General features: G+C 46.9%; 1 long non-coding RNA gene and 1 pseudogene across 1 annotated transcript; one reads left to right on the forward strand and one right to left on the reverse strand.

The window, feature by feature from the left end:
* Positions 1-13,815: 13,815 nt before the first annotated feature.
* On the forward strand, positions 13,816-15,788 carry LOC117084421 (annotated as a pseudogene).
* Positions 15,789-20,370: 4,582 nt separating this feature from the next.
* On the reverse strand, positions 20,371-42,143 carry LOC117084422. Its single transcript, XR_004437447.1, has 3 exons — positions 42,134-42,143; positions 26,443-26,618; positions 20,371-20,545 (listed from the first exon to the last, which is right to left on the reverse strand). It is a non-coding gene; the product is annotated as an uncharacterized LOC117084422 (long non-coding RNA).
* Positions 42,144-71,772: the final 29,629 nt, after the last annotated feature.

A 71,772-nucleotide genomic window follows, 5' to 3' on the forward strand; every position in this document is an offset into this window, starting at 1 on the left:
TAATACACTTGCCATCCCTCTTTGTGTTTGTGCATGTGCTCATGTAAGTGATATTGGTGCTTAGTTCTCAGGATGCATGTTGTTTTAAGGTATGTAAATGATTTGGGATTTTGTATACCTTGTTCTGCTGCTGGCTTTTTTATTTGGCACTAGGATTTTAAGATTCATTCATACTACCAAGTGTGCATACAGGCAATGACTTCTAGGTGCTGTGTGGTACCACTGAAGTACACCCACTACATCCTGTCCACGCCCAGGGGTGGACATCCCTGTCACCCACGAGTGGTTCCTTCGCAAAGGAGCGCCATGTTGAGAGCTGACTTTTAGGCAGGCTGGTGTCCTGACAGGGCTGATGCATCACCAGTCAGTGAGACACTGGTGAGCCCAGCTTGGTTCTGTCCAGCTGGAGTTAAGTGGCTGTGACTTCAGGTACTTCAGGGACCTGCAAGGCTTCTTACAGGCTCTGTGCATTCTTGGTAACGGGTAATGTGGTGACTCATGGGACAAATATTAGGTCTTGGTCCTGTCTCAGTCTTAGCTTGGAAAGGACAATGTGTTCTTGATACATAATAGGAAGTTTAGGAAGCAGCCCAGGGGGTCTGTTTTCCCGGAAGGTTGGGCTGTGAGCAAACGTGCTCTTTGGTTTGATGCAGGGAAAGGGCGGAGGAGGGGTGGCACATACCCACAGCTATCTGGGGGCATGGCATTGAACTGAAGAAGCGTGTGTGTGCATGTAAGTGTGAGTGTGAGCGTGAGTGTGCCAGAGTGTGACTAGTCCAGAAGGGCAGGGTGTGGAGGTGGCATAGGGACAGGGTGTGGTTATGAGACTGTCCTCTTTCTCTCTTTTACCCATCCAACCTTGCCATGACTTAGCCTGCTGCTGGGTCCCCACGGAAGCTTCTAACTGAAGAGCCGCAGAGTAAACTGTTATTCTTCATTTAACTGGGGGTGGTTCCTGTGTCTGCTTCCTGTACTTCTGGAGAATTTGTTTTCCATTTAGGGAAACAATCCCTCTCAAAAAGAGCCCAGCAGCTCCACTCTCTGCACAGCACGTCCGTCCATCTGAGCACATAAAGGGGGTCCTGTGGCCGGGCGCAGTGGCTCACGCCTGTAATCCCAGCACTTTGGGAGGCCGACGCGGGCGGATCATGAGGTCAGGAGTTCGAGACCAGCCTGGACAACATAGTGAAACCCTGTCTCAACTAAAAATACACAAAATTAGCTGGGCATGATGGCGGCTGCCTGTAATCCCAGCTACTGAGGCAGGAGAATCGCCTGAACCCAGGAGGCAGAGGTTGCAGTGAGCCAAGATCATGCCACTGCACTCCAGCCTGGGTGGCAGAGGGAGACTCCCTCTCAAAAGAAAAAAAATAAAAAAAGAAGGTCTTGCAAAGGCACTGAGGCAGCCAAGGATGCGGTTTTACTTCTCAGTGTGCTCCTTTCAGGCTGGCCAAGGCTTGGAGGGGCAGGCAGGGGAAAGGGCATTGATGTGACGCAGTCCTAGGATCCCAGGCATTTCCTCTCCACCTCCAAGACCCACAGATGACGTCTCCAAGGCAGGTTGCAGATTGGACCCAACAGAGGTCCTGAGAATCCGAACGTCACCTCTATTAATTATTTCCGTGTATGTCACATCCCTTGGAAAACCCTGTCAGTAAAAGAATGAGCGTAGTTCCTCAGTTTCCTCCATGTGGAATGCAACTACTTCAACAGTGACATCAGCATTAGCGATGCCTGCAGCTCGGGCTGGCACTTCCCCGAGGTGGGGCCCATGCCCATCCTGTTCACTGCTGGACCACAGCATCTGACACAATGCCTGGCATATAGCGTAAAATATATAGTCAATATGAATTTGAGGAATATCTGAAATTAAGTGGCAGGGACCAGAGAAGGAATCTGACTTGACAGGGAAAAGGAGATTAAGAGAGTTGAGGGAGGAGTTTCTCAGTTTTATTATTGAAAGTTCCTGGTATATTATTTGATATGACACTTTGACAGGACACCCTTAAGTTATGGGCAGCTTTTATTGCTAGAATGTTCTTCTTTAGAAGCAAGTAAACGCTCCTTGATGGAATACCCGCTGGATGTTCTGCTCTGGATGAAGCCTCAGGGCTACTATATATACAATATAATATGTATGTGTGTGTATATATATATATATTTAGAGTCAAGTTCTTGCTCTGTCATTCAGGCTGGAGTGCAGTAGCATGATCCTAGCTTGCTGCAGCCTTGAACTCCTGGGCTCAAGTAATCCTCCTATCTCAGCCTCCTGAGCAGCTGGGAATATAGGTACACACCACTATGCCCAGCAACTTTTTTTTTTAGAGATGGGATCTTGCTACGTTGCCCAGGCTGGTCTTGAACTCTTGAGCTCAAGAGATGCTCACACCTCAGCCTCCCAAAGTGCTGGGATCACATGTGTGAGCCACCCTGCCTGACCCAGAGCTAGTATTTTGGAGCATCTTCTCTGAGCTGGGCATTGTTTTAGGTGCTCTACTTGCATTATCTTATTTAACTCTCACTGTAGTCCTTTGAAATAAATCCCCAGTTAGCAGAAAAGGAATCTAAAGTTTAGAAGGGCAAATGCTTTAACGAAAGTAAATGGCCTCACTTTCAGCTGGGGAAGCTGCTGAGAGGACAGGTTGCATTTAGAGGAGAATGAGAGATGCCCTTCAGACTTTCAGCCCTTCACTTTTAGATCAATTCCACTCTTTACAGGAGATTTACATTTTATTCTTGGTGCTTTTCTGAAAGTCCCAACTAGTTAAAAATATTTTTTTATAATTAGAATACAAATTAATGTATCACAAAAATAAAACCGAATTTTAAACAGAAAGCTGGCTTAAAGATTTTGTAATGAGCTTACTATTTGAATACTGACACAGAATTCACATTAACACAAACAATAGCAGCACCTTAAAGTAAATCAAACCCATTGACAGAGGGTGCGAGTGAAAGACTCTGAAATGATGCATATATTTGCCATATTTAAGCGATTAAGGGCTCAAGGGTATACTTTTGCCTTTAGGATTGCCTTGGAAAGAAATCAAACTCACAAACAGACAAGCCAAGCCCACCGTATTCTTGCAGACACCTTCAGGTGATGGGAAGGGTGGCCCACTCTTGCAGGTCCTCCCTGGCTGCCACAGGCTTTCCTTTGCCATCCCTAGGGTGGCCTCTGAGGCCCTCTACCTTCCACTTCCCTCTCTTCTCTCCATTGCTCAAGATTTCTCACCTAAGTAGCCTTTTTGTCCCCCTGACATGACCAGGCTATTCCTATTCCTGGCTCAGAGCCTTTGCACTTGCTGTCACCTCTTTTTGGGACTCCTCTTCCCCAGATCTTTACATGGCTGGCTCCCTGTCTTCATTAAGGTTCCAGTTCTGGCGTCATATTCTCAGGAAGCCTTGCCGGGTAATCCTCGCTAAAGAGGTGCCTTTCTGCCTCCCTGCTCTGGCTATCCTGGCCACTCTATATCCCATAACAGAACGTGACTACATTTGTCATACGTCAAATGATCTTATGTGTATAATTGCTTAGGTGTTCCCTGCCACCTTTCCTTTTGGACCACTCAATGAAAGCAGGCACTTTTTCTTGTTCACCGTTGTTTCCCCAGCGCCTACACTGTGCTGTGTACAAAGGATGCGCTTAGCAAGCATTTGTCAGTTATATCAATGACTGAATACTTGGATGAGTGAATGAGCCAGCTAAACTGGAGGTGGTGCAGTAAAAAGCAATCTGGACTGAGGAATGAAAAGACGGCACAAAAGTTCTCACCTCCTCACTTCATCAACACAGGCGTCACTGGTTTTTGCAAAAACCTCTTAACCTCTTTAAGCCTCAACTTCCTCATTAGGAAAATGGGGATAACAGCACCTTCCCTCTGTGCCTCCCAGGTTGTGAGTGAGGAATGGATGCCACTGTTAGTGGCTTGCGTTGTACTCAGTGGGAACATGCATCTGTAGGTAGAATGTAGAGGAATAGCCCAATTCGGCTGTCATGTGGATTTCCGGGTTGTTTTTTTTTTTCCAAGCAACAACTGAGTGTTTCCTGAGCACCATTAGATGTCCAGAGCTCCTAGGGACTGGGATCTGCATAAGAGGCGGGGCCTGGCCCTTGATTTAATTGGGGAGTAATTAGTGAGCAGTGTCAGCCGTTTATTAGTCATGGGTCTAATAAGCTGAAATGAAGGAAGGCCAAAAAAATTCATTAACTATAGCCATATTTACACTTTCGTTGTCAGCCACACCATTGTTGGTTTAAAACAAGCCGCCTTTAATTTATGATTGTCATTATTTCTGTCTGGAAGAGACAAGGAACCTGAATTTCATAAGTACGCATGCAATGATTGCAGTTGAAGGGAATCTATGCTTGGTGGATACTTTTCAGAATCAGTGAATCTCAGAATAGTAGAATTTTTACTACTTCTAAGAAAGAAACAGGTCTCCCACTACAGTAATAAAGAAGGCCCTAGGAACTATGTTTGCTAAGAGACTTCCCTTTTGGTCTTAACTGTTAACTCTAACACACCAGGAACCTGAATCATTTGGGAGATAGGACTTGGAAATAAGAAAGAAGAGAGTGAGATCTGAGTGCGACAGGACCAAGCCTCTCAGGCTGGGGTGAGGATGGCGCACTTTGGGTGCAGTGGGGAGGCTGGCCTGCCTGGAGTGGGGTTTGTGTCGGGAGACCGCTGGAGATGCTGCTGGGAGCGTGTGCAGAAGGGCTTCCAATATCAGGGCAAGGAACATTGTGGTAGAGCGTGTTTTTCAAAGATTGCTGCAACAATATGTCCATCCTACATTCTCTTCTTAAAATGTGATCCTGCTACTCCTCCCACTGAGGGCTGGGGTCTATCTGCCTCTCTCTTGAACACAGGCAGAACTTTGCTACTGCGTTGATCCACAGAATACGGGGGAAGTGACATTGTGTGAATTACAAGGTTAGGTCATACAAATTGTGTGCACTTCCTTTTTTTCTCTCTTGGGACATTTTCTCTTGGAACCCAGTCTCCACACTCTGAAGAGGCCCAAACTAGCCCACATTGAGAGATTACATGCAGAGGCCAGGTATAGGTGATCTGGCAAGTCACTTGAAGACCAGAATTAATCACGAGACATGTAAGTGAAGATAACACCAGCCACTGCCAGCCCCCAGCAGTTGAGTCCACCCCCAGTCTTATGTCTTCCCACATGAGGCCCCGGGTTTGGTGGAATGGCAGTAAACCATCCCTGCCGAGTCCTGTGTAAATGGCTAACCCTCAGCATTGGCAAGATAAGGGCTGGTTGATGTCATTCCCCAGATGGTTGTCTCATGGGGCGATGTGTTAAACAGGGAGAGAAACTGGAAGGAACATGCACTTCAGTGGGAGGCATTAAGGAGAGGAGCACACTCCGAGCCATGCCAGGAACCCATAGCACAGGGCACCCTGAGCCATGCCAGGAACCCATAGCACAGAGCACCCTGAGCCATGCCAGGAACCCATAGCACAGGGCACCCTGAGCCATGCCAGGAACCCATAGCACAGAGCACCCTGAGCCATGCCAGGAACCCATAGCACAGGGCACCCTGAGCGGCCGGCCTCGGTGACAGTCACGCCAGTCATCTTTGCTCCTCCAGTCGTGGTAATTCTCGGAAGGTTTTCATGGATAAACATGGGGCAGGTGGTGCAGAGATTGCTTGCCATCTCTCTTTACAAATGAAGAAATTGAGACTCCGTGAGAGTAAGTGGTTAGCTAAAGTCCCTACGGTGGGTGAGTGGACCAAGCCAGCATCTCCCACACCCAGCAAAGCACCATCTAATTCCACCTGTTACTCTGGCCTTAGTACCCTCCCTGTCTCCTGCCCTTCCCTGATAGATGAAGAAACTCTGGCCAGAGAACCTCCGTGCCTTGTTCAAGTTCCCTAAAACAAGCCAACAACATCCAGTGACTGCTGGGCACCGTGCCGCTTGCAGGGACATGAGTTTTTCTGGTTGACTACAGTGATCCTGGTGTCCACTATGAATATTGTGATGTCATAGTTTGTTTAGAATAACTCCTCATTATACCCATGGGCAAGCCAGAGCCTACCCATTTTTTAAGGTCCATCCACCTGCCACCTCCTCAGTAAAGCCTTCCCTGATGTCTCCACCACTAACAATCAATGACCCTCTCCGTGAGCTCCAATAACACTTTGTCCATAACTCTACCATAGTATATTATATGGAAGTATCTCTACTTACATATCCAGTGATTAGTGCTGGCTGTCAAGTGGGCCTTTAGCTGGGCTGTTGCCAAGACACATACAATGACCTCTTCATGTAGTCTCTCCATATCAGCGTTAATTGATAAGTGCTAATGAACTAGAAACGTACCTGCAGGTCCAACAACCAACTGGAGAATCTGAGTATGTATAAGGGGAGAGAAGCAGTGCTCACGTGTGTGTCTGGGGGCAGGGAGAGAGGGAGGAGAGTTTGAGTTACAATGACATGACTTTTCATTTCCCTCGGCAACCCCTAGAGTCTGGGTTTTCTTCTGGAATGTTTTGCATGACCCACCCTGGTAGCAGCTCTCTGCCAGTACATCCTGACAGAAATCTGATGATTAGGGCCAAGGTAACCAGAAACAGAGCTGGAAGGGCTGCCCAGGGCAGGCAAACGGAGCCCGGGCAATGTGGTCTGCACCATGCTAAGTCAGGGATGTCTGCAGGCCTGGCCAGAACCCTTGTGACTGCGGTGTATTTAGGATGATCGACAGAGGCTAAGCCGGCCTGTGTCCCAGCCAGCGATGGGCTGGGAACCAGAACGCTGGGGCAGATCTCAGGCCGGCCACTTTCTCCAGCTCAGTAAACCTTTTTCCTTTTTCTTTTTTTTTTTTTTTAATTTTAGATGGAGTGTTGCTCTGTCGCCCAGGCTAGAGTGCAGTGGTGCGATCTCAGCTCACTGCAACCTCTGCCTCCCGGATTCTAGCGATTCTCCTGCCTCACCCTCCCGAATAGCTGGGACTACAGGTGCGTGCCACTGCGCCTGGCTAATTTTTGTATTTTTAATAGAGATGGGGTTTCACCATGTTGGTCAGGCTGGTCTCGAACTCCTGACCTCGTGATCCACCCGCCTCAGCCTCCCAAAGTGCTAGAATTGCAGGTGTGAGCCACCTTGCCCAGCAAACCTCTACCACATGCTGTCACAGGTGTGGGCCCAGCAGTGCGCAAGTAAGACCCAGCTCCTCCACGCGAGCTTGCCCGTCACTTGGAAACTTAATTGCCTCTTGGGCTTACTTTTCCTGTCTGTAAGAATTGGTTACCTGTGAGACATTTAGCGTGGTGGACACATGGCCACACCATGCATTCTGGCTGAGAGCAAGTGTTCTCAGCCATTCCCCTCAGACCCTAACTCCACAGACCTCCCTTTCTCAGCAGGGTGACTAACAGACCATCAGAGCAGCAGGAAATTGGGAGAATCGCTACGACAATCACCTAGCCTGGCTGGCAGCCTTGAAAGAACAACCAAGTGAGCCTCCAGAATTAAGGAATTAGGAAGAAAAGCAGCCCTGACTTCAGAGGGTGATGGAAAATTTGCAGTGGATGAGAACATTGAGCTGAGAGAGGGAAGGGAATAAGCAATCTTAACTAGTCAGTTTCCTTCCTCAAGTCCTCTTCAGGTGGTTTTTTCCTCGGGAGGTTCAAAGCACTTGCCAGCTCCCTCTGAGGTGGCTTCTCCCCTGCCCGTGTGATGAGCGTTGGTCCGATGAGGGTGATGGGAACGTGCTGCTCAGGCAGAGCAGACAGGCTCCGTGCGTCGGCGGGGAGAGCACTGGACAGGCCAGTGGAGTCGGGTGGCTGTGTTCGAGGCCTATCTCTGGATAAGTCGCTCTCTCTGAGGCTCAGCTTTCTCATTGTGTCTGTAACGTGAGAGGTCGGCCCATGGTCGCACAGACCCTGCTCCCTTCCTACCTCACTGTTCCTTTGCATCTACAGCTCCCCTCTCCCTACCCACCAGTTCTTACTGCGCTTGCTCACCCCTGCTTCCATTCGGGTTCTCCTCTCCTCCCTCATCCAAAACGGTGCCCACTGCAAGTCACTCCTCCATCTCTGACTGCAACTGGCCCTTGCTTGTCAAAAATCCTTCTTCCTCCAGCTCTCGGCAAGCCCTCCCTCCTATTCTCCTGAGCAGACAGATGCCACACAGGTTACTTCAGTGCAGCCCTCTCAGCTCTGACGACTCATGAGACACCCCGGGCTCTGTTTAATCCTGAAAGCTCGATTCGCCTGAAGCCAATGGAATCCAGTGTCTTCTCAAAGCTCCGCAAGGGATTCGAATGCGCTCCCAGGGCTGAGAACTAAGGTGGCCCACACCTCTGTCCCATGTGGATTAACCTCCTCCCTTTATAAAAATAAAGTCAAGGCCCTTCAAAACCTTTTTTTTTTTTTTTGCTGGACAGAGTCTCAGTCTGTCGCCCATGCTGGAGTGCAGTGGCTCCATCTCGGCTCACGGCAACTGCCCAGCTTCAGTTGATTCTCCTGCTTCAGCCTCCCGAGTAGCTGGGATTACAGGCATGTGCCACCACGCCCAGCTAATTTTTGTATTTTTAGTAGAGGTGTGGTTTCACCATGCTGGCCAGCCTGGTCTTGAACTTCTGATCTCAAGTGATCCACCTGCCTCGGCCTCCCAAAGTGCTGGGATTACAGGCGTGAGCCACTGCACTGGGGCCAAAGCCATTCTTAATGACATCTCCCGTGTTTGGTTGGCTTTTGTCTTTTTTTCTTTCCTTTATTTAAAAAGCTTTTGGCCATCAAGCCCTGGAAGTTCCTGACCCTCCTCAGTCAGCTCACAGCACGTTCTCGTGACTGGTTCCTGCACATCCCCTCTTTTCTTGTACTAAAGGTGATTATCCCCCGGCCCGAATCCTATTCTTTTTTTTAACCCATAGACCATCATTTTGACATGTTTATCTTTTTATTTGAACATGTTCTTGCAAAGCGTGTTCTTCTGTGTATATGGACTTTTACGTGTGGAAGTGACGCGCCCTATGGTCCCTGCCAGTGACTTGGTTTCCTGGTGTTCCATATGTTCATCTTCCATAAAGACCATGCCCTGAGCTCACCATTCCTCTTTCTGAGAGCTGAGGCAGTTCTTCTGTCTGGGGAGCAACCGTTGTTCCAGGCTCAAAAATACCACAGCAAGTCAGAGAGAGACACGTAAGTGTAGGATTCTAGGACCTTGACCCTCCACCGCAAACAGGCACTCACCTCTGCGTGCTGGGAAGTGGCGGTCTGTGTGTCAGCCAGATAAACACGTAAGTTCAGGGGCGTCTGACAAATAACTGTCCCCACCCATCTTGTTTTGTTGGTCCCATTTTCAGCACTGCTGAGGTGGCTTCCTGAGTTCCTGGCCACTTGAAAAAACAAAGAGCAGCAGCCTCGACGCCCGCAGGACCCTGCGCAGGCAGCACCGGGCAGCTGTCCGTCAGCACCCCTGTGCACACAGTGAGCAGGCAGCAGGCCAGCACCCTGGTCGGCTGGTACCGACGCCCTCCATCTGTCCGTCTGTCCCCAGAGCTGGGTGGACAGGGAAATCTCTTTACAGGGCTGACAGCGGAGCCTGGTGCTGAGACCATCTGACCCGATCTTGAAAGGACTGCATTCTCCTGCCACTTGCTGGCAGATTCCAGCTTGGGGCCCGTTTTCTGGAGCTGGCTGTCTCATGAACCCCAGCCTGCTGGCTGGGAGATCTAGCTGGGTCAGTTTTATGGCCAAGAGAGCAACCGGTTATTATCTTGAGCTGGAGCAAATGGATTATCTTTAGTCGGTCTGTGCAAAACTAAAATCAAAATGTTTCTGTTTTTGGTTTGGGAGTGATGCATCTGGGTAGAGGGGTGGTGTGTTAGACTCAGTCCATGCCCCTCATTTCGCAGGGCTGAGACTGAGGCCAAAGGGCCTTGCTCAGGGTCACAGAGTTGCAGAAGAATCCCCAGTCAAACTCAGCTGTCCTGAACCCCAGGCTGTCCTTTCAGTGCCCCAGCCTTTGTTCCAGATTTCATCCCCCACAGGGCTGCTTGTCCTTCTCAGTGCACAATAATCTGGGCTCTACAGGAGGGGGCTGCCTTCTCTTTCATGCTGTGCTGTTGAGCGTAGACCACAGAACATGGAATACCTTGCCCTGGGTTTCTGTCCAGCTTTGCTGTGTATTTCAATCTTTGAGCTTTAGTTTCCAACTCTGGGGGGAAGGGCTAACAATAGTTATGATACATGCATCAGGAGCTTTGTCATAGCCTTTAACCCAGTGATTTGTCTTCTGGGAAATTCTTCTGTAAAAGTGACTCAAAAAGCTTTATGCTCACAGTGTTCATTGTGCACATAAGAAAAGTAGATCTCCAAAACAGTATTGAAACTCACAAATAGAGTGTGATCCCAAAACAGTATTCAAACTCACAAACAGAGCATGATCCCAGCCGGGGGAAAAAAAAAGAAGAAGGAAGGAGGCCGGGCACAGTGGCTCACGCCTGTAATCCCAGCACATAGGTAGGCCGAGGCGAGTGGATCACCTGAGGTCAGGAGTTCGAGACCAGCCTGGCCAACATGGTGAAACCCCGTCTCTACTAAAAATACAAAAATTAGCCAGACATGGGGGCAGATGCCTGTGATCCCAGCTACTCGGGAGGCTGAGGCAGGAGAATCGCTTGAACCAGGAGGTGGAGGTGGCAGTGAGCTGAGACTGCACCATTGCACTCCAGCCTGGACTATAAGAGCAAGACTCTGTCTCAAATTAAAAAAAAAAAAAAAAAAAAAAAAAAAAAAAAAAAAAAAAAGAAGGAAATAAACAATATCCAGGGTTGCTTAGGTGATGGGTTTATAAATAATAGTTTCTTTATTATTTTACTGTTTCAAAATGTTTTGCAGTGTATATACCATCATGCCTCACTTAACAATGGGAATTTGTTCTGAGAAATGCATGGTTAGGCAATTTTATTGTTGTGTGAACATCGTAGAGTGTACGCGAACTTAGATGGTGTAGCCTATTACACACCTAGGCTCTACGGTATGGCTTATGGCTCCTAGTGTGCAAACCTATACAGCATGTGACTGTACTGAATACTGTAAGCAACTGTAGCATAATGGGAAGCATTTTTGTCTCTAAACATAGAAAAGGTACAGTAAAAATACAGTATAAAAGAAAATAAAATGTATGCCTTGGCAAGGTATAGATTTTAAAATGTGTACATAGTCAGTGCCCTGAACCTACATACCTGTACAGGGCAGTTACCATGAATGGAGCCTGCGGGATTGGAAGTTGCTCTGGACGAGTCAGTGAGTGAGTGCGGAGTGGATGAGAAGGGCTAGGAGTTGCTGTACATGACTGTAGACTTTATAAACACAAGACACTTTGGGCATACTACATTTACTCAAAAATTTTACCTCTTCAAAATAAATTAACCTTAGCTTACTATAACTTTTTTACTTCATACATTTTTAATTTTTTAAACCTTTTAACTGAGCTTAAAACACAAGTGTATTGCACAACTGTATACAAATATTTTCTTTCTTTCTTTCTTTTTTAGACAGAGTCTCGCTCTGTCACCCAGGCTGGAGTGCAGTGGCACAGTCTTGGCTCACTGCAACCTCCCCTGCCTGGATTCAAGTGATTCTCCTGCCTCAGCCTCCCGAGTAGCTGAGACTACAGGTATGTGCCACTACGCCCAGCAAATTTTTTTTTTCTTTTTTTTAGTAGAGACGGGGTTTCACCATGTTGTCCTGGCTGGTCTTGAACTCCTGACCTCATGATCCACCCACTTTGGCCTCCCAAAGTTCTGGGATTACAGCCATGAGCCATCGTGCTTTATATCCTTACTCTATAAACTTTTTCTATTTATTTATTTTTATTTTATAAATTTTTTGTTACAAAGACACAGACACACACCTTAGTCTAGGCCTGCACTGGGTCAGAATCATGACTATGACTGCCTTCTACCTCCACGCTTCATCCTACCAGAAGCTCTTCATGGGCAGTAACATGAATGGAGCTCATGTCTCCTATGATAACAGTGTCTTCCTCTGGAATACCTGCTGAAGGACCTACCTGAGGCTATTTCACAGTTAACTTAAAAAAAAATACAAGAAGTACACTCTAAAATAACGATAAAAGGTGTTGTATAAAAATACTACACGATAGGAATTTTTTGACTCTATTGTAATTTTGTAGGACCACTGTTGTGTATGAGGTCTGTCAGTGACCAAGATGTTCCTCTGTGGCACATGACTGCATGTGACTTTTAAAAGCAGCAAAGCAAGGCTTTGAAACAATTTCAAGCATCAAAAATGAAAGAAGGAAACATTATAATTCTAGCCTGTTTTACAGTGTTCTAAGCCAGTGTTTTCAACATCAATTATCCGATTAATTCTCACAACAGCCCCCAGAGTTAGGTATGGACTTGAACTTTATACCTCACTGACAAATGAGGAGGCTGAGGCGAGAGACGTGAAGAGACCATTTCTACCTGGGCGTGGAGGGGCCAGCAAGGGACCAGGCTTCTGGCTGTGGTGACGCGGCTGCTGCCGTCAACATACCTGCCCCTTAAAGCGCAATGTCAAGACTAACCGCCGATGGGGCAGGGCGAATTGTTGGGCAGCCTGAGACCTGTCTGTGAGTGGGACAGACAGCAGAGGGGGTGCCTGGGGGTCCTGACCCCCCTTCCTCTGGCTAAAGCAGAGAAAGGGCTAGACATAGGCAGCATCCACAGAGAGGCTACCTGGTGCCTGGACTTGGGCCTGTGGCTTTTTTTTTTTTGAGATGGAGTTTCACTCTTATTGCCCAGACTGGAGAGAAATGGTGCCATCTTGGCTCCATAGGGTCAGAGAGCCTATCAAAGGTCCTTGGTATTTCAGGCTGCCTTCACTCCCCCTTCCCACTCATTCTACCCCTTTTTGGAAGCTCAGAGCTCCCCAAGAAAGGAATGCAGGCCTGGTGGCTCTGGGTTCAGAAGGCTCAGACAGAAGGTCCAGGCTGTCTCAGGAATTCACACAGAGGCTGGCATGAGAAAAAAGACAGGCCACTTGGGCTCACAAGGTTGAGGGTCCAGGTATCAGGAAAGGGGAGGGAGCATGCGGCTTTGAACACACGCTTGAGTGGTACCTCAGCATCTTACCCTGCCCAGGTAGCACCGTTTTGCAGTATCGCCTCCAGTATCTCTGGATACGGTCTGCATTGCCTGAGCCCCTCCTCAGAGCACCTCCAGTGTATGGGCAGTGGCTCATCATGTCATCAGTGCCCTGAAGGATAAGATGTGGCCCTGTGGTGAGCATGGGAAGACAGCCCTAGCAAGAAGCGAAGAAGGCACAGGCCTTCCCTACGTTTGGGTGTCTCATAGAGTCCGTTTGGCTGAAGTGTGAATGAGGAGTGAGTGTTACAGGGAAGAAACCTCCCCTGGATGCCTGGCAGTGCAGGGTAGCGGCCAGAGCTCTTGAGGGTGAGATGCACCGGGATGCCCTGCATCATGGGGAACTTATTTAAAAATGCAGATTATGGGCTGTCCTCTGAGATTCTGGTTCAGTAGTCTGGGGCGGGGCCTAAGCATCAGTGTTTAAACATGTTCTCTGGATGATGCTGATGCACATGGTCTCTGGACCACACTTGCGGATCCCTTGGCTAAAAGGTTAGCCTGACTTGCCCACAGCCAGATAGAACTACACAGGCTCCAGAATATGTCCTCGTACCGACACTGTCTCATCTCTGGTCTAGAAGCCCAGTTAAGGCGCCCATATAATCCACACCAAACAGGCATCTCCTCATTCTCCCAGATGCTACTGAGATGTCTCCCTGGGAGACATGGCCAGGCGTCGTCATGGCCTGCAGGGAGCAGTTGTCGAAGAATCGGGTCAAGTGGGGGTTTGCTGGCATTACCTGTGTTTCTGTGGTGGTCATGGCCGTGATCGTCCTTGCCATCACGCTGTGGCGGCCAGGCTGTGAGCTGGAGGCCTGCAGCCCCGAGGCCGACGTGCTGGATTACCTGCTGGGCCTAGGCCAGATCAGCCGCCGAGATGCTCTGGAGGTCACCTGGTACCACGCAGCCAACAGCAAGGAAGCCAGGACACCTGCCCTGAACAGCAACACCACCGTCCTGGAGGCTGACGTCAATGTCGAAGGGCTCGGCACAGCCGACGAGACAGGAGTTCCCATCATGGCACACCCCCTGGCTATCCATAGCGACAACACACTGGAGCAGTGGCTGGATGGTGTGCCGAGCTCTTCCCAGAAGGGCATCAAACTGGACTTCAAGAACATCAAGGCGGTGGGCCCCTCCCTGGACCTCCTGCGGCAGCTGACAGAAGGGGGTAAAGTCTGGCGGCCCATGTGGATCAACACTGACATCTTAAAGGGCTCTGACATGCCCATCTTAACTGAGGTCAGTGCCACAGAGTTCCTGGCCCTGGTTCAGGAGACGTATCCCAAGGCCACCCTGTCTCCAGGCTGGACCACCATCTACATGTCCATGTTCCCAAACAGGACGTACACCCGAGCGATGGTGGAGAAGATGCACGAGCTGGTAGGAGTGGCGCCCCAGAGAGTCACCTTCCCTGTGCTGTCTTCCACGGTGTGAAGGTGTCTTCCACCTTCACTTCCACAGTGGAGTGAGCCTGGCCCCACTCCAACTGGCTGCTGAGCCAATCGGAGAGGTACAGCCTGACGCTGTGGCAGGCTGCCTCAGACCCCATGTCGGCAGAGGATCTGCTCTACCTCTAGGACAACACTGCCATCCATCAAGTCTACTATGACATCTTTGGGCCTTTCCTGTTGCAGTTCAAGCAGCTGGCCTCTACTTGGCAGGGTGTCATGAAGCGTAGAGAGGATGGCTGTACAGCTGTGGCTTACAGAAAGTATTCCATGAATGGCAGCCCCTCACCTGGGCGATTTGGGGCCCCACAGTGAATGCCACACAGAAACAAACAACACGGGAGGCAGCCTGATCCCTCTTCTCCAGCTGTTCGGGGGTGATGATCTTCATGCTGCCCCAGGGGTACAGCAACAGTCGCCCTCCCAGACGCAGAAGGCACGATCCTGCGGAACACTGGCCTCGAGAGAACTGTGGCTGAGAACCCCGTGCCCACTGTTTGTGCTCCAAGTGGCAGCATCCTCAGGTTGGAGTCCTGCCTGCAGCAGCTGGCCACACATCCCGGACACTGGGCGTCCATTTGCAAATAGTGGAGCCTGCAGCCCTCCGGCCGTCCCTGGCCTTGCTGGCATGCCTCTCCAGCCTTGGCCTCTTGCATCAGCCTGTGTGGATGGGGGCCAAAATCTCCCACAGGGGTTTTTCAGTCCCTGGTCACATGGCTGGCAGAGAACTGCTTACAGCTGTGGCTGAGGTCTTCCCCCGTGTGACTGTGGCACCAGGCTGGCCTGAGGCGGCACTGGGCAGTGACTACAAGGAACAGCTGCTCACAGATATGCTAGAGCTGTGCCAGGGGCTCTGGCAACCTGTGCCCTTCCAGATGCAGGCCAGGCCACTGGGCCACAGCACAGCTGGAGCTGTAGCCAGGCTGCTGGCATCCTCCCCCTGGGCCATTGTCACAGTGGAGCACAGCCCAGCTAGGGGCGACTATGCCTCTGAGAGGACAGTGCTGCTGGGAGCCAGGGCTGTGGACAGGACCCGAATCTACTACAGGTTGCCCCAGGGGTACCACAAGGACTTGCCGGCAGATGTTGGCAAAAACTGAGCACCGAGGGGTCGCGTGGGCCAGCGGACCCCAGGGTGGAGGCTCCCCACGGGGAGGCAAGAAGAAATAAAGGCCTTTGCCTTTCTCCAGGCAAAACAAAACAAAGCAAAACAAACCAACAGAAAAAGAAAGGTTAGAAACCCTGGTCTGGATATCTAGCTTATTGTGTGTGGTCAATAGAAGCTTTTTAATAAATGAACAATGTTTTACTCACCCCTTTCACTCCTTTGCTGGAAAAGACAACTCGGAGTTTCCAAGAGAACAGTCTGTCCCCTGGCTGTGTTTCAGAAACGCTCCTTCTGTTCAGTCCAGCTGCAGGGAAAAGGACTGTTTCTAGAAGAAAGAGCCTACTTTACACAGCTGTATCCAGGGAAGGCTGAGGGTTGCTCCCCATGGCCCTCTGGTTCTCCCCCTGACTGTGTATGATCAGGCCCATGTGCAGCTTCTGGGATCCCTAACGATGCCTGATATATGGGGAGCTTCAGTGGCTATATTTCAGGCTTCAGATATTAGCAGAGGACTCTTGCGCTGTCTGAAGACAAGCAGTTGATGTATTCCATGTGCTGGAGTCTGCCAGCCCATTAGAATTTAATTAAGCACATTCTTTCCTGACAGCCTTCTGGTGCTCAGGGGCAAGATGCTTTTGGCTTTGTGGCTGCATTTGGAACTCATTCTTTCTCCCTTTTTTCCGGAAGCTCTCAGCGTCTCCTCTGGCTTCAGAGCACCCGTGGTGGTGTGCATCAGGATCACTCCTGGAGATTCTGAGACAGCCGTCTTCCTTTCAGTCATCCTCCATAGGTGACTCTGAATTGCTCTGAGGCCTAAGAACTGCTGACTTCTGTAGGTTAATGAACCTCAAGCCAATGCCTCCACTCCAGACCTCCCGAGCTTCAGACATATGCACCTTTCTGTCTTTCAGGCAGCTCCACCTGGAATGTCTAAGAGGCACCTCAAGCTCCAAGTAGATGTCCTATAAGTTTTGGAGTCCCTCACCTGCTGTATTCAATTCATTCTATTTATTCTTTCTTCCAAAATTTCTCTCAATTCTCTCACCTCCTAAGGAAAATTCTGCCTTTCATAAACAAGGTCTAGTTGTCGCTGGATGGAGAAGCCGTTTCTCTGATTCACCCGATTTCCCTTTTTCTTGAGAATTTCTCCCTAACCATTGCTCCCATCTGGTAAATAACTTATAATAACTTGGGTAAAGGCCTGTGATTTCCCCTGCACACATGCATGCTTCTTGCTTTAGTTTCCTCTAGCACAGCTGAGATGAGGCTGGAAAACCTGACTGGATTTGTCCCACTGGAGACTCAGTGATAAGAGAAGGGAGCTCAGCACAGGGCGTACTGTGACGCAGGATCCCTGGCATCCCCCGCTTTCCCTTCGAAGCCTGAAGGGCCTGCCTCACCCGAGCTCCCCCTGGCATCCCTGTGGTGGGTACTGTCTTGGCACTTGCCAAGTTGAGTGTGTGCCCGGAACAGGTCTTCAGCCAGAACAAGGTCCTCTCCCTGCTCCCCCGCCTCATCTCTGCTGCTTGTTGGGGCATCCACCTGGTTCTCAAACGGCTGGTGCTGGGTATGACCACTCCCTGCAGAGGAGACCCTGTCTGTTCCAGGGCCAGGGCTGCATAAGGTTCAGCATTGCGACCAAACCAAAACATGACAGAGTGACCCCAATTGTAATGATGAACTCATGTGTCACCCCCTGGCCATGCCGTTGCCGCTGCCTTAGTTCCAGGCTCCAGAAGCTCTTGCCAACCGGTAGCAGAAGGCTCCCTCCTGTCTTTGACCACAGCCAGTCTTCCCATGGTAGCTGGACCCACAATCCTAAAACTACAGAATATCACCATTTAGCAATTCTCAAACTATTTGGTCTTAGGACTCTTTCACGCTATAAAAAATTACTGACGAGGTGGGCAGATCACGAGGTCGGGAAATCGAGACCATCCTGGCGAACACAGTGAAACCCCGTCTCTACTAAAAATACAAAAAATTAGCTGGGAACTAATTGGTGGCACATGCCTATAGTCCCAGGTGCTCAGGAGACTGAGGCAGGAGAATCGCTTGAACCTGGAAGGCGGAGGTTGCAGTGAGCCGAGATCACGCCACTGCATTCCAGCCTGGGCGACAGAGCAACACTCTGTCAAAAAAAAAAAAAAAAAAATTACAGAAAACCCCAAGGGTATTTTGTTTATGTGACTTATATCTGTCCTTATTTACTATATAAATTAAAACACAGAAATTTAACAAATGTTAACTTACTAATTCATTTAAAAATAGCAATAAACTCATTACAACAGAAATAACATGTTTTAACTAAAAAGTCATCATATTTCCTAAAACAAGAAACAATTGCTTACAAGAGTGACATTGTTTTATATCTTTGCAAATCTCTTTAATGCTTGAATCAATAGATTAAGCCAGTGGCTCATCGCCGTTCCTGCATCCAATCGGTTGTCCCATGTTGTTTTGGCTAAAGTGTGTGAGAAAAATCTGGCATTACACAGACATGTAGTTGAAAAGGAGAGGAGTATTTTAATATTCTTCTTGACAATTATGGGTTTTGCGTGTTGTTGTTTTGAGATGGAGTCTCGCTGTGTTGCCCAGGCTGGAGTGCAGTGGCACGATCTTGGCTCGCTGCAACAACCTCTGCCTCTCGGTCAAGCTATTTCCAACTAATTTTTGTATTTTTAATAGAGATGGGGTTTCACCCTGTTGACCAGGCTGGTCTCAAACTCCTGACCTCAAGTGATCCACTTGCCTCAGTCTCCCAAAAGTGCTGGGATTACAGGCGTGAGCCACCTTGCTGGGCTGGGTATTTTTTTTGTTGTTGTTTTTTAATACCATACCCAAACTCAAGAAGTGATAGTTTCTTAAAGGTTTATTACAATATGGAATCTGAAACTATATCAATATACTTCTTGTACTGTCCCACATTAAAATCCAAACATTTCTCTTGTACTTTGAACATGTCTTTTACTTGCATGTAGTTGCCTAACGTCAGACATTGATCATTGGAAAAATATTGGTTCACTGTGTTGTATACATTTTCCAAATGTTGATATTTTTACTCTCCAATATTTAGATAGCACAATTCATTAGTATTACCATTGGAATATCATTGGAAAACTCCCTAAGTATTATTAGGAAGCTGTCAAGCTCACAGTGGTAAACATAAGTTTTCCAGAATTCTGATTCTCACTGGAAAGCTCAGATTTTATTATTGGCAACAAATACCATCAGTTGTTTTCCTTGAAGAAACAGTCTCAGGAGATCCATTTTTGAGAAAACATCTGCCAAAACCCCAGTCTGAATATCCTTAGTTTGTCTGGCAGTCGTTTTTCTTAAGTGAAAATGTATCTTCTGAAAAAAGTGATTAGTTCACTTAACCAAAGCAGTCACACAAGTCATGTTTCCTGGAGACAATCATTGTACATCGACGTGTGGCGGAAGTGGTACTTCTAGTGATGCTTACCAGTCCACACAGAACGTGGAAACAAGGTGTTACGCAAGGGTGCAGATTTCATAATGTCAATAACTTCTACTCTTTCATCATAGACAAGCTTACGTGTGGCTTTTAAAAAAAATTATCTTTTGCTGTGAGTGTGTGGTAGTGGAGAATATGACAGCTGTCAGTACAGTGTAGTGTCACTATCTTGATCTGCGCTGAGGGGACAGTCATTTTACTCCCTGTTGCTTATGCACCATTATTATAAGTGGCAGAGTAGGGAGAAAAGGCAAATAACACCTTCATATCATTATGAAAAGCTTGGCTTCAAGGAACCCCCACCACAGGGTCCTCTTGGGAATCCCAGGGATCCAGAGTGCACATTTTGAGAGTTTTCTATGTTTCCCCACTTCCAGTGGGCTAAAAAAGGCTGTACCAGTGGTGGCATTCCATGAACCCCAATCTTCTTCCTATTCTGCCAGCGCTGTCCATAAAAATGTGACTTGTAAGGAAGAGTAGCTGGGAGCCTGAGTCCTGTCTGTGGGGGAGAACTTCAAGAGCTGCCAGCAAGCCCAGCTGTAATTGAAGCATCTCAGGGAGGCTGCTGGGGGGCGGGGGTTGGCATCAGCCAGGCGGCACTCAGCCCCGGGGCACCCAAGACTTCAGCAGTTTTATGGAAAGTCTGGTGTGTGCCTTGCTGGAATCCTGAGGCTGTGGGAGGTGCCAGTTCCAGCAATGACCTCATTACAACTGAGTGATTGAACAAGGCAGGCACCTTTCAAGGAAATCATCAGGTTCACATGACTGTCAATCAAAGTGCACAGCAGCACCCTGTAGCAGGTGGGAAGGGAGTGTGATTTGGCTTCTGCAGAAGGGGAAATGGCATTTACAGAGGAAAAGTGAATTGGCGACATTCGTGGAGGGAACTGGCTTCTAAGATCTATAGATTCAAAGATTTTTAGGGCTACAAGAGAACTTAGATGTCAACCAGATAAATTGAGTTGGAAGGAGTGGGAAGATTGCTCAGGACTCCAGCAGAGCTGCTTTGGCACATAAGTCAGCCAGACAGCCCAGCCGGTTCCAGTCCCACCTCAGCAAGTTGGCATTGTACCCCTCTTTCTCCCATCTCCCAGCGGGGCAGCCTCCTATAAAGGAGGCCAACTACTCCACGTATCTTTGGTCTGGTGACGCTTTCAGAGTGAGGTTGGCCAGAAGACTCTCAGGTCATAGAGAATTAATCAGGCGGGACACAGAGTTTTTAATCCCCATTTTACAGATTTGGAAAGTGAGCCCCAGAGAGAATACATGACTTGCCAAGATCCATTAGTAAGTGGCAGAGGAGGAACTTGAACTCAGGTCTTGAGGCTTATGGTTCCACTGAGATGCTATGGTGTAGAGAGGAGAGCACAGGATCTGAAGACAGAAAAGCAGGATTTTTAGTTCCTTTGATATTTAACAGCTGGGTGACTTTTGGTCAAGCCATTTTATTTCTCTGAATCTCGGTTTCCTCATTTACAAAATGACACAATATACATCATCTATCCTAAGCTCCTTCACAGGGTTGTTTTAGAGCATCAAATTACGTGGTTTTTATAAATATGCCTTATATACTGTGAATCTCTTTAATAAGTTTGAGGGGGCTCACACGCCCACTTAATGGACCATTCTTTTGCCCGCAAGGATGAGATAGAGCCTTGGACTGACACTGCCTTCCTTAACTAAGGCCCTAAGAATCCCAGCATTTGGAAAATGTGAATCAAGAGATCCCAGAGGCTGCAAGCAGGGCGTGGTAACGGACGGGAATGGAAACTGTTATTTATACCAGCTCCCTTCACTTTTCAGGAGAGCTGGGGGGATGGGGACGGCTCTGGGTGTGATGTTCCCAGTGTGGCTTTGGTGCAAGACTCCACAGTTCTTTGTCCCTCCGCTTTTGCACCATTCCAAGCTGTGACACTCTGACTGCCACTCAAGCAGCACCATCGTGCACTATCCTGCCTCGCAAAGTGGTCAGACACGTGTTTCCAAGGGCCGTCTAAGGAAGGAAACTGGTATTTGAATGTGGTTTTCGTATCCTTTCAAAGAGCATTCTAATGGCTGCTTCACTCTGCTTTCGCCAAGGCAGCGCCGTGTCTTAGGGAGAGGCCATCTAGGGTTAGCAGTTAGGAGCCTGAGCTCTGAAGCCAGATGGCTTGAGCTGAAATTATTCTTTCTACTTCTCTCTGTGCCCCCTATTTCTTACCCTTAAAGTGGGGTTGATCACTTTGAATGTATATGAAAACAGGACCGGCTGGGTACGGTGGCTCACGCCTGTAATCCCAGCACTTTGGGAGGCCAAGGCAGGTGGATCACCTGAGGTCAGGAGTTTGAGACCAGCCTGGCCAACATAGTGAAAACCTGTCTCTATTAAAAATACAAAAATTAGCCTGGAGTGCTGGTGCGCACCTGTAATCCCAGGTACTCGGGAGACTGAGGCATGAGAATCACTTGAACCCGGAAGGTGGAGGTTGCAGGGAGCCTAGATTGAGCCACTGTACTGCGGGTAGGGTGACTGAGCCAAACTCATCTGTCAATGGGCTCCAAGGATAGGGACCAGCAGTCTCCAGGGGAGTTAATGGCCCTGGAGACAGAAAGGGCAGGAGGTCAGGGGTCAGGGCTTCGGGAGCAGCCAAGGGGCACTGGGAGGAAAGAGACTGCAGAGAGACTGAAAGGTGACTCATCACGTGACAAAGACTTACTGGGATTACTGATCATTTGCAGCAGGCACTGTGTTGGGAAGTGGGTATCCTAAGATGAAGACAGCAGGGTGTCTGGCCCAGGGACCCCCCACACGGAGGTGGCTGTGTTGGCAATAGTGGTGTCACAGCAGGTTAGTGCAGATAGCAACACAGGCCACAGAAGTGTGCACTGGTCTGCGGTGATTCCAAGGAGGACATGATCCCCCTTGTCTGGGAGGTAAGGGCAGCAGGAAGCCCACCAGTAGCTGGGAGTGGCGATGTGAGAAGCTGCCGGGCTGGCTTCTTGCAGGTCTGCTCTTAGAGTCAGGCCTTTTTGGCCAATTAAAGGGTCTAACCTCTCCCTTAAAAAGTCCTTAAAAAGAACTTTCTCCATGAATTCTCAGTCCTGTGCTCACCTAGCCTCTGCCACCTCTTTTGCTGTTGGGTGGCTGTGGTTGTCACAGGTTCTGCTTCATTTTAGAGACCAAGTCAGCCTTCTGGACTTCCCACTTGCTGGGTGAAAAACCAGTAACAAGTGAGAGCCGTGCTTCTCAGGCCCCACCCCTTGTGCATGATTGATTTCTAAGCAGGGGAAGCGCAGCAGCCCCAGGTTGGACTCGCGTCTACTTGCTTGCAGATCTGCACACAATGTCTCCAGCTGCTTTTGTGGCTCAGTGGAAGCCCCAGCTTTTTAACTTATTAACCACAGCTCTTCCCGCTGTAGGGCTGCAGGGAGGACATTCCTCTTCCCAGGCTCACTGCAACACTCAGGAGCTGCTTTGAAGGAACAGAAGGTTGCCACATGCCGGTCTCTCCGTGGGTCACTTCAGGGTTCCGCTCACCGTTGGTTCAGGGCATCTTTGATTCTTTGTTTTCTTTCGTTTTCATTCTCTCCTCTTCAGAACAAGAGTAGATGGTTCAGCGTATGCACATATCGCAGTTCCAAGTAACTTGAGAGCAGTTTGGATTTAGGTATTCATTTTTACTTTTATATGACCATAGATATAATCTCTTTATGCAAATAAGACTTACTATTGTATTATAAGAGCAATAACCATGCACTGCTTCAAATGACATCATTTACAGTTTTATTTCTGCAATAAGAACATATTTCGGCAACGGCGTCAATGCTACTTTTTGAGAGGTATTTTCTAATTTCTAATGTTGATGGGGTCAAAGACTGGCTACGAGTACACAGGTCACATACACCACCTCATGCAAAGCAGGAAGGAAATAAATCAAGGAATGAGAACAAGCGCCAACGCCGTCCTTTTTTTTTTTTTTGGAGACAGAGTCTCACTCTGTCACCCAGGCTGGAGTGCAGTGGTGAAATCTCGGCTCACTGCAACCTCCTCCGCCTCCCGGATTCAAGCGATTCTCCTTGCCTCTGCCTCCCAAGAAGCTGGGACTACAGGCGCGTGCTACCATGCCCGGCTAATTTTTGTATTTTGAATAGAGAGGGGGTTTCATCATGTTGGCCAAGATGGTCTCAATCTCCTGACCTCATGATCCGCCTGATCTCGTGACCTGCTGACCTCGTGATCTGCCCGCCTCGGCCTCCCGAAGTGCTGGGATTACAGGCGTGAGCCACCGCCCCTGGCCGAGCCAACACCATTCTGCCCCGCTGTCAATTAAGACTTTCACTCTTAAGCAGAGTCAAGGGCAAAACCTAAACGATTTTTCTCACAGTTGTACTCCGATTGTCTGTGGAAACCAAAGGAAAGAGTCATTGGTTCTGATGGAAGGTTAGAAAAGCTTTTGAGAGGAGATAGCACTGAACCTTGATGAGTGGGTCATTTGGGTAAACTAAAAAGTGGTGGTGGGGCAAGGAGAAGGGACGTAAAGGGGGAGCAGCCCCCTTGGCCCACTGTCCATGTCCCCTTGGCTTGTCACTGGTGCAGGCTGAACTCGCATGCTGCAGAGTCCATGTCCCTCCCACCCCGGCAGAAACCCGCACCTGTGACTGATGGGAGTGGTGGAAAAATACCCGCAACTTCCTCTCTCTACTCTTGGGTGAGGATAATTCTGAAGTGAACTCTACACTGTCTCCCAGATAGGATCAATTGTTAGTTGCTACAATGGGAACCTGCTAAAAAAAGTACACTTTTATTGACTTCTTTTTGTTCCCCACTATCCTGTTGGGTTTTTTCCTGGATTATCTTACCCACCACTGTCCCAAATATACTTGAATCCTTATCTAAGGGTCTGAGAGTCCAATCTAAGATAAAAGATGTTTCAGTAGCTGGAACAAAACATGTAAATGGGATGGGTTGGGTGTATTTGAAAGGCATGAATGCTCCAAGCGGGCTAGTGGCTTGGGAGTTTAGAAGGAGATGAGACTTGGCCGGGTGCGGTGGCTCAAGCCTGTAATCCCAGCACTTTGGGAGGCCGAGATGGGCGGATCACAAGGTCAGGAGATCGAGACCATCCTGGCTAACACAGTGAAACCCTGTCTCTACTAAAAATACAAAAAACTAGCCGGGCAAGGTGGCGGCGCCTGTAGTCCCAGCTACTCGGGAGGCTGAGGCAGGAGAATGGCGTGAACCCGGGAGGCGGAGCTTGCAGTGAGCTGAGATCTGGCCACTGCACTCCAGCCTGGGTGACAGAGCGAGACTCCGTCTTAAAAAAAAAAAAAAAAGAAGAAAAGAAGAAGATGAGACTAGAATGATAGTAGTCACGATGTGAAGTATCTGAATCCTGGACAAAATAATCTAACTTTTTTGTAGACAGTGGGAAACCATGGGGCTGATGAGGGTAGTGAAAACTTCCTTCCTAGGTCTGCAAGCATCAGCTTCTCTGGCTCAGGCTCTTGGGGCTATATGCTTCTTTTTCAGCCCCTCCATTCTGAATCACCTGCTTGCTAGGGATTCTGCAGGATGCACCTATGGTCCACCAAGTTGGTGTCTGCTTTTGAGGAGAACATTGAATTTCTTCTGGAGCTTCTTGAGCTTCTATGTGGAAAGAGCTAGGGTTTTGGGAAAAGGCCAGACTTTTGGAACAGTATAGGCTATTTTGGCATTAATTGGATTCTTCCTCATAGGCAGAAGAAGGTGAGTGGCTGGAGTTACTCATTCTAGTTCTTACAATCTCAGGAGGAATGTTTGATGCAAAGGAGTCAGATAGCTCTAAGAAGAGCCCAGCTCACTGAGTTTGACATTCCTGGGGGCAAATAGGAAAAGATTTCCAGCCAGTGCTAGGGAGTCAGATGGCAGTTGCTGGTGGCATTAGAGCTGTTCACCAGGGCTTCATGGGAAGAAAAGCTGTCCATCAAACACCATCCTATCTGCTGAGGGCCTCCTGGGCTTTGGAGAACGTCCCTCAGCCCTGGTGATTATCTGAGACAGTGGTAGGTGTCCAGGAAGTTTCCAATAAGAAGGCCCAAGAGGCTGTTCCTGTTCATCCAAAAGGAGTGGAAAGGAGACAGGGAGGTATGTCTGCTTTGTGAGGAAGGCCCTGGTGCTGGCTAACAGTAAGTAACGTGGTCTTGTAATGCTAGTGGGCAAAAAACAAAGGGATGTCAGCAATCCAGCCTGTGTTTGGTGAGTACATTTGAGTCAGGTCCTAGGCTGGGCACTGAGGGCGGGAGTCGGGAGAAGGAGCAAGATGAACCCAAGGAATTCATGGTCGGGGTGATCAAGAAGGTATATGCGCATCTCACTGTCATTCCAGCTGCAGTCTGACCTGAGCCACGAAGAAGTGCAGAGTCCTCAGGAGGCCAGACAGCACATGTCTGGTTAGAGTCGGGGTGTTTGATGGGAACATAAAAGGAAGAGTCGACATCTGAAGTGAGCCTTGTAGGATGTGCAGGGTTTGGACATACGGAGATGGGTGTGGATGTCGGGAGTTGGGGAGTTTTATTCCCAGGGACATTATTGGGAGGGACTCTAGGTCCAGCTCCTGGGGAGGGGTCCTTGGCTCGCTGCCTGCCCCAAGACCAGCTTCCACGTGTGTGAGCTCCCCTTCTATTCTTTTAGTCCTGGCTCATCTTAGCATTTAGGGAGGCCACATCCCCTCTCTGGGGCACTGTTCCACCACTTAGAACACAAGGGAGTCGGGCTGGTCAAAGAGTATCTGTGTTAGGGAAGGACTGTCTCAGTTATATCCTCCACCTACCCTCGGTGAGAGGCACTGCTGGGCTTAGCCTGGTTTCTGACAGGAGCAGGGATGTCCCATCACTCAAGGGTGTTCAGGTGTGTGTGGTAGGAAATTCACTGGACTGGCACTCTAACGTTTTATAATTCCTTCAGAGTAACACTTACCCCATACATCTACTTCCCCCTCCCACACTTACCACCCCCAGTGAAACCAAAGCCAGTTTGCCCGGTGTACATGATGTGCTGTGCCCAGCCGACTCCGAGGGAATGGGCCTGCTGCCCAGCTCCATGCAGGCTTGCCTTGTGGGGAGAGCTGCCGGCTCATTAAACCCCTTCATTTGTGAGCCATGAGTGCACACTCCTGCATGCCAAGGTGCAACATGAGTCTAATGAAAGAATTATTAATGTGCACACCTTAAATGCAAATAGAATAAGGCCCCTACAAAAACACTCTCAGAAGTTAACTGGAATCTTATGCACTGCCAGTTGAGGGATGGCTCACCTGTTTTCTTGCCAGCCCATTCTAAATCTGGGCTTTTCTCCTAGGAAGTTCTTCCTCGGATGGAGTGGAGGTCAGTCTCCCCGTGACTTTGACTTCACAGGGCCCAGGTTATCTTGTGGCAAGGCCGAAGCCCTGCTCTTTCTCATCTCCCAAATCCTGCTCTTCCGGGCTCTTCTCTGACACTTCCTGTCCGTCACTTCTTGTAGTTCCTGGCTGGGTCATCTCTGAAGGGCGTTCCTTGGCTCTGTTGCATCGTCTGCTCTGCAGTCTTTGGCTTGCCAGTACTGACCTCCTCAGGTCAATAGGACATTTAGTGTGTGCTGGGCACTAGGGCAGAGGAGGGATAAAGGATGAGCCACACAAGGACCCAGCACTCTGGGGGCTTGCAGTCCAAGAAAGGGGAGAACATCCCCCTGCAGATAAGTGCACAACACCAGGTGCCTGAAAGGAGGTACAGAGGGGGCTCTAGAAATTGTAGGTGGGAATTCAGAGTCCCACCCAGCTCAGTGGTGTTGGGAGAGAGGGAAGGGGATGGGAGTGGGATGTTAGAAAAGAGGTCTAGGAGAAGGTGGCTTTGAATTGGATCAAGTAGGATATAGAGGATTAGGTCAGGCAAAGATGTGGAATAATCTAGAGAACAGGAGTGGGAAGATGAAACAGGCAGGGCAGATACATGAGACTGTGAAGAGGTCAGTTTGGCAGATGCACAGGGCACACACAGGGTGTGGTTGGGGTTAGAGAGAGCTGACACTGGAGAGACAGCTGGCTGCTATTATGAACAGACTTGAATGTCATGTTATGAAATTCAGGTCTGCGAGATGCCTGTTCTCTGTTTGTCTCACTAGATCTGGTCTCCACGCCACGGTGGTAGTCTGATTACAAACCCATCCTTAATTATTCCCCTCCTGGATCCATGCCCCCTTGTGCTATAACTTTGACTGCTCTCCCACTCTGATTCTGAGCTCTGACATATAACTTGCTTGGTCAATGGGATGTCAGCAATTGTCTTGAAAAACGATTGCACGCTGGGGTTTGTCCTCTCTTGCTGCTCCTGGAATCCTGCTGCCACATGAATGAGCATGCTGAAGGCTAAGAGGAGGTGATGTGGATGGAGAAGCACTGAAGTTCCCCATCTGGCACTCAGCCGACCATAGATGCATGAGTGAGCGCTAGCAGAGGACAGTGGGGCCTGGCCCAGAGCAGCAGAACTGCCCAGTTGAGCTCAGCCCAAATTGCCAATCTGCAGAATTGCGAGCTAAAAAATGGTTGTTGTTTTAACATTCTAAATATTGGGGTGGTTTATTATGTGGCAAAAACCAACTGCCATAGGTATAATCCCAGATTCAAGGGATCCAGGTTTAGAGGTCCTGGGATATGGTGAAACATATTTTGCATGTGGGAGGAATGTAAGCAATTGTGGCTGGAGCACAGTCTATAGGTTGAAAACTGGCCACTAGCCACATACATACCCCTCAAGCGCTAGAATGTATTTTTCTTTTTCTTCTCTCTCTCTTTTTTTTTTTTTGAGATGGAGTCATGCTCTGTTGCCCAGGCTGGAGTGCAGTGGTGTGATCTCAGCTCACTACAACCTCTGCCTCCTGGGTTCAAGCAATTCTCCTGCCTAGGTCTCCCGAATAGCTGGGGTCACAGGCGCCCACCACCACACCCAACTAATTTTTGTATTTGTAGTAGATACCAGATTTCACCATGTTGGCCAGGCTGGTCTTAAACTCCTGACCTCAGGTGATTGCCCCATGTCAGCCTCCCGAAGTGCTGGGATTACAGGCATGAGCCACCACATCCAGCCAGAATCTATTTTTCTAACCCTTGATTTGGTGATGACCATGTGATTTATTTCATCCAAATGGACAGAAGCAAATGTGATGTAAGCAGAAGTATGAAAAGTGATTGCACTTTGGTGCTTACCTGCTTGTTGTTCTTGAAACTGTTTGACTGCTTTGTAAACAAGTCCAGGCAAGCACCCTGGAGAGTGAGAGACCCATGTCAAGAGAGGCCCCTATCTTTCTAAGCATCTCCAATAAAGCCATTCTAAAGTGACTGGTCCTAGATAACTCGCCAATCAACTGCAGACACATGAGTGAGCCCAGCTGGGATAACCAAGATCAGCCTGCAGCAGACCAGAAGAACTGTCCAACTGAGCCCAGCTTTAATTGCCAAGTTGCTAGACTGAAAAACCACGGGCTAAATCAATGGTTATTGTCTTAATGCACTACATTTTGGAGTGGTTTGTAAAAGAACCCATGCTTCCTGCCCTGTAGCCTGGAACCTGTCCCTGGTCCTGCCAGCTTGGGGTTCTTCAGCATTCCTCAACCCTCCCACACCTTTGTCTCTGCTCCGTTACCCCATTTGCATGGCCACCTGTGTCCTGGAAACACCCTCACTGACTACTTTGTTCTGTGCACAATGAGCAGCTAAGGACTGTCTAGTAAATAGAAACATCCGGTTTAGGAAGAGTGAAACAGAGCTCCCGCTCTAAGGGGTCCTGCTGGGGGCGCCCCACAAATGCTGCCTTGGCTTGGGCATTTGGAAAGTCATGCTAGAGAACGGGGCTGCCAGGGAGCAACTTTTCCCGGCTGGCTGTCAGGAGCCATCTGGATTTTGCTTTCTGCAGGGAGTAGTCATCACCCCCTTTCCTGCCAATTCCCCTAAGTTAAAGAATAAAAAATGAGCCCTTCCAGTGCCCCTGGCACCCTTCCTCTCCTTGAGAGGATTTTTCTTGAGCACTTTTAGTCAAGCATTAGGCAGTGCATTAAGCAAATCAGGAAGTCAATTTGGCTCCAGGACATCTGTTCAAAGGACCACAGCCTTGACCCATCTCTTCCACACAATCACCCATGCAGTTAGGACCCTCCAGTGACAGAACTCCCAGCAGTGTCTGCCTCTGTGCAAGGACTCATATGGTTAATCATAGTAATAACTGATGGTGGTGGTGGTGGTGGTGATGATGATGATGATGATGATAAATGGCAAGGCAAACTGAAGGTCTTCCACCACCATGGCTATTACCTTTGATGGAGATGCATTTGGACCTCTTTGTCAAGTTCATATGGGAAGTTTGTAATGGAAGTCAGAGCTGGCACGAGGAAGGGTTAGTGGGGGTAATATATATTTCTCATCTAGAAGGGTAGCACTTGGAAGGACATGTATCTCCTTAGTGGTGAGAAGTGTTTGATTCTAGCTACTTCAGGGGAGAATCAACCACACACAGCCCAGCTTGGAAGCCCTTTCCACCATTTTTCTCCACTCACCCAGACACAGGATCAGAGCTGACCTTTCCCGTTGAGGGGGCTGCGAGTACTCAGAGTGGCTCTTCCTCTTTTGGTGGAGCAGTTAGAGCCACTTGAGGATGGAAAGCACTGACATGACACGTGTGAGGTTGTCCAGTTGACAAGACACACTGTGGGGACTTGGGAGACTGAGACTGAATTTTTTCCTGAAGAGATAAAGGACAGAATCCAGGTAGGGAAGAAGGGGATTTGGTAACATTTGAGGGGATGTTGAGAGGTTCATGTCCGCATTCACCTTTTAGGCAGGACACTTCTTTATGACGTGGGACCATCTTGTACATTCTAGGGTGGATAGTGTTCCTCATCTCAGTCCACTAAAGGCCAGTAGAGTCTCCCAGTCATTGTGACCATTAGAAATGGCCTCCCCCTCCTTCCAAGCACTCCTAGGATGGACTGGAAGGACAATACCGTGCCTGGTTGAGAAACACTGGAGGGAGAGGGCTGCAGGAAGGGGAGAAAGAAAGCAGAGAGCTGGGGAAGAAGGGAGATCCATGTGGGAAATGTGGATCTCTAGTGTCCAGAGACCTGGGGGCACCCTCTCCTGAGAACTGTCACTCCCTTCTTTGACTCTGTGTGGCACATGGCAGTAACAATGACCCTTGATTACAGAAATACTTAAACCTTCAGGGGAGACTAGAGAAGATGAGGCAGTGGAGCAGGCAAGGCAGCATTTGGAAGAGATAGGGGAAGTCTCTCTGATCAGTGATGGCTGGTGGCCTCCATTACCATGGGTTCCTGGGTGCCAGCATCATCTATCTGAAGGTAAAGTCCTGGGTAGAGTGAAGACAAGGTTCGTCTCCTCGGTTTCCCCTAGCTCAGAAGACACAGTCTGTGGGGCAGAGGAAAGGAAGGACCTGGCGCCTGGGTTACAAGCAGAATTAACTCAGACTGATTCCTGCTGGTCCTGCCAGAAATGTTCTTCCCCCAGGTCTTGCATGGCTAACTCCTTCTCTTAATTCAGGTCTTCGCTAAACTGGATCTCTCCTCCTTAATCCTCAGACCTCTGTCCTTTATCATAGTTTCTTTTCTTTTGAGATGGAGTTTTGCTCTGTTGCCCAGGCTGGAGTGCAGTGGCATGATCTGGGCTCACTGCAACCTCTGCCTCCCAAGTTCTAGTGATTCTCCCACCTCAACCTCTTGAGAAACTGGGACCACAGGTGCCCATGACCATGCCAGGCTAATTTTTGTATTTTTAGTAGAGATGAGGTTTCACTGCCCATTCAGGTCCCTGGTGCTGCCAGCTCTGGGGTTCTTCAACATTCCTCAACCCTCCCACACCATTGTCTCTGCTCCATTACCCCATTTGCATGGCCACCTGTGTCCTGAAAAGACCTTCACCAACTACTTTGTTCTGTGCACAATGAGCAGCTGAAGACTGTTTAGTAAACAGAAACATCCGGTTTAGGAAGAGTGAAACAGAGCTCCTCCTCTAAGGGGTCCTTCTCTGGGTGCCCCACAAATGCTGCCTTGGCTTGGGCACTTGGAAAGTCATGCTTTCCAGTAATTAGCCTCCCAAAGTGCTGGGGTTATAGGCATGAGCCACCATGTCCAGCCTCTAGTTTGTTTTCTTCAAAGTACTTGTCAGTATCTTATGTTAAATTTTAAAAATTCATTGATTTGCCTTTTATAAATTCTGCCCATGAGGGCAGTGGTTTGGTCTGTCATATTCATTTCTGGCATGTAATAGACGCTCAATGAATGAATAAGTGAATGGATTACTCATTATGTACCAGGTGCTGTGCTAAGTAATTTGCGTCCATTGTCTCATGAAAATCTCAAGGATTCTTTAAGGTAAGTATTATATCATCCCCATGTTTTGCAGAAACCAAGACTTCGTGAGTTTAAGTAACCTGCCCAAGGGCATATAGCTGTTGCTGTTTATTAAGTGGTGCGATAGGATTTGATTGACTCAAGTGCTCACAGTCTTGTAGGCAAACAAATACAAAGATATCAATCACTGTACTGTAGGGAAGCAAATTCTAAATGTCCCAAGTGAAGAGCTGGATGCAGGACTATGGCAATTTAGGAGGGGACAAGCATTTTCAGTTGAAAGCAGGAATGAATTGGAGGGGGAGGTTAAATTTGAGCTGAGCCCTGGAGGATAGTATGATGGCTAATTTCATGTGTCATTTGGCTAGGTTATGGTGTCTAGTTATCTGGTCAAACATTAAATCAGTAGACGTTGAGTAAAGATAATCCTCCATAATGTGGATGAGCCTCATCCAATCAGTTGAGGGCCTTAAGGGAAATGTCTGATATTCCCTGACGAAAAAGGAATTTTGCCTCCAGAGCACCTTTGGACTCAAACTGCAACACCAACTCTTTCCTAGGCCTTCAGCCTAGTGTTCTTCCCTGTAGGTTTTGGACTTGCCACTCCCCAAAATCACATGAGCCAATTCTTCAAAATCAATCAATCTCTCTCTCTCTCTCTCTCTGTATAGATATATACTCATACACACATCCTGCTGGTTCTTTGCTCTGGAGAACCCTGACTAACATAGATGGACATTTAGGTGTTGAGGTGTGTGGAGCTGGGGCAGGGAAAGGAACTGCGGGCAGGAGCTGGAGAGCTGTGGACAGAGCTGTAGTGATTTGGAGGCTCTGGAGCAGAAGATCCCCATAGGGAGGGAAGTGGTGGAGTGGAGACTGCCCTGGACAGGAAGCTGGGGGCAGCACGTGGAGGGCAGGGAACACCAGAATGAGGGTTTTAGGAACCCTCATTGTCTTAGGAAGTAGAAGGTCCTTGAGTGACAAGGGTAAGACAACAGGGTCCACTCCCCATCAAAGGCCACCAATGCTTCTCTTCAACATTCAAGGGGAGACCCAATGAAGATCAGTGCCAGAACTTAATGGAGGGAGCCCAAGAGGAACGTGTACCTGGGGAAGTCAAGAGTTATTTCCTGGACATTTGTGCCTCTATTCCAAACTCTTCTCTCAGAGTAGGTGATAACTCAGGAAGGAGCCGGCGATCTTCCTCAGTTGACTTGTTCAGAAATATGATTTGGTATTCAGTCTGGCCCCAAGCCATGCTTCCAGCCTCATCTCCACTGTGTACTTTCCATGGTGTTCTGTCTTGGTCCACTTGGCTTATGTAGCTGCCTGGCCTGGGTTGTCCTCTTCACCCTTGTCTGCTTGGTAACACTTGGCCCCGTTCTAATTGCTACTGCTCGGGCAGCTTCTCTCCTCCCTCCTCTTTGCTCTGAGTACACTGGAAAGATTCCTGTTAGAGCTGTCACTGTCTTCCTGCTGTCCGCCCACTGACCTTGAAGCTCCAGGAGGACAGGAGCCTTATCTTACCCCACCACTTGGCCTATGCCCAACTTGGTGCCAAAGTGGTCTGGAGGTATCTGTAGGCTGAATGAAATTCTTCCCTCTGGGATGCCCTTTAAAGTTGTGTTTTCTTTCTGGAAGCTGGGGCAGTGACTGGAATGGTTGGAATGTGGCCTTGGTTTGCCTTTGGGTGTTTTATACATCTGAGCATTGACTGGACTCTCTGGTGATTTCTGGTCTTAGAGGACTTCCTGTTTTAAATGTCCGTGGGTTGTGGTTCCCGAGCTGCTGCACTGTCTCCCATAACCTTTCTCTCCATCCTGGTCTGGTCTCTCTTCCACACCAGAACTTTCCTCTAGATCCATGGTCCAGGACCATCAGGCACCAGTGAACCACACTCCTGACCATTCTCCAAATAGTCATTTGGCCAAATATGAGGTACGTGGCAGCTCTTTCTTTTTTCAACCCCACTTCACCTCCGAGCAGCTTCCTTATCCCAGGAGCTGAAGCTCCCCCATGATGTCTCAATGCCAGGCAGATGCGCTTGACCTTCTGCCTCTCGGGGCCCTCACCAAGGTAAGGGATTTTGAATCATTCAACTAGTATATTAAAAAGGGAAAGAGACCCCACTAAGGGGCTTCACTAAATATCCTTTTCAATTGATCAGGTCATTTTTTTTTTTTGTTTTAGTCCTTCTACAAACTCTTGAGTTTTAAATCTCCTAAGTTATTTACCATACACTTGTATCCCCTACAGTGATATTTAAAGGCCGTTTCTCCACTGACTGTGGAGTGAGCTGATGTTACTGCAGGTTGAGGTTGAGCCACTTTGCTGCCTTGATGGTTCCAGGAGTCCTTTTGGGCACTGACTGTGGCTCTGGTCCTGAGCTGAGTGCACAGAGGACAGGGGGAGGTTGAGGGAGTCAACACAACTCAGAGGTGTCCTTGTTCTCCAGGGGCTCTAGGTTCTGACCTGCACCCAGTCACAAGCTGACTTGAGTCAGAAAGTCACAAAGCGTGACCTGGGGTTTTCTATCCCAGGATCTTGGCCAGAGCTTCATTTGGAAGCCCCAGAGACCTGGACCAGACTTGCAGGTAGACATTCACCAATGTGTGATTTGAGGGTTGCTGAAAGGTACCTACCCACTTCCCACATGGAGCACCCTGGGGATCAGCCATCACTGGAAACTCCTTTCCCACAGGACAGAGCCCAGACAACTCATTCTGTCTTCGAAAGCCACCACGGTCTGGCGCCAACCCACTTTTCCAACTTCCACCTCCTGCGACTTCAGCTACATGGAACAAGCATGAACTGATGTTCTCTATACGTTTCCAACTCCAGCTCTTGGCTTCTGCTGTTTTCTCTGCCAATAAGGCTGTGCTGTCTATTACTGAGTAACAATATTACCATATGCTTAGCACCTTTAAACAATACACATTTATTATCTCATAATTTCTGTGGGTCAAGAATTCAGGTGTGGCTTAGCTGGGTCCTCTGAAAGGCTGCAATGAAGATGTCAGCCAGGACTGTGGTCTCAATCCAAGCTTCAGCTAGAGAAGGATCTGCTTCCCAGCTTTGTGTATGTTGGTAGGATTCAGGCCCTTTGCAAGTGGTTGGACAAAGGCCCTCAGTGTGTTGTTGGCTGCTGACTGGAGGCTGCCATCAGTTTCTAGCTGGTTGTGGGCAGTTGCTGTGAGTTCCTTGCCACATGAGCCTCCTCAATATGAATGCTTGCTTCTTCAAAGCGAGTGAGAGAGGGAGGCTCTTCTAATAAGATGGACTTTATGAGCTCACATTATGTGATCACAGAAGCAACACCTGTCACCTTTGTTGTACTTTATTGCTTAGCATCTAGTCACAATTCCTGCTGATAATCAAAGGGTGGAGATTATGTAAGGAATGGGCACCAAGAGGTGGGGATCATGGGGTCACTTTAGCCTCTGTCTCCACCCATCTCTTTCTCCCAACCTCCCTGTCCACTCTAGAAACAGCAACCTAATAAAATTCATGAAAGCTTCCCTTAGTCACCTCAATCACAGGGCTTTGCTTACCTTATATCGTTCTTTAGTACTTCATTCGTTTATTCAACAAAATACATATTGAGCATCTGCCATATGCCTGGAGCTAGAGGTATACTACCTCTATATAGTATATAGTATAATGGTTAAGTCTATATAGTATAATGTTGGCTGTTGGCTGGAGGCTGCCCTCAGTTTCTAGCTGGTTGTGGGCAGTTGCTGTGAGTTCTATATAGTATAATGGTCGAGGCTTCAAGTTCTGGAATCAGAGTCTCTTGTTCCAAATCCTGGGTCTCCACTTCATGCTGGGTCTCAATAAACTCACCTCTGTAATACTAGGAGACTTGTAAGTTTGAAGGTTAATTTTATGTGTCAGCTTTCCTGGGTCATGGGGTGTCCAGGTATGGGGTCACACATTATTGTGGATATTTCTGTAACATTTAATGTTAACCTCATCCAAAAATAATAATAAGGTGAATGGGCTTCATCCAATAAATTTAAGGCCTGTGTGGAACGAAAGTCTGACCCTCCCTCTAGTAAGAGAGAATTCTTCCTGTTTGGTGGCCTTTATCAGAACTTCCTGGTTCTGTGGCAGCTGTCATCCTTCTGACTTGAACTGGAACATCAGCTCTGCAGATTTTGGACTTGCCAGTCTCCATAATTGTATAAGTCAATTCCTTATACTAAATCTCTTTATGTATCTCCCCTATTGGTTCTATTTTTCTGGAGAACTCGACTCATACAGTGAGGTTAAATGAAATCACACATGTAGAAAACAGCATGGAGCTGGGCTCCTAGTAAGAAATCAATGAAGATTAAATTTCATTTTAGGGGCTGGAGAACCAGTAATGATTCAGTGGGATGTTGTCCAGCCTTCATGGAGCCCATGCAGCCTTTCTCATGAATGATTACGTGTGTGCTTTACCTCCCCAGCAGGGATCGTGGGATGTCTCTGAGAGCAGATCCCAGTGTTTGTCTTCTCTGTCACCTCCCATGCCCCTAGCTTGGGTCTGGAACACTCTGGGCTTCAGTGACTGGGTGCAGGATGGATGCCCTCCAACCCAACACCTCTTGGCAGTACGCCATCGGCAACAGGGCAAATCTGCTTGATGCCAGTCCTGATGCCCCCTCCGTGCAGCCAGCCACGCTGGTTTTCCAGCTTCCACATTTGTCATGCAGTGTGCTCAGATGCCCGATTCTTCCTCTTTATTCTGTGGATGAGAAATTACGGCCAACCAAGAGTTCTGCCTGTCTCCTTACCTCCTGAGCTGCTTGATGAAAGTGGGTTGCTAGTGTGTCATGTGGATACGTTTCTCAGTCTGAGAACACAGGGAGTGGTGCTGGGAGTGGGTGGGCAGAGGGTGAAGGGTGGTGGCTGGGAGGGGAGAGCTAGAGCTTCCTAAACCACATGGTGGACATTCACCTTTGATTGTTTGCTTGCCCGGAATCTGACCTGTGCTCTCCTATGTAGTGAGAATCCTCACTGTGTGGGTCTTACTGGGAGGCAGGGCTCTGTCTTACACAGTGAAAACCTTTCTCTAAGTGCTGGCATCCAGGGCCTGGGCACTAAGGCAGATTTGGCTTTAGGCTGCTGGCTTGGGTTAGTTTAGGATAACTCTGGTTATTTCCGGTTATTGCAGAAGTCCTAGACAGATTGGAGAGATCAGCCCATCAAGTGTATGTTGATCTGGGGTCCATAGAGAATCCAAAACTGTATACCCTCTGCAGCCAACATTTTCTCAGCTCAGACTTTGCTTCCCAGGATCCTTTTATTCTTTTTTTGTAGGGAAGCTGAGGGAGGGGGTAAAACTGCAATTAGCTGCCTGCCCTTACGGTCCGGGCCTGTACCCAGCTCATCGGGACTGTGTTCGCAGTGTTCACGTGGTAAACCTGTCACCAGGGGCCAACTGCAGCCTCAAAGGCAGGGAGTGGGATAGGAAAATTGGGCTATAAATAAGTCAGAAAAACAGCTTTTTAAAAAAGAAGTGTCTACTTACAGAACTTAGGATTCTCAAACTGGAAAGAACCGTAGAAATTTAGAAATGGAATCAGAGTTGGGATCTACCTTGGGAGTTTGGGCCAATTATGCGAATTCCTTTCTTTTTGGAGGGATTGGCTGAGGTGTAGGAATATGACTTCATCCTAGCCAATGAGATGGAAAGGGGAGCCTGGGAGGACATCTGGGAATATTTCATTCATAAAAAAAAAAAAAAAATACCAATGACTTGCTTTTTCCTGTATCTGAGTGTGTTTGTATGAGGGAGTGTCACCTGCTGCCATCTTGGACCATGAAGGGGAACCCAAGAAAATCCTAGAGAAGCTAATCCAGAACTCACCCAATTTAAAGACTAGTCTTAAAGCAGCCTTCAACATCCCAGTACAATGCATACCTTCACTTTAGCTGACTGCTTCCTGGACACGCCTAAGACTCCGTGGAAGTAGCACTCTCCCTTGCTGAAGTAAGAATAAATACAGTTGCTTCTTATCAACAGGTTGCTTTGGTGATTCTGGGGGAGCCAGCATTGGACACCAGCAAACAATAGGAAAAGAAAGACCCTCGTCTCCCTCATTTACTCCGGCTTGTAGGGGAAGATCTTGCTCCAGCCCTTTGACTTGCCATGTGTCTTCCTTCCACAGTTTCCACGGGGACTTCAGGGGCCTATCTCCTTTCATGCTCTCTCGTCTTCTTGCAACTTGGACTTTTCTCCCTGGAGCTGGAGAAAGGAGAAGCCATAGAATTGCCTGACCTGCCCACCCACCACGCTTCCCACCCTTCCCCGCCCTCGTTCATGTGATACCGTTTCTTTTACTCAAATGCTTTTTTTCCCTCTCCCAATACACAGATGAAGGAATTTAGGAATATAGGTAGCCACATAGGCAGAGGTTGCTTCTTCAGCCCAGGGGGCTCAGTATTTCCCCACTCAGTTCTTGAGCTTTAACAAGCCCCTGCTCAGGATAGTCCAACGCAGTTTTTTAGTACACCACTAACTGCCTCTTCCCTTTTTCTTGGGGAAATTTTAGGCCACACTTTCTGGAGCAGCCCATGCTCCAGTTGGATTAGCTGTGGAACAATTAGTTTCATAAACGAATGTGTCTGGGAAACGGATTCCAAAGCCCTTTGTCTGGTGGTCTGGTTGTGTGACCTTGAGCTGTGTGATCCTGGGCAAGCCTCTCTTTTTTTTTTTTTTTTTTGTGAGCCCAGGTTCCTCCTCCGTCAAGGAGAGAGTTGGGCTAGATAATTTCTGAGGGCTCTATGGCTCCTTAAGATCCTGCAGTTCATCGATTCTATGCCTCAAGGAGAAAGCATTTGGAGGGAAATGGTTTTGTTTTTAATTATATAAACAAAACACGCTTCTTATTGTAAAAATTAGAACAAGTCAAAAGTATGCAAAACCTAACACATTGGTGTTCTTTCTTTGCTCCATAAATTCCCCTGGAGAGAGTCTTTTGGGGGCAGTATTTGCCAAGAGCACTCCATGTCTGCTTTTTGATGATGTTGACACCAGTGGCTTCCAATTCACCGAGATAACTAAGGGCTGTTTTGAGAAGTAACTGTTTGTGTTCTTATGGTTTCCCTTTCCCCTGGAGGAAAATTGCAGCAGTTTTTTTGTGTTGTTTAAGAGTTGCAGAGCTCTGCTGCCTGTGACCTCACCTATGTCTTTGTCAGAAAATAGAACACATAATCCTGGCCTTAGCCCAAGACTCAGATTTGTGAGGTGCACGTCTTCAGGAGAGCCTGTGACCAGGGTGCTGACTGTCCCACAGAGCCATGGGCTGGACATGCAGGTCCAGAGATTAGGCCCTAGTACAACAATATCGATCTCAGCACTTTAGTCTTCCCACAAACATGAACATTACCTTGTTATGTGTGTCTAAAGTTTTAAGCAATTGCAATTGGACTCTGTAGCAGAGAAACTGAGAAAATACAAAGTGTTGGAGAACAACAATGAAAAGCACTTTATTACCTGCCATTCTGGGGAAGCAGCCCATTAGGGAGACATAGATCAAGGGCACTGACCACTGAAGTTCTCAGCCACATGCTTCATCCCTTAGATGAAGGGCATTCTGAGGGTTAGATAGGAAAACTGATGGAGGAACAGTTGGCTGAACGTGGCCCATGGTGGAGAGCAGGCCAAGCCACACAGCCAGCCCCTGCCTCGATCCTTGAAGGGCCTGGAAAAGCTCATTGGGGTTAAAGAAGCAGGGGGCAAGGCTGGGCGCCATGGCTCACGCCTGTAATCCCAACACTTTGGGAGGCCGCGGTGGGCAGATCACGAGGTCAAGAGATCGAGACCATCCTGGCCAACAAGGTGAAACCCCCTCTCTACTAAAAATACAAAAATTAGCTGGGCATGGTAGCGTGTGCCTGTAGTCCCAGCTACTCAGGAGGCTAAGACAGAAGAATCGCTTGAACCCGGGAGACAGAGGTTGCAGTGAGTTGAGATGGTGCCATTGCACTCCAGCCTGCCAACAGAGCAAGACGCCATCTCAGAAAAAAAAAAAAAAAAAAAGAAGCAGCAGCCGCAGCATGGGGCAAAAAGCAAAAGATGTTAAAAGACTGTGCCATAATACTGCTAACTCATTCATTCAGTTCAGTCATTCATTCATCTACCCAACAAATGTTTATTAAGCCCTTTCTATAGGCCAGGCACTGTGCTAGGCCCTGGGGGTATAATGGTAAATAAGACAGCTGTATCTCCTGCTCTTTCAAAGGCTCCAGTCTAGTGGGGGAGGTTGATGCTGAATTAATTCCAAGATGAAAGGCCAGGCAGCGGGGGTGAGGGTCTGGGGCCTGGGCAGGGTCAGAGAGTGACCAGTACTGCAAGCAAGAGGGCAGAGGGAGTGGGTGCATGCGAGCCGTAAACAGTGTGAGGTGGCCTTGGGAAGGTTGTGGGGTAATCCTAGGCAGGGATGGTGGCCGTAGGGTGGGGCTGCAGCTTCTAGAAGAGTCTCACAAGTATACCCTGCCAGAACTGGTCCTGGATTGGACCTGTGGGAATGGAGACGGAGGGGTGATGATTGACCTCTGGGTTAAAGCTTGGGGGTCTCAAAGGATGTTGAGATGGGAGGTGGGGGTGGGGTGAAGGTGGGGAGCAGTGGCACAGGGATGCTGCCGTAGTCACAGGTCCAGGTTGCACAGTCCCATGGACCCTGATTCCAAAATTGGAGGCGCTTCAGGTTGAAAGCACCTGCTCTCTGCAAAGCCGCCGGGAGAGCTAGCAGTCTCTCCACTCTTCCTGAGGATTAATTCATCTGAACGTTTTCTTCTCAAGAATGAATTGGGATGACCAAAATTAGGAATTGGAATTTGAAAGGGAAGACTTCAGGGCACTTCCTTAAAAGGAAGGAAAAGTGAAGTGGATGGGAGATACCCGGAGTGACAGGGAGTGGGACAGTGCAAAGAATTTGAACAACCCTCTAGGAAAGTCTATTTTTTCTATGATCTCACCTGGCACTGGATATTCTCTGTGCTGAGTTTCCTCACCTGTAAAACGGAGGCAGCAGCATCATCTCACAGGACTGTGGTGAGAATTAAATCATAACCCCAAGCCCTCGAAGTACAGCATGGACTCAGTAAACCTTAGCACCCATCCTTCATGCTTGGCCTTCACCAGCCTCTGTGGAATGAAGGATATTATGAATTGCCCTGGCTCACCTTGGGGACCAAGAGAAACAAGTATACGGAAGTCCTTGGCAACCTGCACACACAGGTGTACTCATGATTGAGAGGATGGCCGTTAACGACAACAATTTTCAGGAAATGTCACCTGAAGGGCCGACAGGCTTGTAAGTAGCGGGAATAGCTGAGATCCCCATAGCAGCTGTCTTCCCTATGCAACAAATACGGGTGGGAAACAGCGCCCCTGGCTAGAGAGAGCTTGGGCGGTGGCCAGAAGGACTTGGAATGGAATCTTGACTCTGCCACCACGAGCTGTGTGACCTTATGAAACTACTTAATGTCTCTGCATCTTGTTTCTTCATCTGGACAACATAGATAGTGCCATCTAGTTCACAGGTTGTCACCAGCAAGAGAGCTATTACACAGAACTTCCAGTGCACAGCAGGCAGAATAGCATTGTGTAGGCTCCAGGTTAAGGAGTGACTTAATCTCATGGGGCCTTAGGTTCCTCAGCTATGAAATGTGGATATTAATAGTAGCTACTTCCTAGAGTTTGATGATTAAACACATCACGTAAGGAAAGCACATAGAACAATGCCCGGCAGTCACTGTTAGTTATTATCAAAGTAGGTGCTCCGGACGGCTCTCCCCTCATTGCAGGCCTCTTCTGACTCCCACCTGCGACATTTACCCATGGGAAGGAGGCTCCTTTAGTATAGGAGTTTCCTGGAATCCAGAGAGGGTTTTGGGGCCATCTCATGGTCCCTGTAGGGAACAGTCTGAAAGTTGTTGGAGAGGTAAGGCTGAACTCAGAATCTTCTGGTAGCCTTGACAAAGCCAGTGGTGCTTTTATGATTCTAAGGCCTTTCCCTCCTGTAGGTGGTAGGGATATTAGCCAGAGTTCTCTAGAGAAACAGAACCAACAGCGTGTGTATACATACATCTGAGAGAGAGAGAGAGAGAGAGAGGTGGGGCAGGCTGGCAGGCTGAGTCCAAAGACAGTCTGCTGATAGAATTCCTTCTTGCTCAAGGGAGATTAGTTTTTGTTCTACTCAAACCTCCAACTGATTAGACGAGGCCCACCCATGTTATGGAGGGTAATTTACTCAAGGTCCACTGATTTAAATATTAATCTCATTGCAAAAACACCTTCACGGAAACACCCAGAAGAATATTTGACCAAATATCTGGGCACTATGGCCCAGCCAAATTGACACATAAAATTAGCTATTACATCTCCTTCCTCACACTTTTTTTTTAATTAAAAAAATTGAAGTTGATGCATGGTATTTGTATCTATTTATGGGGTAAACATGCTATTTTGTTACATGCATACTATGTGTAATGGTCAAGCCAGGGTATTTAGGGTATCTTCATCACCTCAAGTATTTAACATTTCTATGTGTTGGAACATTTCAAATCCTCTCTTCTAGCTATTTTGAAATATACAATATGTTGTTGCTAACTATAGTCACCCTACTCTGCTACTGAAGAGTGGAACTTATCCCTTCTATCTAACCCTATGCTTGAATCCATTAGCCAACCTTTCTTCATTCCCACCCTCCCCGATGCACATACCTTTCCCAGCCTCTGGGATCTACCATTCTACTCTCTTTTCTTCATGAGATCAATCTTTTTAGCTCCTACATGTGAGTAAGAACATATGACATTTGTCTTGTGCCTGGCTCATTTCACTTTACATAATGACCGTCAGTTCCATCCATGTTGCTGCAAACGACAGAATTTCATCCTTTTTTTATGGCCTAATAGGATTCCACAGTGTGTGTGTGTATATATATATATATATACACCACATTTTCTCTGTCCTGTCATCCATTTGATGGACATTTTGGTTGATTTCATGTGTTTGCCATTGTGAGTAGTGATGCAATAAACATGAGGTGTAGGTATTCCTTTCATATACTGATTTCCTTTGGATAAACACCTAGTAGTGTGATTTCTGGATTGTATGGTAGTTCTATTTTTAGTTTTTGAGAAATCTCCATATTATTTTCCATAGTGGCTGTACTAATTTACATTCCCACCCACAGTGTATGAGTTCCCTTTTCTCCACATCCTTGCCAGTATCTGTTACTTCTTATATTTGTAGTAATAGCCATTCTAACTGGGATGAGATGATATCTCATTGTGGTTTTGATTTGCATTTCTCTAATGATTAGTGGTGCTGAACATTTTTTCATACACCTGTTGGCCATTTGTATGTCTTCTTCTGAGAAATGTCTATTCAGATCACATGCCCACTTTCTAATGGGATTATTTGTTTGTTTGTTTTACTGTTGAGTTGCTTGAGTTCCTTGTATATTCCGAATTTTAGTCCCTTGTCAGATGAATCGTTTGCAAGTATTTTCTCCCATTCAACAGATTATCCCTTCATTCTGTTGCCATTGCTGTGTGGAAGCTTTTTAGTTTAACGTAGTCCCATTTGTCTAATTTGGTTTTTGTCACCTGTGCTTTTGAGGTCTTAGCCATAAAATCTTTGCCTAGACGGAGCTTGCAGTGAGCCGAGATCCGGCCACTGCACTGCAGCCTGGGCGACAGAGCGAGACTCCGTCTCAAAAAAAAAAAAAAAAATCTTTGCCTCGATCCATGTCCTGAAGTGTTTTCCCTATGTTTTCTTCCTTACTTTTAGGATTTCATGTCTTACTTTTAAGTCTTTAATCCATTTTGAGTTGATTTCTGTGTATGGTAAGAAATAGAGGCCCAGTTTTAATCTTCTGCATATGGATATCCAATTTTCCCAGCCCCACTTACTAAAGAGGGTGCCCTTTTCCAAGTGTACGTTTTTGGTGCCTTTGTCAAAAATCAGTTGTCTGTAAATACATGAATCTATTTCTGGGTTCTCTATTCTGTCCTGTGGGCCCACATATCTGTTTTTATATCAATACTATACAGATTTAGTTGCTATAGCCTTGTAATATATTTTGAAGTCAGGTGGTGTGATGCCTGCAGCTTTGTTCTTTTTTTCGAGACAGAGTCTCACTCTGTCACCCAGACTAGAGTTCAGTGGCACGATCTTGGCTCACTGAAACCTCTGCTTCCCAGGTTCAAGCAATTTTTGTGCCTCAACCTCCTGAGTAGCTGGCACATACCACCATGCCCAGGTAATTTCTGTATTTTTAGTAGAGAGAGAGTTTCAACAGGTTGGCCAGGCTGGTCTCGAATTCCTGACCTTGAATGCTCTGCCCACCTTGGCCTCTCAAAATGCTGGGATTACAGGCATGAGCCACCATGCCCGGCCCCAGCTTTGTTCTTTTTGCTCAGGATTATTTTTGCTATTCAGGCTTTTTTATTTAATTCCATATGATTTTTAAGATTGTTTTGTCTATTTCTGTGAAAAATGATGTATTTTGGTAGGGATTGCATTGAATCTATAGATTGCTTTGGGTAGTATTGTCATTTTTTTTTTTTTTTTGAGATAGAGTCTCACTCTGTAGCCCGGGCTGGAGTGCAGTGGTGGCATGATCTTGGCTCACTGCAAGTTCTACCTATGGGGTTGGCGCCATTCTCCTGCCTCAGCCTCCCAAGTAGCTGGGACTATAGGCGTCCGCCACCACCCCCGGCTAATTTTTTGTATTTTTAGTAGAGATGGGGTTTCACCGTGTTAGCCAGGATGGTCTTGATCTCCTGACCTCGTGATCTGCCCGCCTCGGCCTCCCAAAGTGCTGGGATGACAGGCGTGAGCTGTCATGCCTGGCTGGGTAGTATGGCCATTTTAACAATATTAATTTTTCTGGTTCATGAGCATGGGATGTCCTTCCATGTGTTTGTGTCCTCTTCAGTTTCTTTCATCAATATTTTGTAGGTTTTCTTGTAGAAGTCTTTCACTTCCTTGGTAAATTTATTGCTAGCTATTTTATATATTTTGTTTGTTTGTTTGTTTATTGAGGTAGAGTCTTGCTCTGTCACCCAGGCTGGAGTGCAGTGGTGTGATCTCAGTTCATTGCAACCTCTGCCTCCTGGGCTCAAGGGATCCTCCCACCTCAACCTCCCGAGTAGCTGGGACTACAGGTGCTTGCCACCACATCCAGCTAATAGTTTAAATTTTTTGTAGAGATGAGGTCTTCTTATGTTGCCCAGGCTGGTCTTGAGCTCCTAGGCTCAAGTGATCCACCTGCCTTGTCCTTCCAAAGTGCCAGGATTACAGGCATAAGCCACCGTGCCCAGCCCATGCTGGTCTATATTTTTGTAGCTATTTTTTTTTTGGTAGCTATTATAAATGGGATTGCCATCTTAATTTCATTGTCAGCAGTTTATTATGGGTATATAGAAATGCTGCTGAGTTTTGTATGTTGATTTTGTATCCTGCAACTTTACTGAATTTATTCATCAGATCTAAGGGCTTTTTTTGTGGAGTATTTAGGTTTCTCTAGATATAAGATAATGTCATCCACAAAGAGGGACAATTTGACTTTCTCATTTTCAGATTAGATGCATTTTATTTCTTTCTCTTGACTGACTGCTTTGGCTAGGACTTTGTTGAATAGGCATGGTGAAAGTGGGCATCCTTGTCTTGTTCTAGTTCTTAGAGGAAAGGCTTTCATCTTCTCCCCACTCAGCATGATGTTAGCTGTGGGTTTGTCATATATGGCCTTTATTATGTTGAAGTATGCTCCTTCTATGCCGACTTTGTTGAGTTTTTTTCATGAAGTGACGTTGGATTTTATCAAATGTTTTCTCTGCATCTGTTGAGATGATCATATGGTTTTTGTTCCTCATTCTGTTGATGTGATGTATCACATTTATTGATTTGTGAATGTTGAACCATACTTCCATCCCTGGGAGAAATCCTGCTTGATCATAGTGTATTATCTTTTGATGTGCTGTTAGATCCAGTTTGCTAATATTTTCTTGAGGATTTTTGCATTATGTTCATCAGGGATATTGGCTTGTAGTTCTCTTTTTGTGTTGTGTCCTTTCCTGGTTTTGGTATCAGGGTAATGCTGGCCTTGTAGAATGAGTTAAGGAGCAATCTCTCCTTTTCAATTTCTTTTGGGAATAATTTGAGAAAAACTGGTATTAGTTCTTTTTTGTAGGTTTGGTAGAATTCAGCAGTGAAGCCATCTGGTCTGGGCTTTTATTTTTGGAGACATTTTTCATTACTGATTCAATCTCATTCCTTGTTATTAGTCTGTTCAGATTTTCTATTTCTTTCTAATTCAGTCTTGTTGGGTTGTATGTGTCCAGAAATTTATAAATTTCTCCTGGGTTTTCTAGTTTGCCAGTGTATAGTTGTTCATGATAGTTTCTGATGTTCTTTTGTATTTCAATGGTATCTGTTGCAATGGCTCCATTTTCATTTGTGATTTTATTTATTTAGGACTTCTTTCTTTTTTTCTTGGTTAATCTAGCTAGCAGTTTATAAATTTTATCTTTTTTAAAAAACAATTTTTTGTTTTATTGATCCTTTGTATTATTTTATTAGTCTCTATTTAATTTAGTTTTTTCTCTGATCTTTATTTTTTTCTTTTACTAGTTTTGGATTTGGGTTGTTCTTGCTTTTCTAGTTCTTTGAGGTACATTGTTAGATTATTTATTTGAAATCTTTCTACTTTTTTGATGTAGGAGTTTTTTGGCATAAACTTCTCTCTTAACACTGCTTTTGCTATATTCCATAGGTTTTGATATGTTGTGTTTTAACATTCGTTTGTTTCAAGAAAATTTGAATTTCCTCCTCAAGTTCTTCCTTGATCCAGTGATCATTCAGGAGTATGCTGTTTAATTTTCATGTGTTTGCACAGTTTCTAAAGTTTCCCTCATTATTGGTTTCTAGTTTTACTCCATTGTGGTCTGAGAAAATGCTTGATATGATTTTGATTTAAAAAATTTTTTGGGGCCGGACACAGTGGCTCATGCCTGTAATCCCAGCACTTTGGGAGGAAGAGGCGGGAGGATCACAAGGTCAGGAGATCAAGACCATCCTGGCTAACACAGTGAAACCCCATCTCTACAAAAAGTACAAAAAATTAGTCTGGCGTGGTGGCGGACACCTGTAGTTCCAGCTACTCAGGAGGCTGAGGCAGGAGAATGGTGTGAACCCGGGAAGTGGAGCTGGCAGTGAGCCGAGATTGCGCCACTGCACTCCAGCCTGGGTGACAGAGCGAGACTCTTGTCTCAAAAAAAAAAAAAAAATTTTGAGACTTGTTTTGTGTCCTAACATATGGTCTACCTTGGAGAATGTTCCATGAGCTGATGAGAAGAATGTGTGTTCTGTAGCTTCTATATTAAATATTCTGTAAATGTCTTTGGTTTCATTTGTTTTGAAGTACAGTTTAAATCCAATGTTTTTTTAAAAAAATGTTCTGTCTAGATAATCTGTCTAACATGGAGAATTGAGTATTAAAGTCTCCAGTTATTATTGTATTGGAGCATATTTCTTTCTTTAGATCTAATAATATTTGCTTTATATATCTGGGTGCTCTGATGTTCGGTATACATCCGTTTAGAATTATTACATCCTCTTGCTGAATTGATTCATTTATTATTATATACTGACATTCTTTGTCTCTTTTTACTGTTTTTGACTTTAAGACTGTTTTATCTGATATAAGTATAGCTAATTCTGCTTGGTTTTGGTTTCTGTTTGAATCGATATCTTCTGGTATACCTTTACTTTCACTCTGTATGTGTCTTTACAGGGCAGATGAATTCCTTGTAGGAAGCATATAGTTGGGTCATATTTTTTTTTACCCATTTAGTCAGTTTGTATCTTTTTTTTTTTTTTTTTTTTGAGATGGGGTCTTGCTCTGTCACCTAGGCTGGAGTGCAGTGGCGCGATCTCGGCTCACTGCAAGCTCCACCTCCCAGGTTCACACCATTCTCCTGCCTCAGCCTCCTGAGTAGCTGGGACCACAGGCGCCTGCCACCACACCTGGATAATTTTTTGTATTTTTTTTAGTAGAGACGAGGTTTCACCGTGTTAGCCAGGATGGTCTTGATCTCCTGATCTCACGATCTACCTGCCTTGGCCTTCCAAAGTGCCGGGATTACAGGCGTGAGCCACCGCATCTGTTCCAGTCTGTATCTTTTAAGTGGAAAGTTTAACTTGTTTACATTCAAAGTTATAGTGATGTGTGAGGGCTTGTACCTGTCATTTTATTAATTGATTTCTGCTTGTTGCATATATCCTTTGTTCTTTCCTTTATCTCTTATTGCTTGTCATTGTACTTTTTTGTGGTAACATTTTAGTCTTCTCCTTATATGTGTGTTTGCTCTACCAATGGTTTTATACTTCTGTGTGTTTTCTTTCTTTTTTTTTTTTTTGAGAAGGAGTCTTGCTCTGTCGCCCAGGCTGGAGTGCAGTGGTGTGATCTCAGCTCATTGTAAGCTCCGCCTCTTGGGTTCATGCCATTCTCCTGCCTTAGCCTCCCGAGTAGCTGGAACTACAGGCACCCGCCACCAGGCCCAGCTAATTTTTTGATTTTTAGTACAAGATGGGATTTCACAATGTTAGCCGGGATAGTCTTGATCTCCTGACCTTGTGATCCACCTGCCTCGGCCTCCCAAAGTGCTGGGATTACAGGCATGAGCCACTGCGCCTGGCCTCTTTTGTGTGTTTTCATATGGTAGGTGTCATTCTTTTACTTCCAGGTGTAGGACTTCCTTAAGCATTTCTTATAGGGTCTGTCCAGTGGTGATGAATTCTCTGAGATTTTGCTTGTCTGGGAAATATTTTATTTCTCCTTCATTTATTAAGGATAACTTTGCTGGGTATAGTATCTCTCCCTGACAGGACTTTTTTTTCCCCCCAGCACTCTGAATATATCATTACATTATCTCCTGGCCTATAATGTTTCTGCTGAGAAATACATTGTTAGTCTGATGGAGTGTTCCCTTTTAAGGGACTAGATGCTTTTCTCTGGCTGTTTTTAGAATTCTCTCTTTGTCTTTGACTTTTGACAGTTTGACTCTAATGTGCCATGGAGAAGACCTTTCTGAATTTTATCTATGTGGGGATCTCTGAGTTTCCTCTATCGGGATGTTTAAAATCTCTTGTTACACTTGAAAAGATGTCAGCTATTCTTTTTCTAAATAGAGTTTCTTCTGAGACAGTGAATTTTCAGAGTCTCAGCAAACAAAGAGTTGGTCAAAGAAGACAAGTAGTTAGTTGATCACTTTGTGGTGTTCCATGTGTCACATAGGCTTTGTTGATTCTTTTAAATTCTTTTTTCTTCATTTTTGTTTGACTGGGTTATTTCAAAAGACTTGCCTTCAAGTTCTAAAATTCTTTCTTCTGCTTGACCAAGCCTATTGTTGAAGCTTTTGAATATACTTATTCTTTCAATGAATTCTTCAGTTCTAGGGTTTCTGTCTGGTTCTTTTTTTTAAAAAATTATATCTATCTCTTTAGTAAATTTCTCATTTATCTCCTGAATTATTTTTTCTGATTTATTTGTGTTATTGATGTGTTCTCTGGTATCTCGCTGAGCTTCTTTAGCATCATTATTTTGAATTCTTTTCCCATTATTTCAATTTTTTTTTTCCACTGGAATCTGTTGCTGGAGAATTATTATGTTACTTTGGAGATGTCATATCTTCTTTCTTTTTCATGTTTCTTGTGTTCTTACATTGATATCTACACATTTGATGTAACAGTTACTTCTTCCAGTTTTCTGGGTTTGCTTTCATAGTGGAAGACTTTTTCCTAAAAAAGCATCTATGGTGTTGATTGGGTAGGCCACTTTGGCTTTTATTCTGTGTGTATGCAGTAGTCTATGGTGCCATGCTGTAGCTGTTTAGGAGAGCTAAGGGGATGTGGGACCCAGTGTGAGCTCCCTTTCTGGAGCAATATCATTGTGCAGTCTCCAGGCAACCCATTTCAGTTAGTCTCGGGGTCTGCAGGAGTTGAGAGTCTCTCCTGTGGCTACGGTTGCAAGACTCGAAGGTGGGAATGCAGAGACCACTGGGGGTCCCTCACTTACCCTTTCCCCACATAGCAGATCCTGTCCTGGCTTCTGTGGGAATGCAGACCACTGAAGGTCCCTCACTTACCCTTTCCCCACATTGCAGATCCTGTCCCGGCTTCCAGCCGATCCTGCTTCCCGCTCCTTCCTTGCCTCGGGTGTTTTCTGTCACTTCTTGTTGAATTCCTGTGTTCTGTCTTCGCTGATTTATTGGAAGCATGATTATCTACTTGCTGTTTTGGCTCCTCTCTGTGGAGTAGGCAGGTATCAGGTGTCCCCATTCAGCCATCTTAAGGCCCCTCCTTCTTTGTGAAATCTTACGGATTCAAACTGAGGCTTTGGGAGAAACAGAAACAGCTTTAGCTTCCCATGGGCTCAGAACAGACCCCAGGACCCTGTAAAGCTCACCCACCTCCTCTTAGATAACTTAGTACCAGCTTAGCTATTGGTGAGCACAACTAGAGATGAGAAGGCAGGCCCGGAGATGGGGCCTCCCTTACGCAGGTCACACAGCAGAGCCAACCCTGTAGCCTAGGGCTTTTGACCGGGTCCCTGCTCTCTTGCCTCAGAGTGTTTGGAGCTGCACTCTCACACCGCCCAAATGCTGAGGAGATGAACTCTGATGTAGGCAGAGGCCTCTGGGTGCTCACTGTCCCTGTCTCTGAAAGGTCAGCTGTTCTGAAAGGAACCCTTCCAGCCCTTTATTTCTAGCACACTCTTTTCCTCCACATTGATTGCCTTCTGTTGAGCAGCCCAGATTGAGGAGATCGATGACATTAATTTGCACTGAGAAGAAGTTGGTGATTTTCCTCCTTCAGATATGACAAGGCTGCCTGAGGCTTTAGTTCAGAAAAAGATGCCAGCTTTAAAAAATCTCTGCAGAAGGTTTCTCAGAAGAATCACAGAATCTTGGAGCAGAAAGAAGCTTCCAGAAGACTTAATTGTATCCAATTTCTTCATGGCGGTTGAAGGCACACGGGGCCCACGATATGGAAAGAATATGCCTCAGGAAACAGAACTAAACACTTGCTCTTTTCATGTTTTCCTCTTTTATCTGGACCTTGGTCCTAGGGGTAGGAGGCACCTGGGGCTGGCTGAGGCCCAGGATAAGTGGAGAGGAAAGCTCTGTGGGAGCCACTCCCATAGTCCAGGTGAGATGTGATGGGGTCTGGGCTCAGGCAGTTGTTGGATGGATGGGGAGGATGAAGGTTAAACACTGTATCCAAAGATAATTGTGAGACAGAATCCATGGGGTATAGTGACTGGTTACATGTGTGAGTGGGAGGAAGGATAGAGTCTGGGGCTTCTGTTTCGGTTGCTGGCTGAATAGCTGTTGCTAACCAAGACCAGGAAAGTATGAGAGGTGGTGAGCAATGAAGTGAGCATTTCAGCGGGGGTGAGCCGTGAGCTTTGGATGTGTTACGGGGCGTCCAGAGGAGCCTGCTAGGTAGTGAGATGTAGGGCCTGAAGCTCAGAGCACAGGACCGAGCAGGAGATGTAGCATTTCGCCAACATGTCCTGGAAGCTGAACCTGTGGGAAGAAGGATTTGCAGGGGTGAGTTCATGGCCAGGTAAAGCAGAGCCTGAGTTGATTCCTGGGCCATGCTCTTTCCACTAACCATATTCCCAAGGGAAGATAACAAGGATCAGAGACCAATACCCAGAGAAGGTTTATGCCCCCAGTTCTCACAGTCATTTCCTTCTCTGACTGGCATTGCATCTACTGGTAGATATGACGCCGCCCCTCCCTGCTGACACTAACGATCATGGGCTCTTTGGAGCAGTGAGTCTGATGCTTTCTGGTCTTGGTAAAATGATTCCTTAGAGTTGATGAAAGGACTTGGACAAGGAGGGTACAGACATGGCTGGCACCTCGCTCTCCCACCATTCCAGGGACTCCAGGCAGGGCAAAGCATCTACAGATTTCTCTGACCCTCTTCCACCCAGGCAGGCCCAGAGCCACAAAGAGGGTACAGAGCTATCCACTGAAGGGCTAAGTGGCTTTCTCTGATGGTGTCCTGCGTACAGCATTAAGAACCATTGTCAGTGATTTGTCACCTTGATTTCTCTCCAGCTGTTTGGTAATTCATGTTAAGTCCCAAATGAGTATGTGTGCTGGTTCCTGGCAGGATTCAAAGAATAGAGGTCAAAGGAAAATAAAAGCCTTTCTGGGATTTCTTAGATCAGGTGGCTTAACCTTTTTAAAAAGATTTTTAAATAACTCACTCCAGATTTAGCATAGATTCCATTTGGGAGGATTCTGGCAAAGCAGCGTGAGTTGACAACTCTGCTTCTGAATAGTACATTATTTATTCAGTGCCAGCCACGAGCCCGGCAGGTGATGAGCTAAACTAAACTTGCTGGCACATACACACAGAACTCAGGAACAGCAGAGTGATGGCAGCCTCCTCTCAAAGTGGCTCCTTCAAGGAGGAGGACTAAGAGTGTTAGGTGAGAATCTCGCCCTGCTCTGAATGGGGAGGGGAACTTCTGTGCGTGCCCCTGTGTGCCAGGCACTGTGCTACAGTTTTCTATACTCAATAACATTTGTTCTCCACCACAACCTGCAAGGCACGTGCCACTCTCAGGGACCCTGAGGGAGGTAGTGACTTACCTAAAGGCTTGAATCCAAGTGTCCAATTCAGAATCCAGAGCTCTTTCCAATACCGCTTAGAAGAGGCTGCTGGTTGGTGTGGTAACTAGTCTCCAAGATGGCCCCAGTGAACTGGTTTTAGTATTCACACCCTTGTACTGTTGCCTCTCACATTGAATCTGAGCTGACCCTGTGTAGCCGGATGAATGTGGCTGAAGTGATGCTGTGTGACTTCTGAAGCCAGGACATAGGAAGCCTTGCAGCTTCTTGGTTCTCAGAATGCTTGCCCTGGAAGAAGCCAGCTGCCATGTAAGAAATCAGATGTCTCCGAGACCACCATGCTGTGAGGAGGCCAAAACTGCCACATGCAGAGGCTCCATGGGCGGGGTGGGGCGGGGGGAGAGAGAGAGAGATGCTCAGCCATCCCCCAGCCAAGGCATAAACACGTGAGTGAGGAAGCCAGGTTGGATGTTCCCACCCCCTCCAGTCCTCAGATGACACCAGCCTCAGCTGCCATCTGACTGCAACCAGAAGAGGCACCCAGAAAGACCTGCCCAGCTGAGCCTAGTCAATCCTTAGAATAATGAGAAGTAATAATACATTTGTGTTTTAAGTGACTAGGTTTTGAAGTGGTTTGTTTCACAGTGATACAGAGAAACCCACGTGAAACAGTTGGGTTTCAGGACCATTTTGTCTATAATAGTCTTTATGACCTATATTCTTGTCCATTTATTATATATCAGACACCATACTAAGCATTCTACATTTATTACTATTTTATTTTTCACAAGAATTCTATGAGACAGCACCTGTCATTACTAATTACACCTGCTTTACATATAGGAAAGGCTCAGAGATGTTAAGTAATAAAGCCAAGGTTACACAGCAAGTGAGTGGAAAGGCCAGGATTAAACCCCAACAACCTAACCTTAGACCTTATGCCATTATGCAGTGCTCTGTACTGTGACTGGAGGCAGGTGACCCGGGGGACTAAACCCCTGATGAGCAGACTCAGATCTGTGGGATTTGCCTTCGCGCGTTTTATTTTGCCCAGAGAGCTTGCTCTGGGAAGTTGGAAGCAGCTGTCTGGGCTCATGCTGAGGCTTCTGGGGGCCAGCAGCCAGGGTTTTGTGAACTCATTCACATGGAGAAACAAATGGTTCTGACCTTTTCTTTTTAAAATGTTTTCCAAGGGAACTCAGTGCTGGCAGCAGGGTCTAGATGGGTGGCATCAGATGCTGAGAAGTGGGGCCTCCACCTTGCGTCCATTCACTTGGAAACTTGGGCCAGCTCAGCTAGAAACACGGCAGGGCTGGGCAGTGTCCTGCTGACAGTCTATGCAGAACACATCCCCTCCCTTTTCTCCTCACTTTTATTGTTTTTCTAGTCTGCTTCTCTAGTCATGGGGGCTGCTTTAGATTTTCTGTCCTCAGAGCAAAAGAGATGGAAAAAGGAGGATACAGTCACATGCAATTAGAGGCATGGATGGGGGCAGGAAGCAAGGGGAGGGTGGAGGGCTGTGTCTCCAAGTGGAGACGCAGGAGCCACCAGGCACCGATGGCTCCCTCTCCACGCAGGCAGGGCTCTGTGGAGGCGCCAGGGCAGAGCCAGGCAGCCCCTGCTGCTCTGCAGCACGTCCCTTCGCAGGATGTTGGGGACAGGATTCTAGATATGAGGGGCTGCAGCTCTGACTTGTGATGGCAGCTCTGGTCCTGGGTGTACGTATGGAAAAGTGCTGATCGCCAGCCTGGCCTCTGGGTCTCTCTTCTCTCTTTCCTTCCACCAGGCCTCTCCTTCGTGTCTGCCATCCCTGTCTTCAGAGCTAGGGGATCAGGAAACAGCATGGGTCATGTTGAGAGACACAGCTCACCTCTGCCCACAGAACGAAACATTAGCCTGGTGGGCACAGGCTTCACGTCCAGCTCCCGGGAGTCCCTAGCCTGCCTCCCTGACTCCCCATCCTCACCCAGATCCTCCCCTGCTCCCCGGGAGCCCTCGGTGTGCACAGCTTTCACCTGGGCTGGGAAAGTCTCTCTTCCGCACACTCGCTGCCATTATGTTTGCCAAGCAGCAGACCATTACGTACCATTTGCCATTGTTTTCATATCCGCATACCACATGTACTGCTATTTGCTTATTAGTTTTCTTTAAAGTGACTCTTTCCTTATACTTAATTGATTTTACAAGTGAAACGAAATGGTGAAAACCAGAATCACTTGCTGTAAATAGAAGATGCCTGAGCAATGGAATACAATGAAAACGAGATACTATCATTTTAGCTCAATATCGTTGTCTTCCAAAGATCCAGGCTTGAGGCCTGCCCTGTGTTTACTGAATGGAATATCACCATCTGTTAAAGATGTACCAATGAGACTTTCTTTTTAATGTAAACTAAAGAAACCAAAGATAATTGAAAAGGGCAAAAATCTTCTTGCTCTGTGATTTAATGCTATTCAGTGTTGTGTCTCCTCCTTCCCGTGGCCCATATGTCACGCTTTGACAATCACAGTTCTGCCCAAATCCTGACTTGTTTTTAAAGACCAGCTAAAAGGTTCTACTGCTCCAAAAGTCTTCGGAGTCTTTGCTTACTACTTCTGCCTATGTCTTTTTCTTCTTTCTCTAACCACCGCTCCTGGCCTTTTCCTGGTCATTTTTAACTGAAAGCCAGGCATTGTATATACATCTGCATCATCGAACATAGTAGTTACAAGTCACGTGTAGCTATTTGAATTAAAATAAAATATAAAATTCAGTTCCTTAGTTGCACTAGCCACATTGGAAGTGTTCAATCGCCACATAAGGCTAGTGCCTACTGTCTTGGCCAGTGCAGGTTACAGACCATTCCCACCATTGCAGAAAATATTTATGGTAACAGGTATAATAGTAACAGTATAGTAACAGGTATAATACTAACAGTATAGTAATATTTATGGTAACAGGTATTATAGTAACAGGTGTAATACTAACAGTATAGTAAATATTTATTGTAACAGGTACCATTTTATAGTAAAAAGTACCAATTATTATGATACTTACTGTAACCTAACTGTTTTGAGGCTCCATGCCAGGAGACTCCTGCTTCTAGAAGGCAGAGACTGTACACTCTTCTTGGAGCACGTTTGGGGAGGGAGGGAGGTGGGGATTTTATGCGCATTTTTCATGCTGCTGAGCACAAAGGTGATGCTTGGCTGACCGTGCTGAATTAAATTTAATTCCTTATGACAGCTAACTGTAATTGTGTTGCTCTAAAGTTGGTTTTATGCCATCGTATCAAATAATATGTATATAAATAGCAAAATAACTTTTCAGCTCAGAACCCTTATTTTGTGCAGTGTGTGATACAATAAAATTCTGGTATAAGAAAAGAATTTGCAAAATTATCTACCTTGTGTGTAAAGGCTACCTTGTCTAGAGTTAGAGTTTTATGAATTAGAAAGAAAAAACATTTTCCCTCTTGGACTAAATTTATTCCTTACTCTCTTATCCTTTCAACAAACCTTGACGGAATAGCTACCATGTGCCAGACCTTATTAAACTCCAGGGGAACAAAAATGAAGATGAAGTTGTGTTTCTGATTTGGAGAGGCTTATAATTTAGAAAGGGAGACGACATGAAAACCAAGCCAATTATCCCAGTTCAATACAAACACAATACAGGTATGCACAAAAGTACTGTGAGAACCAGGAGAGAGGCTTTGACTATGACTAGGAAAGCTGGAAAAGGTAACACAAAAGGGATGACCTTTGGATCATGCTTTGAAAATGAGCCAGACTTGTCAGAAAAAGAGCGTTCCAGGCTACGGAAAGAGCAGGAATTGAGCTATGGAGGCTTGTATCTGGGGTTTTAGAAGCAGTCAGTGACAAGAGGTGGCCGGTGTGTAGAGTATCTGGGGGAGGGATAGGAGACAGAGCTGGAATGAGAGGTAGGGGCAAAGCAGGAAGGACCTTATGTGCCTAGCAATGGGTGGTGGTTGTAGGTCTCTAAATATGAAAGTATAACAGAGATGGCTGGTTATCTACTCTAAGATTTATTATCTCTTCCCTTCTTACTTACAGAACTCTGCTGTCTAGTTAGGCCTATTAATTTCTGGAACAGAAGAGTACATTCCTCAGCTTCCCATGCATTTAGTTAGCCATATGAGTAAGATATAAATGAATGAGTAAGTCTGGACCAAAGGGAAATAAGCAGAGTGTTGTGTGGAACTCCTAAGAAGATGCTTAAAGGGAGATGAGTTATAAAGCAGAGAGCCCTGTGTCCTTACTTCCTCTTGTTTTGGTTTGCAACTTGGACATCACGCTTGGAGTCTCAGCAGTTCTTTTGTACTACAAAGTCACTTTGAGGATGAAAGCCACAACTAAAAATGGCAGAGTAGAAAGAGGAGGCACCAACCCTGTGTGTCCTCTTTTATTTTACGTGAGAGATAAACAAGGATTTACGTGATTTAAATTATTGTCACTTGGGGATTTGTAATATTCAGCCAAACTTAATGAATACAGGGAGTCATGACCTCTCTGATTTAAACACCATGTCTGGTGTTTTAGACCAGCCACCTCTGTCACTGACTGCTTATAAAACCCCAGATACCCAATATTCTGGATCTCCTTTGGATCTATACATGTCAATTTTTTTCCTCTTGGTTTTCAGTCATTTGATTTACCTTCTTATTTTCCTGGTAATTTTTAATTGAAAGCAAGCCAGGCATTGTATACCTCTGCATCATTGAATACCGTGGTTACAAGTCACATGTAGCTATTTGAATTAAAATAAAATAAAATATAAAATTCAGTTCCTTAGTTGCACTAGCCACATTTGAAGTGTTCAATAGCCATATGCTTTGAAAATGAGCCAGACCGTAAGCCAGACTTACTGTTTTGGCCAGTGCAGACTACAGACCATTCCCATCATTGCAGAAAATAGACATTGCTGCTGTAGAGATTATTTGAGGCTCAGGATGATGTTATCTTTCTCCAGAGAGGAAACTCTCATTTTTGACCAACAATTAGGGTTTAACTCTTCTAGATTGATAGACCTGCAGTCCCACTTTTGTCTCTCTAGCTCCATAAGGCTGTCAAATGGTCAGTTTAGTTTCTCAAACTCTAGACTGCTCCTTCTGAAAGGGCAAATGCCTCAAGAGCAGCTAAATGTTGGACTTACCTCTTTGTATTTACCTTCTTTCCACAATCTTGGCCCCTCACATCTTTGATATTGGTCACTTTCCAATGACTTCAAATGGATTTTTAAAATACAGTATTCAATTTTGTAGTTATTATTGGTAGAAGGGTTGGTGTAATACAAGTTTGTCTGCCATAGCTGGGAGCATAAGTTACATCTCTGTCTTAGGCGTATAGCTTGGGAGGCAGTACAGAGGAAGTATGTTAGGATAGTTTAGGCAAGAAACAATGAGAGCTTAAACTCTCCAGGGAGGGAGAGAGGAGACAGATTTCAGAAATTTGAGCAATTGAAGAAAGTGAAGTTAGCTGGAATTGGTGTCCAAGTGGATGTGAGGCATGAGAGACAGGGACGGGGAGAGGGAGAGGAAGAATTCAAGGATGACTTTCAGGTCACGGCCCTTAGATATCTTGGGCAGCACAGTGGATGTGCCCTTCTAAGTGATATAAAGAGCAGGGCCTGAGGATAATTCTGGTGGCTCTGGAGGTGGTTGCATCAAGTGTGCCATGTACAATGCCCTGTTGAGGTGAGACCGGTGGAGCAGCTGTTATGCCTGGTGTTCACTGGCAGAACAGCAGTACCTTCCCCCAGGCTAGTTCTGTAGCATGGTTTTAGTTTGGTTCTGCTTCTCCTCCTCTTCCTCATCCTCCTCTATCCCCCTCTCCCTCTTCTTCTTTTTCTTCTTTTTTTCTCCCCTACTCCTTTTCTGCTTGCTACTCTGGCCTTCTGGGCAATTCCAGTACTCTTTGAGTGAACTTCTTGTCTGTTTCTGGAGTCCATTTCTGTTGCTCAAAACCCAGTACTCTGATGACTAAAGAAGTATACACTCATAATATCCAATGTGTACATTACAGAGTTTTCTCCCTGTGGACTGAGTTTCTTAATATAACTCTGGTACGTATGCGTGTCCTATTTTCCAGATATTCTCAGAAGTGATGAGAAAAAACCAGAATGTAGAGACGGAAGGTGGAATAAAATGGCTATTTCAAGCAGTGATAGTATAATAATGGCTTAGTTGAAGCCAAGAGAATGGTTGATATTTCCCAGACACTTTGAAGCCTGAGAAAGAAAGAGAGCTTGCGAATTTTCATTTAGTCTCTCTCCCTCCCCAGTCTAGGAGAGGTATTCCCATCTAGGGATGCTAAGCTAATTCCAGGGACTCTGGGTGTGTGACTTTCTCCTAGCATGATGCAGTGCTGGTCAAACAAAGGCCAGCCCAGCACTGACCCTTCAGCTGAGGAGCAGGGTCTCCGCCAGGTCTGGGTGAACCTTTCTCTTCCTGGGCATGACGCGTCTGACCTGAGAGTGAGCACTCTGCTCCCTGCAGTGCCTAAAGGCTGCCTGGGATGCAGACCACTCAGCATCCCTGGGGTAAGTGGCCTGAGCTGGAGGTCCAGGAGCCAGAGTCCAGACTTAGGGCATCACTACAGCGATGTGGTCCTTGAAAGTCAGCAGGCCAAAAGGGGAACCGGGAGGATGTCTGACACCTGGCCTTCTGCTGTTCTGAGCTCCGCAGAGGCCAGATCATGGAGGACCCTACTGGACAAGTTCAGACATTTGCAGTTTACTCTAGGGGCACTGAGGAGTGAGTAGCTTAAGTGACTTGGTTTGCATTTTGGAAATCTGACTCCAAATCAGAATTGATGGAAGGGGAATATGTTATATGTTGTGAACCCAGTTAGGATCTGCTGTAGTGGTCCACATGAGAGAAGAGGCAGACCTACAGAGGACAGTGTGGTAGGGACACGGAGGAGGAGACAGACATTTTACAGGCAGTCTTGATAGGCTGTGGACAAGGTCAGAGTGACCTCTAGAAGTTCTTCTCTCAGGCAGATCCAGAGGAAGAACCACCAGATTTGGGGGAAAGATAATAAATTCTGTTTGGACATGACAGTTTGAAGTGTCTGTGAGAAACGCAAGACACTTGGGCAGACTGTGTGTCTAAGGATCAAAGGCAACGTCTGGGTGAGAGATCTGGGTTTTGGAATCCTTGGTCAGAGCTGGCCTCTGTCTGAATCACCCCTGAAATTGATGGCTTGGGTGTCTGCATATGGACTGACCCTGGCCCCCTGAGGCAGGATGCTTGTTTACGGTTTCTTGTGCCATCTTCTGCTGGGACCACCCCAGATGACCCACCATGCCCCGTGGACTGGCCCTGCCTGTGGCCCCTGTCCTTGCAATCCATCCCACCTGCCTCTTGGGAGCTGGAGTTCTGACAGGGACAGGCCTGACCATCTCAGTCCTCTAGCTGGGAGAGGGCAAGAGCTTACCATGTAATGAAGCTTCTAGCTTCTCAAAGCTGCCTGTGTGGACAGACTCACAGCTCTCATGAGAGCCACCTAGAAAGGCTACAGAAATATATGCAATTGTCAGGGGAAACCAGGCGTGCTGACATAATCTTGAGGAAAGTAGCGTTCACGGAGGTTGCAGTATGTGGGCTGTGGCCCAGAACTTGGCTCCCATCGATGCCTGAGCCACAGTGTACTCTGCTCTCCCACTGCCAGTGCAGAGCCTGAGCTGACCTCAGGTGCTCTCCTGATCATGCCCAGCTTGCAGCCTTTCTCTCTGGGATGAGCTTCCTCACAGCTTCTTCCCAGTGGATGAGGACACATTTTTTTAGACCAGTATCACGTGTCACCTCCTCTCTGGATCTTTCCAGTAGCAGTCGCCCCTCCTCTGAACTCCCATGATGCTCTGCGTAGCTTCCAACCTGTACCATTGAGTACCCTGCCTGGGACAATGCATATGCAGGTCTGTCTCTCCTGTCCAAATGTAAACTCTGTAAACGAAGGCCAGGTGTAAACGAAGGCCACTTTTCATCTTTCTCTGTCTAGTGCCTAGTTCAGGGTTTGGCACAGAGGAACTTAGTAAGTATTTGTTGAATGCATATATTAATAAAATAATTACACACAAGAATTAGAAAGAGCCACAACCTGGTGAACAGTAGACTGGAGTCCAGCCTCATCCCCTATCCCCGTGCTGCCTGAACCTCCCTGGGTAGGTCACTCGTCCTCTCTTCAGCATCCTCATCTGTAAAACAAAGGAGGTGGAACCAGTTGCTAAGTGTCATCCTACTGTGATGCTCTGTCATCTATGAACTCATCCCACCCTACTTGCAGTCTGCAAATAAAGAGACTCTGAAGACACAAAGCTCTAATCAGAACTGAAAGGCTCAAAGACTTGAGATCTTGCCAAACTAAATAGCCACAGAAGAGTCAAGGAAAACATCGGGGAGGAGGGCTTGGGAAGAACAGAGGGGAGGCCCGGGCCATTGCAGGTGCAGGGAGCAGAGGCGCAACAGGAAAAATGCTCAGGGTTGGTGTTGAGGGGTGATGAGGCACTGGCTTTGGGGGAGTCAGGCAGGCCCTCTTTCTTCTCCTTCGTGGATTGGAATTGCTCAATGCATTTTGTGTAGCCTTTGAGAAAGCTGAAGAGCAGGATTTTTAGAGATGAAGAACCAAGTCCCCTCATCTTTCAGCTGAGGAAACAGAATAACTGGGCTGGCCCACGGCCTCCGGGAAGAGCTCATGACCCTGAATCTGGGACTTGTTTTGTCTCCCAGGTTTATGGTGAGTCACTGGAGGAGTGGCACATCTGTCTTCCGTGTCTCCCAGCTGCCCCATGCAGAGTTTCATACCCAGAAGGTGTCTCATAAGTGCTCAGCAGAGACCTAACATCCAAAGAACCTTGAAGGACTCTGTCCGTGTGCTGAGCAAGTTCAGCTCTTGGAGGGGGTTGTGGGGGACAAGGTTTGGGTAATTTTCCAAAGCTTTGGAGGCCTGGCAGGGCTCATGGTGAACTCACAGGAGTAAATTGCTTGCCTCTGTGAAGTGAAGGAACTCTCCCAGGGCACCGAGTGGTTAGAGAAAGAAGTAATTCACTAAATGGTTCCTTCCTGCAGCAGAAGAACAAATGTGCTTCACACAAGCATAGAAATTACTTATCACAGGAACATTTTTGGGAAGAATCATTTTATCAGGACTGTTGGATCGTGACTAGAGCCAGCACTGTGACGCCATAGCCAGCTAGCCCTTTGAGAGAGATGGCCGAGAGGCGGCACCTCTTTATCTTTACCAGAGGGACCCTTGAGATAGGGGGAGGGTAGAGAGAGGCAATACTCATGACAGTTAAGAGTCAGTCACCTTTTCTCACTGAGTCATCCTCAAGACTGGGAAACTGAGGCCCAGAAGGGGAGAGGACTCTTAGAGCCATTCAGGGACTGGGGCAGGAGCAAAAGGACCCCTGGCTCCCAGCGTGGGCTCTGCCCTCAGCTGGCCTGTCAGAGTCCTGAGGACATCTTCCTCTCTGTTCCTAGGTCACTGGATTAGTGACTGGACCCTCCTGTTGCCCCTCGCTCTTCATCACAGTTGCTTAACCTGTGTCCAGAGGGCTGCGGCAGGAGACCTGGGAGCGTAAGGAGCTCTCCTTGCCCTTCTGTGGGTAGAGCACGTCTTCTCCACTTTGTTTCTGAGTTAAGAGAGCTCATCTTTTGGTGAAAAGGCTCAGAACTCTATAGCTTGCTTATTTTCACTTCGCAACATCCAGTAAACATTTTCCAAGTCACTGTACACATATCTAACTTGGTTTTGTTTTCAATAGTTGCATTTTAATCTGTGTATGGATCTCCCATAATTTATTCAACCGATTATTTATTGATGGAAATTCAGGTTGTTTCAAGCTTTTGCTAATACAAGAGACAATGTAATAAATGTCCTTAAAAGGTACTCTTCTGTACTTGCTTTAACAATTTCTTCCTCTCTCTTTTTTTTTTTTTATAGTATAGATGTGTAAAAGTAATACTACTGGGTTAAAGAGCAAGTCCATTTAAAATGTTAATAGAAATGTCCAGCTTACTTTCCAAAACTGTGTAGCAATTAAATCCTACTGCTGTGTGCACTCATTTGATGGCAAAAATTGAGAAGTTGTGATACCACGTGTGGGAGATGATGTCTATTAACTGCGTCTCTTCCACATTCCTAGTAGAAGTGCACATTGGCACAACCATGTTGGCAAGTCATTTAGCATGGTCTTATAAAGTTGTACCTTCATGTATCCTGTGACCTGGCGATTTCGCTACTAGGTGGACGTGAAAATGATCTCACATTGATGCTAGGAAACTCACACAACAAAGTTCCAGTAGAATTGTTCATATCAGCAAAAAGCCAGAAACAACAAATGCCTGCGGACAGGATATTGACTATCTAAGTTGTGGCACTGCCACATAATGGCCGTACAAATGAGTGAGCTATAGCTACACGATATTCAATATAGTATATACATACACTGTGTAACGTATATAACACAATTCTATATATACATGCGTAAAATACCGAGTGAAAAGATCCAGAAGAATATTGTTTACTATTATTTACTATTTAGTAAACAACTAAATCTAAATAAAACCATATGTAAAATAAAACTTTAAAACAACCAAGGTAATGAAAAATAAGTGGTTGGCTCCGGTGGGAGAGGCAGAGAGGTCTGATGAGGAAGAAACACACAGGCAGAGACATGATATTGCCAATGCCCTGGTTCTTTGGAGGAGTTCGTTGGTGTTAAGGATATCATAATCAGATGAAAATCACGTATTCCTTGGCCTTCGTTTCTGTTTTCTTTTTCTTGTATAGGCCTTAGGTCCTGACACAGTCTCATGAATGACCCTCTTTTCATTAATTAATTGATTGATTCATTCATTGATTCATAATTGATCAATTCATTGATTGATTCGATCAATTAATGAAAAGAGGGTCATTCATGAGAGTGTGTCAGGACCTAAGGCCTATATAAGAAAAAGAAAGCAGAAACGAAGGCCAAGGAATACAAGACGAGATTTTAGCCCTAGGAACCAGGTTTCTGACTAAAAGGAAGTCAGGATTGTCAGCCTCCCAAGTTTGGATCAGGGGACTTTCGGAGATGTTGACACATTCAGTGCAGCATCCCTGAGAGAAGCCCGGGTGGCTTTGTCAGAACAAACAGCATGGACCTTTTGCCACAGCAGTTCTCTTGGGTATAGATGATGTCAGAGTCTTCATCTCGAAGGCCTGGAAATGACTGGTTTCTTCCCATTTCATGTGTTTCATCCTATGGGGAAAAACATGGTCTGGAAATTTTTACCTTGCCTTGGAGTGAGGCACCCATTGGTTGGGGTGAATCAGCACCAAACAGCCACACACCTGTGTCTGGGGTTCAGCGTGAGGCTACCTGGAACTGGGCGAACTGCCCAGAGAGAAGCCCTGTTCTTGCCCTGCAACAGACACACTCACCTCCACATCACCTCTCTGCTGTTCCAGCCAGCTGGCAATAGCCCCAGGCCCAGGAAGGATATAATGGATGAAAAGGCAGCCCAGGAAGGATATGATGGATGAAAGGGCATAGCAGATTAGAGTGGGGACACTTGTCATCAGGTGGAATTAACAGCGACCTCTTCTAGGTGGAGTTACCTTGGCTTCAAGACAGGGACGTCTGGTCCCTCTCCACAAGGTTGCTGCACTAAAACAATCACCTTCCCTTCTGAACTGGCTTGGTTGCCAACCCTCTTTGATAAGAAAGGGGCTAAACTGCTAATTATGATGGGGTCCTGGCTGGGTGGGTCAGGATGGGAGCACAGACTTTCCATCAGCTTCTGTATCCTGGGGCTTAGAATGGAGTTGTCTTGGGGTGCAGCTGTCATTGTTTAATGGTAGATGATATACTCACTCTCTCCAACAGCATGAGAAGATGGTGAGCTGTTATTGTTATTATTTTTGATTTGCAAAAAGAGCAAAGTCATAAAGCCCCAGGGTCACTTAGCTAATGGACACATAATTTTCCAGGCGCTCTCTAATGCATCAGATTATGGGCAAGAGAGCCAGGTCTGTGCTCCTTTCCTAGCCTTGGTCTGGCTGCACAGTTAGGGCTATACCAGCACAACCTGGACAGCTCCGAACAGTCTACGATGTTTGCACCAGGTTTCCACTCCTAGGCCTGGGCACTCAAAGCTTCTTACAGCAGAAAATCTCAATGTGTCAGTTATAGGAAGATCATCCACTCAGTAAGACAGAACTGCATTACCAGTCATTTACCTGATCCGTGGTCACTGCAGGGACCGCAAACGTAAGGAACTATTCCCTCCACTCGGACGCTTCTCGCTGTCCGTAAATAAGACCCAGCTACATGGGTTTACTTGATCTCTAAGGAGTCTTTGAAGTTTTGCAACATAGTCTGTTTACAATGACCAGATTCCTCCTCCCAACTTCCCGTCTTGAAATTCTGCTCCTTTTCTTTATGGAGTTTATGGGAGGGCTGGGGCTTCTCCTAGCAGAAAGACCGTTGTGATCTTTTGATATCATGGAAAGCTTCCTCTGAAATTTCCATCATTAAAAGGCAAATCAAATACTGCCTCCTCTTTGGAACCTCCTTGTTTCTCCAGTTGGAATTAAGTACTCTGTCTGCACATTCCCTTCTTGTGACATGGAAACTGTGCACCATGTTGTGGTTGTATACAGTTGTGTCTCTCCCATTTGCTTGTTAGGTCCCTTGAGGGCAGGGAATGAGGTCATGAGAGAGAAGCTGTGCGAGGCGCGTAGCACAGAGTCAGAAGGTGACGGGCGCTAAAGGAGGTCAGCTGCCACTCTGCCCTGCCCAGGGCCGGGTACAAAGTGAGTCAATTTAGATTTTAGTTGAACACACATGGAACGGAGAGGTCAAAAGGACAAACAAGCTAAAGCAATAAGACATAGGATAAACGTTTCGTGAGACTCCCGAATTATTTGTTCTGAGTGAGGAAAGAGAGGGGATATGTCCAGTTTTGTTTGGGGGGCGGTTCCAGAATTAGTTGCACTGAGCACAGGAGACAAGTCAGATGGTGTGATTTGAATTTCTTGGTTTTGAAAATTTGAGATGGGTTCCCCCTGCTGCTGCCACCCAGTCTCAGGGGTATCTAAACCACGTGTACTGACACCAGGACAAGGGAAGGGACCTGCTTCTCCAACCCATAGTGCACCCCACACCTGTGGGTTTCCTGACTGGCTTAAACTGGGGGAAGGGTCATCATTTACGTTTGAAGTATTTTTGTCATACAAAATGTTAATTATCATATCTGTAATAGTGGGGCTTGGCCTCCAAACCTAGGGGAGCAATTAGAATTATTTTACTGCAAAGGGCAATCTTTTGCCATTATAATTTTTTAGTTTTTCAAATAATCTCCATCTGATTTTTTTCTTTAGTTAGAACAATGTAAGGGGAAATGAACTGGGGCCTTCAGGAGGAGGATTAATAATAGTTGCTGCAACCCCCATCAGCTCCAGTTAACCAGCACCCAGCCTTTGCCACTATCTCTAAGCCATACAAGAATCTTGCCAAATAATTATTATTTCCTTTAAGATGAGGAAACTAACACCCCAAAAGGATGACTTCAGCTCCAGACTGAAGCTAGGATTCAAAATCAGGCCTACCAGCTTTCAAAGCTTGTCTTCCTGCCTCCAGATCTTCTCCTTCCCAGAAGCTGGGCTGTGTCACTCAGACCAGGATGGGCCGCACAGGCATGAAATGCACCCGAGAGCTTGCTGGAGAGTCTGTGGAGGGCAAGGGCTTCTGTTATCTGAAAGACCCTTCTGATCTTTTGATATCATGAAAAAATCTTTCCCACAATTTGCACCCTTAAAAGGCAAATCAGGATAACAGACAATGACCCCTACAGTGTGAGCTCTGGCCCTCCTCTGAGCCTATGCAATTGCTCTAAGATGTAGCAGAAAGGTCGCACAGGCTGTGGACTCAAAGCTGTTTACCTTGACCAAGTTACTCAGCGTCTGGGAGATTTAGTTTTCTTATTTGTAAAATGAGGCTAATAAAACCCTCTTGTTGGGGGTGATATGATGATAAAATGATTCATTGAATGGCAGTGCCTAAAACAGTACGTAGAACACAGTAAGCACACCACAAAAAGGATATTAATTGAGTACATGCACATAAGGGTACACTCTCAAAAGACTGGCATAGACATTGCATATGTGAACAGATGGTGAAGGCCAGAGGGCTTTGTTCATGTAACGCATGGGATGCCTCTACGGGGTGATGACAGGGGATTCTGCGGTAGCGACCCAGCCTTGGGGCAAGCATGCGACTCGCCAGGGTCGCTGCCATTGCTCAGTGAGGGGGTGATGAGTTACTCCTCCCCTGTAGCCTGTAGCCCACTTCTCAGGGCCCCACCCATTAGGAAATGCTGGACAGCGGTAGGTGGAAGGGTGGCCGGAGCTCAGCCCCCGCAGGAGAACAGAGGAGAGGAGAAAAGGAAGGCTCACACTCAAGAGCTGAAAGTCCCCACCATTTTATTTTAGTGGTAGACTCCGAACAGTTTCATTGCTTCGAGGGGCTGAAAAGGCAACAGACACCAGCCCATTTAAATAACCCAAATCTTGTAGCAGGAGAGACATAGAGTTGTTAAAACTCAGTGAACATTTATCAGTCCCAGAAGCACCTCCAGCGTTCACCCAGGGGCTTGGAAGGAGGCTGTTCAGTCCGTGGGAGTGGGTGATTGATGTGCGCAATATGCCACGGTGGCTCTGGGCTGGGCCTTTATTGCATTAGCTCCCACGCATGAAGCGTGATGCATGGACTCAATTCACTTCACATGGCGCATGGACCTGCACTACCATGAGGATGCCTCTCCCCAGACACATTTGAGGCCAGGGAAGAGATCATGAGGAAAGATGCAGGGTGACAGGAAGGGCTGGGGACGTGGGCTGTCCTACTGCCACTGTGATTGCGCAGTTCACCTGGGGCTGGAGCACCACAAGGCAAGAAGGCTTTTCTATAAAAATGGACCATCCCTTCACTTGGTTGGATCTGCCATGGCCCTTCTGTTCCGATTAAGATGCAGTGGGGAAGGTAATCAGAGAATGAGCAGCATCACAGATGCCTGGAACCTGCTCATTTTGGTTTAAAATTTGCTCTCTTTCATGCTTCTGGCTTGTTTTTCTTTGCAGTTTTGAACTTGCTAAACGATGTTTATTATTTTCAAAGCCTTTGGCTCACTCAGACAAAGGGAGCTCAGATTAGTGGAGAGAACATTTGATTAGGATCTCAGAGACCTAGCGAGCTCTGTGATCTTGGCAATTTCACCCTTTCAACAAACATCTCGGGCCCTCATTCTGTGCAAGGGATCCCATTAGATGCCATGGAAGATGCCAAGATGTGCAGACAGCCTCTGCCCCCAAAATGCCATAATCCCTCCCTGTGTCTCACTTTATCTGAAAATTGAGAACCATGGGATACGCCCAGCGTCTTCCATAGAGTTGCAGATAGGATCATGCATGAAAGCACTCAGCACCTTCTCTCTCTCCTCGAGTATTGAGAGAATCACTAACCAAGATGTCATCAAGATGTGAGTGCTAACTTTCCATTTTTATTTAAAAATGAAACTAATTACGACCCTTTTACTTATCGAGGGGTTTGAAATGTAAGAACCAAATAGATCAACTGAACCTTTAAGTCAGTCTGAGGACATTGGCAAGTAGGGCAGAAAGAGGCTGGCTGCCCCTCCATTCTGCTGGGGTCAGCATCCCTCTGGTTTTACAAGGGGCTATTAAAAATATATAGTGCCCAAGAAGTGACAAAGAAATGGAGTCTCTGTTTGTCCTTGGAAAAAAATGTAGGCCACAGTAAGACCCCTGAGAAAAATCTCTCGACAGTCTGCCAACCTCTTTCCATCATCTGGAAAGGAAAGGAAGGTCCACAGAGGCAGCTCAGCAAGGGCAAAGGGTGGGCCACAGGCTCTCTGAGTGTCCTCCATGATTCGCCGGTGTGGAACAGCGAACATCAGTCCTCAGAGCCCAGTATCAAGGCACCAAAAGACTTCAAGACACAGCCAGAAAGCTGGGCCCACACTTGGGGAGGAGGGTGACAGTGGTTTCTCAACAGCATTGATTGCCTATGGGGTGTGCATGAGAATTGCAGCAGGATCCTCACAGATGAAGAGGGGGCTCCCTGAATTCAGAGGCGTCAAAGCCCAGGGAATGGCTGCTTCCTGCATAAGCCTCTGGGACACTCTTGATGTGCTGGGTTCCCCATGATTATCCTGGTGAACCTCCTGCCAACCACTGCAGGTCAGTTTAGGGCAAGGCTGAGGGCCACTGGATTAATCTGTTTTCATGTTGCTGATAAAGATATACCCAAGACTGGGAAGAAAAGGAGGTTTAATTGGACTTACAGTTCCACATGGGTGGGGAGGCCTCAGAATCACGATGATGTAAGGTGAAAGGCACTTCTTACATGGTGGCGGCAAGAGAAAATGAGGAAGATACAAAAACAGAAATCCTGATAAAACGATCAGATCTTGTGAGACATTCCTTACAACAGAACAGTATGGGGGGAACCACTCCCATGATTCAAATTATCTCCCACCAGGGCCCTCCCACAACATGTGGGAATTATGGGAATATGATTCAAGATGAGATTTGGGTGGGGACACAGCCACCATATCAGCCACCAAGCCACAGCCTTGGTGAGGAGGGAGGCATCAATCTGCTCTCAAAGGATGTGCAGGTTGGATGTGTGGTGGGGCTGGGAGCTGCAAGCCGCTGGGAGCAGGAGGCTGTGTTTGCTGATCGCTGAACACTCTTCCACCTCTTCAGCTTCACTGATGGAGCACTAGAGGCTGCTGAACAGCAACAGGGCATGGTCACTGTATGCAGTAGGTTACTGATAACTTAGGAGATGACCAGGGGTATGCTGGGGCAGGGCCCCCTCCCAGCCAGGAGCCACAGTTGACTCACATTCATGGTTGCAGGAGCAATGACTTCAGAAACTTGTGTCTCCTTCTTCTTTCCAAGTTTCCTGACCCACCCAAGTTGATGATGGTCCTAGGATACAGCCAGCATGGTGCAGTGGCACCGAGGACCATGTGGGCTCTTTAAAGATGCTCCCATGGGAAGTGAAGGAGCTGATTGCAGCAAGCGACAGGAAGAGAAGGAGGAGCTATTTGTGTGGTGCCCTTTGTGTACAGAGCAGTAGGCAGCATGGTGGTGGCTCCTGAATAGAATGGCAGCAAAACTTATCATCCGCACTGGTACACTTTTCACAGAGAAGGCACATTATTTATAATTATTCCAGGACAACAGGGTTAAGTGGAGACTGTTTGGGGCTGTAGTGGATACTGTGGTATGCCACCCAGATTCCTCCCATCAGGACCAGGCTCTCATTTCCCCACTGCTCGTGACTCCAGCATTGCCTTCGGCCGAGAGAAGCTGCTTCGCCCAAGGCTATGTCACCTCCTCAAGGACAACACCCATCTGAAGACTGGTTGATGTAGGACGACAAAGGCCTGGCCACTTTACCTATATTTGGGACAACTTTGAAAGACCACTTTAGCTCCAGAGCTCACCATGAGCTTGGCTGAGTCCTTTGTTGCAACTAGGTTGTGGTTCAACTTCCCTCTCTGTCCAGCCTGCTTCCCTCACTTCCCCATAGTGCTCTTGCTAAGAGCACACCTCAATAAACCTACTCACAACTCTCCATCTCAGAGTTTGTTTTCTGGAGATCTCAACATAAGACAGCTGGCACCAGAAGTTATCTGCAGAAGCTGCCTCTACAATGGGGATGTGGAGCTGGGTCCCTCACTGGCTGGCTGGTGGGTTGAGCTTGGGTGGCACTTGGCATGCTGCGGTAGTTCAATTGCTAAGACTGGTGGTGGTAGTGAGTTGGAATCGAATACTGGCGGAAGAGACGCAGTAGCAGGTGCAATATCTCAGGTGTTTAAGGAGTTGGGTCAAGTTGTGATTATAAGGACTATGCAATCAGATGACTGTCCTGAAGGGCCACATACTCACTGGAGCAAGATAATAAAAGGCCGAGAGTGACTAATCACGTTTAAGGTAAGATGTGAAAGTTTCAGGGTCCCCTTGACAGCATAGAAAGAATTTTCATCTCCTGCACCTGGAAGGCAAAAAAAGCTCAGGGTCAGGCTCAAGACTTAATCATGAGGGTAGCTGAACTCCAGAGAAGGTTCAGTTCTCAACCACAGCAAGTCTGCAATGCCACCATTGTCATGGTTGGGAAGAAGTAAGACCTTGAAATGGGATAGGGACATCTGGGCCAATACACTTGAGGATCATGAGCCCTCTGGGCCTGGAGAAGGGGCTCACTCCTCCCTGTTAAAGGCTCTTCCCCTCCTCTGCTTAAAGATGTTGTAACCTCTTTCAACAAAAATTGAATGATCATGTGGAGTTTGTTACTAGCTGTCTTCAATAAGAACAAATAAATTAAAAAGGGCCGAAGAGAGAACTATGAAGCACTTACTTCAAATTAAAAAAGAAAGGATAGGTTTAGAATTGAAATGTCACTGTCACCAGAATTACCACATCTCAATTAAATGTTGCTGTAAGTCCATGCCTAGGGCGTAAGTCAGGAAGGAGTTGTTGGGCTGACCCTGGCTCTGAGTGAATGGCCCAGAACATGGTGGGTACATAGTGACTACCTTGGCATCCAGAGAAGGCATAGTTTATGTAAAGGGAGCCTGGGAGCTGTTAAGAGTTTTAGAATCTTCTTCCCTCAGTCCTCATGGGGGCTTTAGTGATAAAATGGGAGGCACAGACTCATGTCAGGCAACCCTGGCTGGGTGGGGATTCTCCTTCTGCCCTTTGTAGGTTGTGTCACCCCAAGCCAGTTTCTTAGCTTCAGTGAGCTTCAGTTTCCCCATGTGTAAATTAATGTTAATAAAACCTCCTCCCAGAGTTGCTGAGAGGGTACGTAAGAACAAATGAACAACGCATAGCGCCATGCTAACCTGCAGTGTGAAGGGTGAGAGGGAGAGTGAACAGGGCGGGAGGGGTCTTCTACCAACCCAGCTCTGGGAGGCCTCTGGGACCCAGAAAACCACCTAGGGTATCAGGAAGGGAGGCCCTGGCCAACTGTGAGAAGGCAGAGGGATTGAATCTGGTTGGCCAAGGGGAGAAAGAGGCCATCTGATGACGTCCCTGTATCCAGGCAGCGTTCTGTCAATTACCCAGGCTGGGACGCTTCCCAATTTCGTAAATAGTCAAAGGGCATTGAATCATCGAGAATCATAAAGAATGGCTTCTTTGTGCTAATTTTATTTCCTAGCCCAGCTTGCCTTTCCATCTGTTTTCAGCATGACCCCGATTTCTGCCTAATTTCCCAGTTGGATGCTAGAAGCCGAGAGAGGTTAAGTGATTTGCCCATAAGCCTGTGGTGTGGTTACTTTTTATAGTGGTGAAGTCTCCATGGCCCTGTCAGGGCCTCCTCCACAGTAATCCTTTAGCACAATCCAGGAAAAACTATGAGGCGAGGAGTCAGAAGGACCTGGCATTGAACTCCCCGCCGGAGGAAGAGTTCAGCTGCTTATCCTCTCTATGTCTCAGTTTCTCCGCCTGTCAAACGGGCTAAGCCACACCGAGCCTGCCAGGCTGTTGTGAGGATTACAGGCAATGTGTAGCCA

The sequence above is a fragment of the Trachypithecus francoisi genome, unplaced genomic scaffold (genome assembly GCF_009764315.1).
Source record: "Trachypithecus francoisi isolate TF-2019V2 unplaced genomic scaffold, Tfra_2.0 Lachesis_group0, whole genome shotgun sequence".
Lineage (NCBI taxonomy): Eukaryota > Metazoa > Chordata > Mammalia > Primates > Cercopithecidae > Trachypithecus > Trachypithecus francoisi.